Consider the following 63,361-nt stretch of genomic DNA (forward strand, 5'->3'; position numbering starts at 1 on the left):
ATTTCATCGTTCCACATGTCCACGAACTTGTAATGACGCGCTTTACCACTTTCGTGAAGGAAGTTTTCAGAGAAACTCACCGAATAAAAAGTCAACCTTCCGCTCCATCCACGAGCCACAAAACCGTCCAATAACCACTAATTAAATTCCGAAAAATCTTCAGAAAATAATAACGAATTTCCGGGGCATCACATCCAGTTCCAACAGGCTGCCAATCCGAAAACCAAAATGCAAATCTGGCTGACCACCATCAAATCACTGCACCAACACCGCAGCAGATAGTTTCATGGCAGCAGCCCTTTGATCCAGATCCGAAATTAAAACCACAGACCTAACATTAACACGTCTCCAAACCTAAGACGGCACCGGAGTCATCACCACCCAGCGACCGGATCGCTGGCAAAGACACAAAGAAGGCAAAAGCCAAGAAATAGGGAAACACATCGAAGAAAAACATTGCCATGTCTACCCACAAGCCAACCAGAAAAAAGAAGGGAACATAGCCCTGCACACCTAGTTGTAGGTACACCACCATCGATCATGGTGATGATGTTTTATCGAAGACGGCAGTCTTCGAGCAAACCCTAATAGGAGCTAGGTCAGAGAGAGAAAAAGAAGAAATGGACAGAAATGTTCCTAAAGTCATAAACCTTGCCAAACTCGCCCCAAAGTTACTACTCATAATTAAAAGTAAAAATAAATAGCTCGTGGATCGTTCGAAAGTACAACAAATATAAGATCATTTATCACTTAGTAGCTAAATAGTAGGTGCATAGTTAAATTTCGTACAAGTCTCAAGATACAGTTTATCAGATACACAACTACACACACACACACACACATATATATATATATATATATATATATATATATATATATATATATAAACAAGAAATGATGAGTTCGAGGTCAATAATTCACCAAGGTTAAAGCCGATTAAAAAGGGCATCGAAGGTATTTGAAATCCAATTAATTGACTTTAGGGTTTAGGGTTGATCGATGAAGGGAAAACAAAACAAGATGGAAGAGCTAGTTGACAAAGAAACTTGAATGGTGGGACAAGAAGTGTTTAATGGTCTTAACATTATTAAAGAAGTCCAAGTCCGTGCAAGGAGAAGGTGGCAAAGGAACAGATGGGCTGATGGGTGTTAAATTTTAGTGGACAACAAAAAAAAAAATTCCTAAAATAGAAATACTTGTATGCCAGATCTAGCTAAGCTAGAGAGAGAGAGAGAGAGAGAGAGAAGAGAGAGAGAGAGAGAGTTTGACGAGTGAGTCAGTGAGACAGAGAAAGATATAATAGACACATAAAAGCAAAAGCTGGGAATCGAATTGATCGGTGATGGAGGTGGAGGTGGAGGTGGTGGTTTTAAAAGAAGAGTGAAAGCTCGAGCACCGGAAAGGGAAACCGAAGAAGTAGTTTGTCTGAGTTGAATGATGAAAGCGATCTAACACAGAACCAAGAGTACTGCTGCTCTCAGTCATCACTGTTAATGTTATAAGAGGACCCAATGCCCACCTCCAGAGTCAAGTCCCAGTCTCTGAGTCCCACATCTCTCTCACCACACACACACAATTACAGTCACATTCATCATCAAACAGAGAAGAAAATTAAGAGGAGGGGGGTGTTAGGGTGTGCAGGACACAAACAATAGTGAAAAGACAGACAAAACACCACCACTCTTCTTCAATAATGAGTGAGGACAAACCCTCAAAACCATTGCCAACCATTCAAGTGATCACATTTATGGAAAACCCCCTTCTTAAAAAAGCATACACAAAGTTGAGACCCATTGTTTGTCTTTACCCTTTCTCTTTCCTGATCAAAATATCTAGCTAGCCAGAATAATGTTCCATTATTCATTTTATGTGGACAATCATTACATACTATATTTAACTTGCTAAATGTTTTAGATTTCGGGATGTTTTAAAACTTTCCTACTATTGGTAAAACTATAAATCACACGATTAAAAAATTCGAAGTGTTGCAAATTTCGGAATATAATAGTTCTCTACCATTGATCTAATAATATAGGTTGAACTAACATGCTTCTCACTTGAAGAAAAAGAGAGTCAAATATGTCCTATATTGCACCATCCCCTTGTTAACATAATAAGAGGAGGATAACATCATCTCTAAAACCTCATGCCAAAAGCCTCTTGAAATGACTGTATTTTAGCTTTCATTATATAGGTCTGAAATCACTACATACTATTTTAGCTAAACTTATAATCTTTGTTAGCCAATTTGTATAATTTTTCAATATAGACAATTTTTCTTTTAACCATAAAAATAAGGGAGAATTCCACAAATGGTCACTCAACTATGACTCATTCGACACTTTGGTCACCGAAGTTTCAAATATATCACTTTGATCACTAAACTATTACACTGTCAATCATTTAAGTCACCCAAAGAGTATTTTTTTTAATTTTTTTAATGAAAAAAATTAACAAAGTGACTTAAGTGATTGACAATGTAATAGTTGAGTGACCAAAGTAATATATTTGAAACTTCAGTGACCAAAGTGTCAAATGAGTCATAGTTGAGTGACCATTTGTGAAATTTTCCCTAAAAATAATATAAGCTAAAACCTAGTTTAAATCCGTATTTGTATTAAACTATATAGAAACTCGTTGGATTTGTTCCAAAAAGTTTCAAATAATCTAAGAGTTACTGTTACGAATGATTTGATAAAGCTACATGCAACAGTAAACTGACTCTATTAGAAGCAGATGAGACCATAAAGAGTGTTGTAAGGTTTCACGAACCTAGTAAGTTGTTGCATGAAGCTGGTCTACTACATACACGGAACTGATTGAACATTAATGTACCAGAAACGAACCCACCTAACACGACACATAACATTGAGAATACATTTCCATATATACCTCGTTTTTCTCATCATCTTCCTGTGCAAATTTAATTTGCCATTGGTCCCCCCAACCCCACTATGCTCCTAGTATGTACCTGCAAGTCTGTAACACTGTATGCAAGCAACCATGGCCATGTTACCAGTAACCTAGCAAGCTTTCTCTTTCTTTTCACAACTGGTAAAAGCAACCACATAAAGACGACGGAGATGACTCCGTTTCAGATTCTCGATCTGAGATTTGGAGCAGAGATTTGCTTAGTTCGTAGATCCGATAGATGGAAAAGTGGGAAAGGATCTTAAAGCCAACTAGAGGACAATGCCGCTCTGTTTCTTTTTGGAAAATTTCGATTTCTTTTCCTCCATTCAATTCTACAAACCCTAAAATTATAAAAAGCCTCGTGGCTCGTTAGTGCTTTGGACCACTTCATACATCACTTGTAAGGAAACCCATGCTCCAATAACAAGCTAGCTTTGTCTCTATGAAGCTTCAAACTTTTATTAGAAACTCTTTCTTTTTTCTTAATTAAATAAAAACAGGCGATATTAATTCCTCTAAACTTTAACAGAATGTGTGGCAACCCCTTATTTGGAAAGTAGTCCAACCCTTTCGAGAGCCTTCTATAACAAACTTAATATAAAAAAAAAAATTATGACTATTTAATTACCAATTTGGAAACAAATGACTTGTACAAGAAATTTTTATAATGAACTAAAATTTTCTAGTATTTTACATCATGAATTTTAAATTCTAAATATTTTACTCAATAATTGTTGTATTTCTTCACATATATGCAAGTGCAACAAGTTAACACCCATTACTATAATAAGTCTATAATTAACATATACCTATTTCGGAAATGGATGTATATATATGTTTTTGTTTTTAATGGACAACTGATTAGACCACAAATTAATATTAATCTAGATCATAAGTTGTGAACCGTTAGTAAATTATAATTCCAACATTGTAAAAATCATGAGTTCGATTCTCACTTACATATATAAGAGTGAAGTTTTTAAGAAGTTTTTTTTTTAATCTTATTAAGTTTATTTAAAAAGCGTAAATAAATTTAGATTAACAGCATAACATGTGGATCGTATACGTGACAAACGGTCTTATCTACCCGTCTTATCATCTGAAATTATATATATTAAAAAGCAAAAACAAAATTAACAAAAGAAGGATAGGTTTCTCGGGTCAACAGACTAATCAAGGAAAGTGGCAGTAAAAATCTGAGAAGTAGTACGATTCCTTGCTTCAGAACTAGCCATAATTTCCTGCCAATCTTCACATGCAGAGGACAGAGAACAGCCCCCTCTCCCTCTCTCTTGCTCTTGTGTTTACCACTACTTTAATCACCCTCATTGTTTTTATGTTGTTCTTTGTCCAAATTCATGCCATTGTTTTGTGCACAAGAATGTTCATCCACCCTATAGATAGCTTTCACCAGCATATATACATAATTACTTACTATATTAGCTTTCACCAGGATTTATTTTTTATGCCCTTTTATGTTCTTAGGCATTTGCTTTTATAATGATGCAGAGACTTCAAGAATGGTGGGCAGATCAGTCGAGAAGAGAATATATTTGTAGAGAGGGAGAGAGAGAAAAAATCTTGGGGTAGTGATGACGCGCCAGATGATGCAAGCAGCTCTTGTATTATAATCCCCAAAGGCCAAGCTATCTAACAACTTACGGTATCTACTAATTAATATGGTGGGATGATTAATTACAATATCTACTAATTATAATCCCCAAAGGCCAAGCTTTCCAAAAGGTTCTTCGTGTTGTCGCATGTTCTATAAATCCTAGGTCTAAAAACCCAGATGGGGATCATGGATATTTTCCGAACCCGTTTGACCTGACAACCCGTTTCTCTGGGCTCTAAACTGGTTGGTCTCTCTCTCTCTCTCTCGTAATCTGATTAAACCCGGAGTGAACCCTAAAACGCTTATACCCTTTTGGTCATTAATCTGGGCTCCGGGCATTCACTGTTGTCTGTTTTCTTTTCTGTCCTGGAAGCTAATTGGGGCTGCAATGAAGGGTCACTCTCGTCATTAAAGCGCCAGTGTCTGACTGCTTTTGGCCATGAGAGAACTGATTCAAGGGACGCAAATGACAGTGACTATTCATCACCATCCAGTAGATATTTCCAAGACGATGGTTTTTACTAAATCCCCAGCTTTGGTAGTAATTTATAGCAAAGATGAAACTAAAACGATGTAATGGGAATTACCCTATTCGGGAACAAAGGAATCAGAGCATTCAACCACTTTTGGTGTTTAGGAGAACAGAAGTTATTGAAAATAGAAAAAAGATGGCAACCCTTTTGGGAAAATATATGGGATAACTTAAACCAGTAGAGTAAGTCAGTAACACATGGGGGTATAGAACACTCAGAATATCTAGCTCAAGATTTTCTTCCATTTTGGTTAGTTTGACTTTGACCAATCACCAAATATTCCCCAGAAAATTGGAATTTCCCTTTCCTCGTTTTTTATTTTTCTCTACCTTCATGCTACCAAACGACATCGTTTTGGTGCAAGATTTAGCGCTTACATAATAATAAAGGACTTTAGCTAGCTTGATCAACTAGTTAGGACAATGTTGATGATTTGTGGTAAAAAGGCAGAGAAAAATGTTAGAAGGGTGGTTCAAATATCGATCTCAACTGCGCCTAGCGAGAGAGTGGAACCCGTTATTTTTCTGCAGCCAGCAATTTTGCGAAGGTGGTCTAATTTGCGGTGGGAATCCTGATGATGCTGCAGCATTTAAAAATAACTCGGACGGATGACCCGATTGCCATTGTTGTCGATCACTCATCGACAGTGTGAGATCACTCCCAATGCGCGCTCCGACCTCGCTGCTGCTCGGAAACTGAATCTACATGACAATTCACGTTTTAGACCCAGCGGCCACACTAATGTGAGAATACTAGTTACTAGCTGATTAAGAAATAACCTCACTTGATAATTTGGTGGGTTAAAAGTATGTGGAGGAAAATGGTGAGGCATTTGTGCCGGCGTCTCTCCAGCAGGGTTTCGGAACTGATTAAACTGCCCGTACTTGTGCATTTGAGTCGGGGATGGAGATTGGAGGTTTGTACGGAGCAGAAGCTGCATGGTTTCATTCTCCAGGTACCCATCTCTTCTACGCATGTCATTATCCTCTCTAGGCTAAATAATGAAGATAACAGAAAGTTTAGTACACCAAAATTTTAATTAGTGGTAGCATGGAATTTAGAAAGAAATTAAAGTCACAGTTAATATAAACCTTGGGCCGAAATCCTTGATTGTTCCTCCAATCGGCTTCGAATTGCATAGAGGCAGACGGCTGCTCTTGTTGTTCCATTGCAGCATTTTGATGGGTGTGATTTTGTGCAGTCCCAAAAGCCGGGTTATTCTTCTTCGATTTTGAATTTCCCAAACTCAAATCCAGATTGTGATCTCCTGCATTAATACTAGAAGGCTCTGCACAAATACATATCTAAATGAATATTTGCGAAAATTAAGATGAATTAGTAAAATTTAAAATAATTAATTACCAGTTGAGTTCAGCTCACTCTCATAAATGCTGGGATCAAAGTTAGTGACAGCTTCTTTGCCATTACACTTGATTGCAGCTTTGTCATAGGCCCTACAAAAAAAATGTACAACAATTCTGACTCCAATCTTCAACCACTGGTTTGTTATCTGCCCAGAAATTAAGAAATTCAACATTACAAGCACTTACCTTGCTGCATCAATCTCTGTATCAAACAATCCCAAATAGACGTACCTGTAAGATCGATCATTAAGCTCAATAAGAGATCAGAAATGGGGCATTGAAATTTTCTTATTGATATTTCACGTCACCCGACCGTCAGTCTAGCTAGACCAATAATCAAAATATACGGTCTAGATTGAGTCGGAAAAGAAAACATATGTGACAAAATGAGTGATAATTAAGCGTAGGGTTTACTTACTTTTTGCCTAAAAATTGGCCCATCCGAGCCTCCCATCTTCCACACTTGTGCAAAGTCACTCCTCTATATTTCGAGCTACCTCTAGGGAACCCGGTACTTTGTCGGCGAAGTACATGCACAAATTCCTCCTTTGTTAAATTGCTCATCTGTTCCGCAACATATCACACCAGAGAATAATCATTCTTCCCCATATCCACAAAATTTCGTAAAAACCAAAAAAAAAAAAAAAAAAAAAAAAAAGCTGATTTACTGTTGATGATAAAACTGTTCAAGATAAGTATCGAAAAAAACCATTATCGTAAAAACCCAGGTTTTGTTGGGGCAAGAACTCAAGTCACCACTCACCTGTTTCAAGTCTTCTTCATAGTCTTCAATGTTAAAATTTATGTCAGCCTCTACTCCCCTGAACTTGATCGCCGCTCTATCATAAGCTCTGTAGAAAATAAATCAAATAAATAATTATCTCAAATTTTTCATCTTCTTGAGTCACATTTTCTGGGACAAAATTTTTTGTTTGTTTCCCAAGAAAATGTAAAGATTTTTACGGCAAGCAAATAATACTCACCGAGCAGCTGCATGTGCTGTGTCGAATCCACCTATAAGGTGCCCAAAAATTTAAAAAAAAAAAAAAATCCATAAGAAAAACCATCATGGAAATTGTATTTGCAATGATAAAATAGGTGTCCTTTTGTCTTACCAAGATAAACTTGCTTCCCGCAATCCCTGAATCAAGGACAAAGAGAAAGAAGAAGAAGAAGAAGAAAATTGTGATTGGCCGGCCCTCAAAAATATAAAGATGATGTACTTGAAAAATGGGGAATAGGGTAAGAGTTACTATTTTTGTTTACTAATTCCGTTTAACTAATTAACTAACCATATATGGGATTCCCAACGGCCGGTCCTCCGGTAAAACGTCACCCCTCTGTACTGTGAGCTCCTCGACCGGGGCCCACGCCGGCTCTTCTTCATCGGCTGTTGTTGCTGCTGCTGCTGCTGCGGCGACGGCTCCGCTGCTTTTCCGGGCCCGCCCGAGTCCGCCTGGCAGAACTTGACTCCGACCCAGTGGGCCCGCGGGAAAGAAGAAGAAGAAGGCGAAGCAGCCGCTGCTTCCACAGCTCCGCCGGCCCGTGTGGGTTCCATTTCGGAGGATTCGTCCATCGGGAAGAACTGCCGGGTCACGGGCTGTGGATCAGTGCCGTCGTCGGTGACGGAGAACCCGAATATCTTGCTCCCGCGCTTCCTGTTGGCGTTGGGGTAGGCGTCTTCGTCGACGTCTGATCCGTCCTCGATGACCACGGCGGATGAGCTGGAATTGGACACGGATCCGACCCTCTTGCCCTTGTCGTCGTCTCCGTCGCCGGAGTTGGTCTTCTGCGAAGAGCAGCCTTCGGATTCATCGTCCACTGGTCTCTGATCAGGAGAGTCATTGAGATCCCACATTTTTTTCTTTTTCTCACTGGTCTCTCTAACTCAACACTACTTTGCTTAAAACTTCAACACAATTCTCGGCACGATGTGTTAAACCCAAAATCCGTAAACAAACTCGGGTTTTGAAACATCAAACCCAGAATTCTTCCCCGCAACAAAAAAACTGTCCGAATTAAACAAACAACAGAGAAGAAAACGAACAAAAGCGGAAAACCCTAAGACTCGAACAAACAAGAAAAGAGAGAGGAGCTGAGAAGCTCCAAGATCTGTTGATGTATGGGAACTGCCCAATACAGCATATAGACGAGGCCAGTTTCAGCAGAGCTTTAGCTGAAGAATCCCAACCCCACCCCCCTTAATACCTCTCTCTCTTCTCTTTCTAACCACTTGCCCCCCTCCTCCTCCTTTTCTTTTCAATGACTCATAATACCCCATTTTTCCATTACTTTATTTTTTCAAATTATGCAACTCAATCATTTTTATTATTATTTTTCTCTAGTATGTATTTTTGGCATACATACACACACACACTAAACCCATTTCTGTACAACTTTACTGTTGCCTCTTTCTCTCTGTTTCTTTAATCATTTTTCTCATTGGTGGGTTCTCATCAGGAGGGCCATAATCAGATGAGGATGAGAATATAAAAAAAAAAGAAATTAAAAATGAAAAGATAGAACCATCTCTTTCTTACACAACTTTCCCACGTTAACCAAATCGAAAAGCTCTCTCTCTCTCTCTCTCTATTTCCTTCCCTCTGTGCATTTTACCCACTAATGGAAATAGACAGCGGAAACACTAAAATAGATAGCTAATTACTCAATTACCTTTATTAGCAAGTTTGATTATTCAACGCGCGAGGTGTCTGTGTTTTTTCACCTGGTTTTTTTTTTTTTTTTTTTTTTACCACGAGGAAGGGTAAATAGTGGGGGGAGGACAGGGGTAGTTCGGGAAGAAGGGGCAATTATTGTGACTCGGAGAGGGGGGGGGGAATGGGAAAGGGAAAGGTGGGTTAACTTATTACTGGGTTTGGTTTGGTATCAGAAAAAGGAAATGGGAATAATTGTAGGAAGAGGAAGGGGTTACCAAAAATGTCCAATCCAAGAGTACGGGAAGAGGGCCACCTTTTGCCTCTTTCGTTCTTCCAGCGGACCATTGCCTCTTCCTATTCGCTGTACCTCGTATTTTTAATCTCTCTCATTTCTCCCCACCACTCTCACATTTCGACTCGTGTGCTGCACTTCCTTGTCACTTTAAAAAAAAAAAAAATTGACAAGAACCTTGTCACTTTAAATTGTGCAACTTTTTTCTGGCCTTTGAAATAATTACGTGAACCAATAAAATGGTTACATTTTTCTTGCAACGATTGGACGGCAAATCACACTAAATTGAAGTCTGTTTCCAATATAACAACTATAAGTGAAAAATTCTCAACTATAAATTTGATATTTTTAAAGATATCATAATTCCGGCACTTTTTGAATTGTGGTGATTTAGAGCAACTCCAACAGCTTTCTTATAATTTCTGTGTTATAGGAAAGCAAAAGTCAAAGCTTTAGTCTTTTTTTCTTCTCCAACTTCAACAGATTCTCTATTTTACAACAATCTCCAAAATCTCCATAATTCTTCCTTAAAATTTTAGAGATTACTGTAAATTTAGGGAATTTGGTTTTCTCTTTCCTCACTATCTCTAAAAAATAGGGATAGTTATAGGGAATCTGTTTGGAGCAAAAGAGCCTTATTTTTCCCTAAAATAGAGAAAAATCAAAATATGGGGAAGCTGTTGGAGTTGCACTACGCAAGTGTAACGAGATGCTATCATTTTCATTTCAAAAATTATTATCTTCACCCGAAAAACTATGAACACTTTAACGCAACGATATATGAGCACAAATAAAAATTAGTGTTCATGACTAAAAGCTATCGTCCCAAAAACAGAATCTATCGTCTCCAACCTAAATTCTATTTGGGCATGCACTGGAAAAAAAAATTGAACAGAAAACACTTATTTTTCCTTATGTTTTGTAGCTCTAAAATAAATTACAAACATTATCCACATTATATCATAATTAATCTTTCAAGAAAATAGTAATTGGAAAGTGAGATGTTTTAAACCCTGAAGAGATAAATGTGTGAGTTTATATTAATTACTAACTCAATGTTGAAACCAACTCAGATAGGCTGAGAGATAGATTTGTAGATTAAGAGATACCATAATGGAAGGTCATTTCTCTTGTCTAATGGTCAAAACATCACAAGTGTTCAGGTTTAGAGATAATGAAAGATATTACAAATAATGGTAGACTTATCAAAAGACACGACTATTTAGTCATTACTTAATCATTTTCACTTGATTTTATAACACAATAAACATAAACATAGACAACAAGTACATATTTTTAATTATATCATATAATAGATGCTCAACAGAGGAATGAATGACAAATTCAAGTAAAACAAAACTACTGGATGCCATTCTTGAACATGGCACATACTATGAGGCATTACGTGAAATTAATGTGGGAAGATTGCAAATGAAGGTACGTGTTTTAATATACTAAGAAAGTTTCTGCTAAAGAAGTGCTAAGTGTGATATGCCCTGGCAAACCTCCAAGCCCTAGTGTTAAGGGCAAGGAGAAAATTTAGTTTATTTTCATTTGAATTTTGCCTATTTACTTGTCTTTGGTAACATAGTTTATAGGCTAGGCTTTCTTACATAAGTGAGCATGGATACCGTCAAATGATCGGACCTAATCTATGTATTGTTGTTGTTTACTACAAACTCTTTATCTACCCATAGATGGTAGATGGAGGATATGTAATGGTCCTTTCTGACCTCAGTATTAATACATCGACATGATATTCTTAAAAAATATATATATATAATTGATGCTCTTTATTCAAGAATTATAGATCCAACAATAGTATAAACCGGGGCACCCGACTTATACTTCTTATTGCAACCCTCACTTGGTTTGTCCTGCACAATAGTATAAATGTAGTACCCCGAAAATTCATTATTATTTTCCGAGGATTTTCCGAAATTTAATTAGTGGTTGTTAGACGATTTTGTGGTTCGTGGGTGAGGCGGAAGTGTTTCGGATGAATAATTACTCGTAACGTTTTATTTCCGAGGGGTCAAAAGGTTGATTTTTTATTCGTTGAGTTTATTCAAAACTTTCTTCACGAAAGTCGTAGAGCTCGTCGATACGAGTTCGTGGACATGCGACACTCGAAAATCGGAGTTCGTATGTGAAAGTTATGGTCTGCAGAAGTTTCATTTTTGGAAACCACTATAAATAGAACTTTCCATTTTCGGAAGTTACTATTTTCATATTGGAAGATTTCCTTTTCCAAAAACCCTAAACTCTCCGTTCACTCTCTTCTTTTTCGACTGACCCGACCCAGACCCGGTTTTCCGACCCAGCCGGATCGTTTCGCCTCCTCCGTGCGCTCCTCCCTGTGGCATCCTCTAGCGTCGATTCTCACCCATGGCGGCGATGTTAGAGGCTGTCAAACCCGATCGGTTCTCCGATCTCCGACAACGGCAGGGCTTCAAACCAGGCTTGTGGAGCTCGCAGCAGCCTCCTTTGTTGATCCTTGGTGGTGGTTTTGATCGATTCACGTTGGAATTGGTTCAACTCGGAGTGAACAGTGTACTCTCGGCTTGTGGGCTTGATGTTGGCCGATCTAGGTTAAGTTGGCTTGAACTCCAGGTATTAAAGTTGCTCTACTTGGTGTTCTTGACATTTTGGACGGTTGGATTAATGTGGTTTTAAGTTTTGGCCAACGGTAACCGTGGTGGTTGTGCCACCACTTGTGGAGGCGTTCTGTCCATGTAAGGGACGGTTTCTGGTGTTATTTATCATCTACTCGTCGATACGAGCATCTTGATATATAATACATAATTTTTGGAGATCGAATGAGTATGATATGATTTTTGCGGTTTCAAACCGTTCGATTATTCGATCCGTGAGGATTCGAGTGTTCGATCGACTTGTGGTTTTGACATATCGATCGTAGAAGTATTCCGGAGACCTTGGGTGGTCTCGGATGTGGTTTCGCCTCGATTGGCGTCACTTTTGTGGTTTTAGTTCAAAACGGGGATTTTGGAGTTTAATCGTTTATGATTCGTGTACTAAGTTGGGATTGTATGTGGTTAGGTACTTGACAGAGTTGTGTTGAGTGGATTGGGACGATTGTGCTTATCTTGGTTAGCGTGTGAAGACGCAACGGGATTTAGAGGTGAGTAAATCTCACGATATTCGTTATGAGCATAATTACCATTTTGTCTTGGAGTTATTAGGTTAACTATGACTATAGTTGGTATTAGTGGCATTCCTGAGTGGATGACTACGTATATATATATTTACCTTAAATATATGGGAAAAACTCACAAACAGTACCTGAACTACGGGCCACTAATAACTTTCGTACCTCAACTTCAAAAAATATCATTTTGATACCTGAACTTTTCACCCCGACCCAAGATTCATACCTGGGATCCACTTCGCCGTTAACTGTGTTAACTTTGCAAGGGTAAATCTGTCCATTCACTGTTCATCTTTTTCAAAGCTCTCTCCATCACCTCTTCTCTCTCTGTCTCATGAAACAAATTACGTCTCTCTCTCTCTCTCTCAGTCTCTCTCAGCTCCCCTATTACACTCCTTGATTGGATTCACGGGAAGCCCCACCACAATCTCCGCCGCAGCCAAACATGATAGTGGGTCTCAATTCCTACCCCTCCCTCATGCCCAACCCCACCATAAACCCCAACAACAACACCAACAACAACTCGACTGCGATGTTGGGTAGCGGGCCGAATTCGTGTCGGTTCTAGTTCAACACGGTGGCTCAGTAGCAGCAGCTCGCATTGAAGCCACAGTCGCTGGATTCCATGAGCCCAAGCTCGTTTGACGGATCGTTGAGGCCTTGCGGCGGCAACGGAGGGTTCAACATCGACTGTTCAACGGCCTCTGCGAGGAAGAAGAAGCGAGGGAGGCCCAGAAAGTACTCCCCTGATGGAAATATTGCCTTGGGATCAATTGGAAAAGCTAGACCAAGTCACAAAACTCCCAAACTGAGAAAATAAGAAACACAAAACAAGACGAACAAGAGACTCTATGAACAAGATCCAACTTCTTCTTCTTCTTCTTCTTCTTCTTCTTCTTCCTGACGACCAAAAGGGCAATAAAGCCCACCACTATCTCCTCTGCAAGTTTAGAGAAAAGAGAAGAAGATATCGTTGTGATCCCATCCAGATCAGATAAACCCAACAACATGCATGTGGGTTAACTTTCTTCAACTCTCTTCCAAATGCAATATTATGAAGGAGTGCAAAAGCCCAGTTGATTTGGAGAAAGCGTGAATGATCGATGGAGAGCAAAGTTGGAACCAGCCAAAGAATTTTAGATTGCAAAGACATAGGACAAAATTTTCAATTTTGGAGAAGATGAACACCGAATGGACGATTCTACCCTTCAAAAGATGACGGCCCTCACATCGTTAGTGACTCCAGGTATGAATCTTGGGTCGGGGTGAAAAATTCAGGTACCAAAATGATATTTTTTGAAGTTGAGGTACGAAAGTTATTAGTGGCCTGTAGTTGAGGTACTGTTTGTGAGTTTTTCCCTAAATATATATGTGTTGGTGGCTTTGTTGTGATGTGAACAATATTTGAATGAGTTCATTATTGCTCGATAATGGTGAAATTGTATATTGAGTTGTGATTGTGGAATTTCATTTGTTGAGATACCATGGGTCTAGTATGACCATCTTAATTGGTGATTTAAGATATGATAGCTTGTGTAGGAATATCTGTGTAATGAATCGATGACATCAGTGTGATGAATTTTTGTGATGATTTCCATGTAAAGCTTGGGTAGGAATATATGTGTAATGAATCGATGACATCAGGGTGATTAATCTCTGTGATGATTATCATGCAAAGCTTGTGTAAGAATATCTATGTGATGACCGGCGAAATCTGTGTGATGAATCTCTGTGATGATTATCATGCAAAGCTTGTGTAAGAATATCTATGTGATGACCGGCGAAATCTGTGTGATGATTAGTTGGATGATTGCTATCTGTGTGATGACTGGCAAAATCTGTGTGATGATCAGTTGAATGATTGTTATCTGTGTGATGACCGGCGAAATCTGTGTGGTGATCAGTAGGATGATGGCTATCTGTGTGATCACCGGTGAAATCTGTGTGATGATCAATGTGATGACTACTCGATAGCGGAGTTGAATTGTTATTGAGTTAACAACGATTAAGAGGACTGCTGTGATGGTCGGAGCTACCTACAGATGTCAGAGTGTGGGGTTATGATGATTACTATGGCTTGAATTGTTGTCTTAATGTAACCTCCTGAACTAAACTATACGCAGGGGTTACTATGAATTGTTTTGCTTGTTTTGAATTGTGATTGCCTTGTTTTCTTCTTGATTTTATTGATTGATGGTTTGATTGATCTTAAAGGCCATAGTGGTGACGATTGTGCTCTGTGGTGAGGATATGAAGGTGATTCATTGTTTTCACCTTTGATGTCATGTTGATGACAAAGGCTTCCGGTGGGAAGAAAACGAGTGTGATCTTTGTGACTCGCCGATGTGTGTCAAAAGATTCCCAAACATTACTTGAGGAGGTTTTGTTTGACTGGAATTTGTGTAATTGGATGCTAGGTTGAGAATCTAAGCATGTGGTTTTAGTCACGAGTTGACCTACGTAAGCATGTTATGGAAGGTTAGGAAACAGATGGTTGTAGATGTGAGTTATGTGCTTATCGTTGTTTAGGTGGATGTGACTTAAGAATGTGTTTCTGTTTTGTGGTTTTGAGTTTACTCATACAAACTTTCATAAGCTTACCGGGTTTGTTGTGTGGCAACCCGGTGCACTATTCGATGGTGTAAGGGTTGATCCTGCAGGTCAGGGAAATCGTGGCTGAAGCTGAGGTAGCGTGCTGGCAACTTTACGGTAAGAAGCCAATTTTGTGACTTTACCGTTGTTAAGACTTCTGTTGTAGTAGCTCTGAGGAGCATTTACTTATTATTTTGTTGTGACAATTTAATTCGTAACTTGTGTAATAGTTGACTCTGCGGAGTGAGTCTGTATTGACATAGTGGGTTTAGGGCATCAGTATGTACTTGGTTTAAAAGGAAAAAGTTTTACAGGTATTTTGTATAGATGGCTGAACCATCACGCATGTATAATTATGAGATTATATATATATATATATATATATATATATATATATATATATATATATATATATATATCGATTTTTATTTGTGTTTAAAAATCGGGGCATGACAATAAACCAGCTCGAGAAACCGAGTCAAGAATTGGACAAGAAATCTCAAACTATTGGGCCAGGTCAGGAGGCTCCACTACATCAATTCTATAGAGGGAGTGAAGACCAGATTTCAATGAGTCGACTTCGAGCTCACAGCCAAATCCTATAAGATCACTCGAAACAACCAACAGAGAGGTGCTAACAAATCCTTATGGCGAGCATGGGAGATTGGAATAGTATCGATCAAGTTTAGACATCGTAAATCCAAAAAGGTCCAACAATTAATGATGGATGTGAGATTAGGGCCTAAAAGGCAAAAGAATTGTTGAAGTCAAACCGACCATGATACAAACCCTGTCATTATAGAATCGAGTACAAGTCGCTAAGACTCGATCATAATCATCCTTAGAGAAAAAATGAACATGGAAGCAACTATAATCCTTTCACTAAACATTATATTGCTTCGAGAAGCTGAGATTTGAGTCAAATCAAGCGATAATTTTGGCTGAATAACTTAGATATCTCATTCACCTTACAAGAATGAATTATATACAAATTACAATTGTGCCTAATAAGACAAGTACTACTCCTAAGGCAAGTAGTAAATCTAATAATATTATAGATATTACAGAATATTACAGATCACATAATATTACAGAATATCTACATAAATAAGGTAAGTACGACTCACGCCAACAATTTGGCTCATCGATCATTCATAAAAGTTGAAGCATTCCCTTACTACAGAATAATAGATTATACAAAGAAACAAAAGCATTAGAAAACACCTAATCGTCATTGAAGTTTTTCATATCAATTGTTGTCAAAGCTTGAACATAAGTAAAACAAACTGTCATTTGTTCAATTTATGTTGTGGATAAGAGAGGATAATGCTTTATACATTGAAGCCCTAGAAAATTCTTATGAAACCTTAGTAATTTTTAAGTTTAATTACCAAAGGAATGAAGAGTTGGCCAAAAAAATTACCCTAGGAAAATGAAAATTCAAATAGAGGAGATGGGAGAGTTTGTGCAATTGTGTGCTAAGAGGGAAACAAATATGGTATAGGAAGGGTTAGAAAAGGTAGTCACGTTATAAAGCACCAGACAAAATTCCCAAAAGCCCCAAAACGTCTAATCCTTAACATCTCATCATCCTTATTCATTTCATTTCATGATGCATAAGGTTTCCAATAATGGAAGTGGGACGAGGCTTTCGTTCAAGAGGTTATTTTCCCCAAGTGGAAACAGTTCCTTCAACGTGGGCCTACCACTCTCATTCAATTATGTTGGCCCAGGCCCACCTATCGCTCTCCCTATCCTTTCCTAGGCCCACAACCTCTATTATCCTTAACCTAATCGCAACGTGTACCGGCTGGATATTTCCGACATTATTCTTTTTTATGGTAATATCTAATCAAAACTTTAATTTTGCAAAATTGGGTGGTTGACGTGTGTTGAACTGTTGACATTAGACCATCCTATGGGATATTTTTTATATGGAAACATCAATTTACAAATAAATAATATGAGTGAAATTTAGTTATTTCATTCAAGATTACGACATAAGAAATCATATTTAACTAATCCTCATATGATATTGCGATCATGACACAAAAAACATTGACTTTAAGACTAGAAATCAGAATTGTTTGAGCTTCACAAAATAATTATAAAAAAAAAAAAGGAAAATGAAGTGACTATTACTATTGTTGTTAACAAGTCAATGACAAAAGCAAGAAGACACCCATTACCACCCACAAATTCTAGAATGTAGTCTCCTAAAAAAAAAAAAAAATCTAAAATGTAGTTGCATACCAATTTGGGATTTCACCTACTAGATCACAAAATTTACTTTATTTTACAAAAGCTTTAATACTATGACTAAATTTAATTAGGTACCCATTTTCTAATTTGGAATATGGGCTTCCTTAAAGTTACCGGTTACACCAAGCAAATGTACTAAACTTCAACTTTGTATTAAATGTGGATTATCTATGAAGGAACTCATATTCCTAATCCTAATCTTGACTTTCAAGTTAATTGTTTGCTTACTTTAATAAACAAAATTACAAAAACATAGGCATAGACATCTAGGTGAATAGAAAGCCTATAGAAAACATAGGCATAGACATCTAGGTGAATAGAAAGCCTATAGAAAGTGATGAAGAGTATCATAATATTTAGAGAAAAATGCACGAACAGTGTCTGGAGACTCTGAGGACTGTCAAAATGATACCTGAACTTTCAAACGTATCAATGTGATAGCTTAACTTATATTTTCTTGTCAACGTAGTACCTACATCAACTTTCCGTCACGACACCGTTAAATTTACCATGTGTGAGGCACGTGCATACAAAATGAAGTTAAAAAGACTGATTTGCCCTATAACTGACATTTAAAATGCACGAACAGTGTCTGAAGACTCTTAGGACTGTCAAAATGATACCTGAACTTTCAAACGTATCAATGTGATACCTGGACTTATATTTTCTTGTCAACGTAGTACCTACATCAACTTTCCGTCACGGCACTGTTAAATTTACCACGTGTGACTGTGTGAGGCACGTGAGGTACAAAATGAAGGTAAAAAGATTGATTTGCCCTATAACTGAAATTTTAAATATATTTTTTTTGGTAAAAAGATTGATTTACCTTTAATTTTTTTAATTAATTTTTTTCACCCCTCCACCTCTCGTCTTCTTCCTCTCCCCTCGATCAACCACTCTCTAAAAAGACTGGTTGTTCTCACCAATTCCTCCCGCAACAACACCTCAGTACTCCTCGATTTCAAGCACACAGCGCTGCGCTGTTGACCTCGACGAAAGGATCGGCGGCGCACTTCATCGCCGATTTCAGATCTTTGACAAGCGAGGCTTCAAGAAGACTATGTCCTTCATTTTGGAGGAAAAAATTGAAATTGAAATTGGGATTGGGATTGGGATTGGGATTGAGATTTGGATTTGGATTTGGATTGGGTTCTCTGGAAACTTCGACGGTACTCAAAGCGGGACTTGAGATCGAGGAAGGAAGAGGGCGGAGAGATCATCTATATCATTACTTGCTGGTGTTTTTGTTGTAGTTAATAACTTGATACCATCGACCTCGCGGCGGAAGCTGATAAGGCAACGGGTCTTCTCCTAGATCCAATGCTCGGCCCGCTTCTTTGGAGCGCGGACCTCGTGGTCCTCGCCGCAGCTGCTGGTGTTGCCACCAATTAAGGCAAACTTGGGGAGTTGAATAGGGTTGAATGATTTTGCAGAAACAAGTTGGACTTGGTTTTGTGTTTTAGAAGTGAATCGAACAAGGGAGAAGCTTTGCTAAAAAAAATTATTTCTCATTCTTTTTTGTTCTTGGAGTTCCCAGATCTTTCATTTCTCTTTCAAAATGGGTTTGTCAAGTTTAAGAAGATGAACAAGAATGGGTTCAAGAACATGAACAATTGAGATTTCTTTTGTTTTTTTTTTTAAACCTTTTTGCTGGGTTTGAGAAGATGAACATGAAGAAATGTTAGGTTCATACTTATCGGATTGGGATTTTTTTTTCTTTTTGAGAATATATTGGATTGATCTTGGTTAATAGAAAAAGCAAAAAAAATTAATCATCTTTTATTTTCAATATAATAAATTATTATGTTTTTATTTTAAATTTTAAATTTATTCATTTAGGATTTGATGGAGTGGAAAAGTCTTTTTTGCCCTCATTTTCGGCCTCACATGCGTCAGACGTGACTCGAACTGACGGAGCCGTGACGGAAAGTTGATGTAGGTACTACGTTGACAAGAAAATATAAGTCTAGTTATCACATTGATACGTTTGAAAGTTCAAGTATCATTTTGACAGTCCTCAGAGTCTCCAGACATTGTTCGTGCATTTTTCCCTTTAGGATTTGATGGAGTGGAAAAGTCTTTTTTGCCCTCATTTTCGGCCTCACATGCGTCACATGTGACTCGAACTGACGGAGCCATAACGGAAAGTTGATGTAGGTACTACGTTGACAAGAAAATATAAGTCCAAGTATCACATTGATACGTTTGAAAGTTCAGGTATCATTTTAACAGTTCTCAGAGTCTCCAGACACTGTTCGTGCATTTTTCCCTAATATTTATGAGATTTAACTCTTAAGTTTGTTCAAGTATAAAGACCAATGTGTATGCGTAATATAAGATATGTCATTGTTATGAACTACAAGAGGGAGTTTGGAAATACGTATCAAGTAACTCAAGTTAGAGTAGTAGTTATGTATAAGCATGAATTATTAGGAAATATTTTTGGTGATGATCAGTTATTTTAACAAAATTAATATTAGGTGCCTTGATTGCAACTCTCAATTTAACAAAAAAACGTATGTACCCAAGTCGATTGATTGGAAATGTCAAATGTGCCATATCGATTACGTTGAGTTTACTTATTTTAAGTTCACATGTTCAAACAGAATTAAAACATGACAACTATTTTCATAAGTGCTACCTAACATTTTAATTAGCAACTAACAAATCACTGTGGTATGTTTAGTCTATGATTTTTTTCCTCCTTACGTATTATTACCAACAAATGTGATAAATGAATTTTTTTTTTTTTTTGAGAAAAACCGAAAATCATTCATTCATTCAACTAGAAAGCAATACATTGGGGGGGGGGGGGGACATGACCACAACCCCAAACCACAGTTACAGAAACCATCAGGCCAAAGAGCCCGAATTCTAACCGCCAAACGCCCATTTCCAGGGCTACCTTGATACATATGACCCGAAAGTTCCAGTAAAACCTCGTAATCAACCGTAAAAACGACAGCGTCCTCTTCAACACTGTGTCCAAAAGTACCAGACCACGTGGAAATGATCGAATGTCAGCTAATCGACAACAAAGATAAGCCAGAATAGAACCAAATCGTCCACGGGAATGACACCATATACATGGCATACCACCTAGACCCAATCCTAACTCAAAAGCTAGAGTAGGAACCCAACCATAGCTCAGAGAAGTAGGGACTTATTAACACAAAACCAACCAACAACACAACTAAAAATAAACAACTAAAGCCTGAAAAACTGGAAACAAAACAACACCAGCACGGCCCAAAAGCAAAGGCTCGGCCCAACCACCTTTTCCCCCAACAGAGAGTATGTGCAGTCGACAACCATTCCTGCCACCGGCGAACTCCATCATCACGACTCCTCAACCTCGCCGCCTCGTTGCATCTCTACGCCGCCACTCTGCCTCGCCAAATTGCAGACAGACCCGACACCCTGTTAAAAACCTCAACCAGATCCAAACCCAAGACAGAGACAGATCCCAAAAGGGATCACCCCTACCGAGTTCCGATCTCCTCCGCCACAGCTCCGATCGTCAAGTCGGAATCGCCAGATCCCACCGCCGGAAAGAACTAGCACGTCGCAGCACCGCAACCTCCGTCGCCCCTGATCCAAGAGGGATAGAACGAACTGCCCAACCCGGAAACAACAACCCATCCTCCTTCCCTGGATCGCGCCTCTGCTCAGAAGGCCCGCCCTTATTCAGAAACAACATCCTCTTCCGGGCAGGGGCGGAACTGTGTAAAGGCCTACAGGGGTCTGGACCCCCCTACTATTATTGCATATTCAGTCTTACTAGCTAATATAACCATATAAGACGAGGAGAATTGTGTTAATTCAAATGATTGGACCCCCCCCCCCCTAAAAAAAATCTCAGCCCACAGCCTACATAAGTTAAAACTGAACAAAAAGAGGAAACTTATTTTGGTTGGTTAGTCAGACCAAAATACATTAAATGTTCCAAGTTACTTCCCCACCGTTGCTTAGGGTTTGAAAGGAAAGTTTAAGAGAAAAAAGCAAACAATAATCATATTTGATTTGCTATTAATTTCTAAGTTTTTTTTGGCGTTAAAATGAATTTCGTTTTTTTACGGTTGAATATTTAATTGTGGTTATAGGACATATTCAATAAATTTTTCTTAATGATGAAATACTTTACATGATAGGGTAGTTTTGATTAAAGAACTCTTTTAATTTTCCAAAATAAAAAGACTACCAAAATTACTGTTATACGTGCGAATTTAGTTTATAACTGGACCCCCCCAAGATACAAATCATGGTTCCGCCCCTGCTTCCGGGCGGGAAAAACGGCGGCGAAATCGCCGGCAGCGTTCGGCCGGGGGAGAAAACACTCCTTTGGGTTTTCTTTTTTTCTCTCGCGCGTTGTGCTAAATGAAATTTAGTTATAAGAAGAAAAGAAAAAACAATTAGAAAATGGAAATGACATGAATCAAACCTTTCTGGTCATGTGAGGAAAGTTCAATATGCATTTTAAGAATTTTAAGCTATTACATAAGCTCTAAAACTTTTGTATCTCTAAATAAAGTTTCATACTAGTCACTAAAAACTTAGTGAAGCCGTAAAGAGAGCAATACAAATAAGTTTATATTGTATTTTTGTGAGTACACGTACAACAACCGGTGGTCTTTGATTTGAATTGAAGACCTTTCCCTTATGCTGCTAGATCGATCAAATGATTATGTGCAAATAACCGTGTCATAGATTCCTTACTCTAATAATCAACAAAGCTTGTTATAACGAAACCTTCAAGTTCTTGTTTTTTTGAGAATGAAACCTTCAAGTTCTTGTTGTTTCTATTTTAACGTGGAATTCGTTATATAATTTCCTTTCCTTTCTTATTCTTAAATCATCTTCAACATCCTAACATGATCTTAATGGTCCTTTCACAATTAACATTAATATGGTTGATACGGAGGTCCCCAACATGAATTAATGGTTCCATTATTATATACCTCACCTAAGAAGATTAGAGAAGGGAGAACAAATGTCATATACCTAACTTATGCATCACATCCACCAAAGTAAACAACAAGCCTATGGCATCATACAAACCCTACCTTGATAAAATATGAATTTGCATAAAGTTACACATAAGAAACTACAAAAGACATTATCAAATTGCACCATTTGTTTATGGACACCAATGAAGTTGAATGTCAAGACAAATTTGATATAATTTATATATTATATATTGGCTATTTGGCTTTGGTCTACTTGCTATAAATAGGAGATTTTTTTTTGTCAACCTATAAAAAGGATATTTTAACGATAGTATCATCAAACAATATTTCATACATTTCTAAAAATAAGCCTAGTGGGATCTCAGCTCTTGCTTCTTCTGGGAGATGACGAGTTATCCAAGATTTCTGTCGATATCCTCATCAACATAACCGATTCTCGTGGGTTGACCAAAAAAATCTCATGACTTATACTCAAAATATGTTAAATGTATATAATATAAGAAAACACTAAAATAAAGTTATTTTGATAAAATTGATGGATTGCCGACATCGACATCTTTTGGTTTGTGATGATCGATCCCTTGTTAAAGTGATTCAGAGATTTATGTACCAATGGAAGGTTTTAAACATCTTTGGATCATATCGAAGTATTCTTCAAAAGTATTGTTATTTCATCTTATAAATATATGAACGATATTTAAAATATTAATAAAACTAGATTATAAAATATTGATATAATATTATTAATATTAGAAAGTTTCAATCAATATTTATTTATTTTATTTGTTATTTTTCTAAATCTGGAATATCTTCATCAATCTCAAAATTTAAAACCTTAGTGTCAAAATTTAAATCTCAAAATCTTCATCAATTTCTTGCTTTGTCAAATGGTCGCTACCTCCTAGTGGCAGGGTGAAACTTGGTGTCACTGGATGTATTTTCCAGTGGCAACATGGTGGGAAAGCTGTGAGAATGGATATTATGCTATGCTGTCTTCGAGTTGTAGACCGAGTTATCTTTCCGTTGTGTCACCGCTGGGAAGCAAATAGAACCGTCTGGAGCGCGTTCTTTGCTAGCTGGTGCGTATTTGAATACAATTGTTTAGTAGAGACTCAGGATATTATTTCAGGATGTACTCTAGGTGCCTATTGTAATCAGGGGTTTAGGCTCAATGTCCCCCCCCTTGTATTCGACGGTTTCATTAATCAAGGCTTGAGGGCAGCCGCACCAGCCCTTTATTCAAAAAAAAAAAAAAAAAAAAAAAACCTTAGTGTTAAGCAATATGAAGCGTATCATCATGTTCATTTCCTCAGTTAATTCTTATTTCTAAATAATGTAACTGAACATCCTTAATAAGTGAACCATTATTCCTTTCTCAAATTGTTTCGTAAGACTCTGAAGAGCGAAGCCGTAAAGCCAATCCTTTGTGTTTGTGCCACTACGTTCGTTCGGCGGCGCGCGATGTCTAGGCGAGCCTCTGGCTTTGCCGATGCCTGTGGACTACTGCCGGACAGGCACTTAGATGTTTGGGCTCATGAGCATGCTTCTTCGAGTGTTGCATATTTGGAAGCTTGGCAGGATGGGCTGCAGCGGTGGTTTTTTATGCGACCCTAAAGCACAAAGGTCGAACTGTTCTGATCTACAGGTTGCGGTACTTGGAGGACGAGATCTTGGTCCGAGTCTTTCATGCGACGGTGGTTGGCATGGGTCGACAGGGACGTGTGCGTGGAGGCTGTGGCGTGGTGTGTTGGCTGATCATATAGTTGCTTATGACCAAAGCTAATGATCTATGAGTTTTTTTTTTCTTTCTCTCCTAGATGAACATCAATTATTTTTATGCGATCATATAATTTATAGATATTCAATGTATAATTGTTGAAAGTCTATATTTCATATACAGCATTGAGAACTACATGTTCCAATAGTCAAGACTCGAGTCCGCTGACCGAGTAATCTTAGAACCTATGGTTCTACAACATTTGTGATGTTTTTCTCATGTTTTTCCTATGGGTGTTGAAGGAAATTGACTTTTGTGTGCCTTATCAAATTAGGATTAGTTCTATGATTGTAATAGGAGAGAAGGTTCTAGAATTTCTAGTCCTATTCGGAATAGTTTTCCTTGTATCATTAGAACATGTACTTTGTAATCCCTATATATAGGGTTCCTATTCTCAATAATGGAACACACAATTCTCTCATCAATCTCTCCCTCAAATCTCTCATTCTTAAACACGTTATCAGCACGAGCCCTAACCCTGAAATCAGAAGCCAAATATTTTCTACAAAGCATCCTGCTGTGCAACACAAAACCCTAGAACCCTAAAACCCTACGTACCCGTGCACCATCTCCATCTCCGCAAGTCCTCCTCCTACGCACCCTTGTGCCACCATCTTCGAGTTCAAGATCAAGATTAAGAAGAAGAACAAGAAAAGAAATCCAAGTAAGTATCTAAGATTAAAGTTCCTGCTTTCTGTCTTTAATTCTTCTTCTTTTCTTTGGGGACATGCAACATCCCTTCTTCTACATCCCATCTTTCTGTAACGTGGGTTCGATTCTGTTAGTATAGTATTGGCATTCCTTCTTCACAAAACTCTATTCATTAAGAAGCCCAAGGTTGCAGCCCAAGCCCATACTTGTTTAAATACAATTGTTGTGGTTGACTTGGTTGTCTTCCTGTCAAAGACCCTCGTGAAGACTGGAAAATCAGTTGCTAGCAGCTTTCCCATCTTAGCATAATTGATCAATTGCAAATTGCTTCTTTTTCTCTTTGGGGGCTGCCTTGCCGTCGAAGACCAAGACCAAGTTTGAAGACTAGTTCAATTAGAACTTGCTACCTCATCAGTTTGCTGCTTTGCTGCCTTGTTGACGTGCTTTCCCATCCCATCTCATCTTGCTGTCTTGTCCAAGATCAAGCTTCAAACTTGAAGTTCAAAAGAAGACCCCTCTTCCCATGGCTCAAGTAAGCTCATGCATGGCATCTCTTTCTCAAAGTCAATGGTTTTTCATGGGTTCCATTCCTATGTCAGTTTTGATTATGGAGCTTGAGTGTTTTGGCTTCTTGAATTGGTATTCCCAATTGAAATTAGGAGCATGGGTTTACATGGGCAATCTGAAATTATGGGTATGGGTTTACCTACTCCAATTGAGATTAAGGGTTCTTTGAGTGAACTGTCCTTCCTCTTCCTCCTCTATATATATGAGTTCTCTGTTCCTATTCGGTCATTGAAAACACTTGTGTGTTTCAGTCCCTTTGTTTATCAAGAGTCTATCTCTTTGGTTTTCTGCTTTTCAAAGTGTCTTGTTCCATGTTGAAAACAATTTGAAAAACACAAAACCATTCATGCATATTCATCTCTTGCATCCCATGAGTTCAGTTGGGAATTGTAAGCTTCAAAGGTGAAATCTCCAAGTCGAACTTGCTGTGTTCATAGCTTGTTTCATAGTTGAGATTTCTGAGTTGTATCACTTGTATAAACAATTAGCAAGTAGTGATTACACACAGCCTAGTGTGTCAGTCTAGGAAGGATTGCCGCGGTCAGTTCAATCCCTGTAGTGTAAACTTGTAATCTGTTTTTCATTAGTGATTTGGTTTTGGTCTTTCAAGTGTAAAGGCCACGCAGATGTTTTCCCTTGATAGGGTTTTACTGCGTCAACAAAAATCTGTGTTCTTTAATGCTTTAGTTGGTTTGCTTTATTGTTCAATATATTCTGTTCAATATCAGCACTCAGGATTGATCACCTAGTTGCAATCCCTGAGAAAGTTTTGAACGAAAAAAATTGGTTGTGAGCCTATTCACCCCTCTCTAGGCTCCTTCTAGGATCTTCAGATTCTATAAAAATGGAATCGTGGGGATTCATGCTATACGAACTAAGAGTGTTCGTAGACTTCGGACTAAGAGCGTCCGTAAGCATCAAAATATTATGAACTAAGAGCGTTCGTAAACCACGGACTAAGAGCGTTCGTGAGCAGCAAAACTTGACCATACAAACGTCAATCCAAATCCAAAATTTGATAACTATCAACAAAGACATTGGTTATAGCTCTTTCTCACTAGAAAAATAGTTGAGATAAGTGGTACTTAAGCGAGCTTTGCTCCACCGACATCTCCTCTTATTTTCCTAGTTATGCTCAATTGGAGTTACCAAAAAGGATCGAGTAACAACCATTAAGTCAAATATTGAATATCATTATTTTGGATTAGAAACTTTTGATGTAATCATTGGCTTTCATTGAAATAAAGTGTCGATTTTGATTCGAACTTTCTTCATTCAAGTATGTTTCCCGGAGAGTTAGAATGCCTCGTGGATAGTGCTACTACGCACACCATACTTCGAAATAGGCAGTTGTTTCCTGAGATGACGCCTACTCGATGTTCAGTGACTACGACGGCAGGGTCATCTAAATTGATTCATGGTCAAGGACCAGCTCAATTCTTGTTGCCACATGGCACAATCATTAATGTCACTGAAGCTCTCTACGCTCGTAGGGCTGAAAGAACCCTTTTGAGCTTTAAAGATATAAGAGCCAATGATTTTCATGTGGAAACACATTGTGAGAATGGACAAGAGTTGCTTTGCATCACCTCTAATGACTACAGATATAAACGAGTCTTAGAGAAATTTAAGTGTCGATCTAGTGGGTTGTATGCAACCACTATTCAAATTATTGAATCCAACCATGTCATGAGAGATGACTTATGGGATTCTGACACATGTAGGCTTTGACATGACCGTTTGGGACACCCAGGTCGTGATATGATGATCCGCATCTTAAAGACTTCACACGAACATCCATTCTTTAGAACGAAAAGAAGTAAAACTCGAGTTTTGGACCATGAAGAAGCACATGTGCCTCACGGCGCCGTCCCTATGCAAGTCCGGCTATCAAAGGCCGGTGCCGCCATCCCCCTGCGGCCCAAAAGTGGCATTGACTCCACATGTGCTTCTTTGCTTCCAAATTCTACTTCTAAAGTCAATTGTGACTTCATGGCTCAACCAAAATCTTCATTGGTTGCTTCAAAAGCCCACCTTTCGTTTTGCAAAGTCTGCTCTTTAGCAAAATTAGGATCGAGACCATCCTATGCAAATGATACTAAAGAAAACATACCATTCTTACAAAGAATTCAAGGTGACATTTGTGGACCTATTCAACCACCTTGCGGACCATTTAGATATTTTATGGTGTTGGTTGATGCATCGACACGCTAGTCATATGTCATGCTATTGTCAACATGGAACGCTGCATTTGCTAAACTCCTAGCACAAATTATTAAGTTAAGGGCTCACCACCCTGATCATCATATTAAGTCTATAAGACTTGACAATGCTGGGGAGTTTACATAAAAAACTTTTGATGATTATTGCATGTCCATTGGGATCGAAGTTGAACATCCAGTTCCTCATGTTCACACCCAAAATGGTCTCGCAGAAGCCACAATTAAACGACTACAAATGGTTGCTAGAGCATTGGTTATGCGCACCAATCTCTCTATTTTTGCTTGGGGCTATGAAATATTGCATGCAGCTGTGCTTATTCGTCTGAGGCCCAATGCCACTCAACCTTTTTCTGCGTCCCAGATGGTTACTGGATATGAGCCTAATGTCTCACACTTACGCATATTTGGGTGTGTAGTTTATGTGCCAATTGCGCCGCCACATTGCACTAAAATGGGTCCTCAAAAATGATTAGACATTTATGTTGGATATGAATCTCCAACCATTATCCGCTACTTAGAACCCTTGACAGGCGATCTCTTTATCGCTCGATTTGCGGATTGTCACTTTGATGAGACAGTCTTCCCGTCATTAGGGGGAGATAAGAACATAAATGTTCAACATGACCGACAAGAATTGTCGTGGTCTGTCCCCACTTTGTCTCATCTTGATCCCCAAACCGTACAGTCCGACATTGATGTGCAGAGATTTCTCGATCTTCAGAACGTAGTAGATTCGATGCCTGATGCGTTTTCTGATATCGCTAAAGTAACGAGATCACACATACCTACTGCAAACGTGTCTGCAAGGATTGAAGTCCCTAAAAATAGAGGATATGGCGCCATCCCTAGTGTCATTGGGCACGGCGCCGCTTCCCACAATGGTGATGGCGCAGTGGCTCAGACCGGGCTCCTTACAAGGAAGCAAGGGAGGCCGAAAGGTTCGATGGATTCTCACCCAATAAAGAAAGCGAGTTTGGCACAAAATAATCCATTAATCATCGACGTAAATAATCCATCTCATGAGAATATTCCGGATTATGGTTATGTTCAAGAGACATCATTGGAGGACAATCCAATGTCAGAACCAATTCCAGAGAATAGGGAGATCTCCATGAATTACACTAGTGTACATGAGATGATGGATAGAAATTCTATTGACATTGATGATGCCTTTGCATATCATGTTGCAAAAGGAATTATAAAATAGGGAAAAATTCACCAACGGTGTCTGGACACTTTGGTGACTTTCAGAATGATACCTGAACTCTGAATGTTATCAATGTGATACCTAGACTTTACTTTTCGGATTATCGTCGTACCTCTGGCGAACTTCCGTCACGTCTCCGTCAACTGTGAGCACGTGTGACTCACGTGAGCCCAAAAATGAGGGCAAAAAAGACATTCTGCCCTCAGTTTGTTTTAGGAAAAAGTTCACCAACGGTGTCTGGACACTTAGGGGACTTTCAAAATGATACCTGAACTTACAAAGTTATCAATGTGATACCTGGACTCATTTTTTCGTATCAACGTCATACATACGACCAATTTACGTCACGGAGCCGTTAAATTTTGCACGTGAGTAACTTAATGAAGACAAAAGACCGATTTACCCTCAAAAGTTTTTTTTTTTCTTTTTCTTTTCTTTCTTTCTTTCTTTCTTTATTCTTCTTTCTTTCTTTCTTTCTTTCTTCTTCTTCTTTTTTGGTTTCTTCTTCCCCTGATTTGAATCATTAAGATTCAAATCATCTTGCTCGTCCGATTCCCACCGCCGATCGCTGATCAAACATCACCGCTGCGTCTCAATCCACCTTCATGCACCGCAGATGTTTCTGGTTCCCCCCACTTCAAATCCTATAGCAAATTGAAATTGTGCACTGAGACTTCGCCGCTCACTCCGAGTTCATCCCCGCCACCGCCGCCGACGACTTAACCACCACCACTCTCGTTCTCTCCTCCGACCCCCTTTTATACACCATTGATCAGAAACTCAGACCCCGCCAGCCCTCCACTCTCAAATCACAGCTCCAATCCCACCCCGCCATCCTTTCCGTCGTTCCCGACATGCAACACCACCTCCACACCATTCTCACCTGCAACTTCATCGGTCTAGCCTACAACTTCGGCCTCTAGCCCAACTTCGATCAGAGGCAATTGTAGGCAGACAAAGATTAACAACTTCGACCTCCACACCATCCTCACATGTAGAAAATTCGAGTTGTTCTGATTCACCAGCTCCGCCACTCCGCTGCTACCCACCATTGCGCCTCGTCGATTAGCAGACAAAGAACTCGGAGCCTCCACCATCGAGAAATGGAGGCTCGCGTTCTGCGTGGCGGATATCGTCACTGTCGGAGAAGATGTTGTCTGAACAGAAATTGAGTTCGGGTTCCACAGCGGCAGCTCGTCGATTGCGGCCTTGGTTTTCTTGATGAGCCAATCAACGGCCTTGCTGGGCCGGTCATATCCGAGCCGGTCTTGCACGTCGTAGAATTGAATGGCGGTGTGGGCGGCGAGCCGGACGCAGTGGTCCCTGGGGCCTTTGGCGGTGCAGACCTTGCCGTGGCGGTCTTTTCTGCCGGTGGCCCTTAGAATATGGCCTCGAGCCTCCATGATTTCGCTGGCGGTGGAGGAAGAAGCAGTCCTTATCCCCAAACCCAATCGAGAAGCAGCGGAGGACGACGTCATTGCGCGGTGGTGGAGGTTGTTGTGGCTCTCCCCCATTTTTCTTCCTACATATTCGATGGTGGGTTCTCCGAAAGCGGTGGTGTTGGCAAGGAGAGAATGAGAGAATAAAGAAACGGAAAAAGAAGAAGAAGAAGAAGAAGAAGAATAAAGAAAGAAAGAAAGAAAAGAAAAGGAAAGAAAAAAAAAAACTTTTGAGGGTAAATCGGTCTTTTTGTCTTCATTAAGTCCGTGATGGAAATTGATCGTAGGTACGACGTTGAATGTCCCTAAGTGTCCAGACACTGTTGGTGAATTTTTTCCGAGGGTAAATCGGTCTTTTTATCTTCATTAAGTGACTCACGTGCATCGCACGTGTAAAATTTAACGGCTCCGTGACGGAAATTGGTCGTAGGTACGACATTGATATGAAAAAATGAGTCCAGGTATCACATTGATAACTTTGTAAGTTCAGGTATCATTGTGAAAGTCCCCTAAGTGTCCAGACACCGTTGGTGAATTTTTCCCTATAAAATATGATGATATCGAACCTCGCTCTGTCGAAAAATGTCAACAAATAGTGGATTTGCCTAACTGGAAAGATGCGATCCAGGCTGAATTAGATTCACTAGCAAAAAGACAGGTATTTGGGCCTATAACGCAGACACCCCCAAATGTAAAGCATGTTGGCCATAAATGGGTCTTTGTTAGAAAGCGTAATGAGAAAAATGAGGTGGTTAGATATTGTGGTGCAAGGAGACATATTCTCCGGTAATGGACGTTATAACGTTCCACTACCTTGTCAGTTTGGTAGTTTCCGAAAAACTTGACATGCAGCTTATGGATGTGGTTACAGCATATCTCTATGGGGATCTAGATTCAGAGATTTACATAAAGGTTCCAGATGGACTTCAATTACCCAAATCAAGTGACTCTAAACCACGGAGCGCGTTTTCAATAAGATTAAAACGCTCACTATATGGATTAAAACAATCAGGACAGATGTGGTATAACCGTCTAAGTGACTACTTGATTGGGAAGGGATATATTAACAATGAAATATGCCCATGTGTGTTCATTAAAAGAATAAGTTCCGGATTTGCAATTGTAGCAGTTTATGTCGATGACATGAACCTAATTGGAACTCTAGATGAGTTACAGGAAACTGCTAAATATTTGAAATCTGAATTTGAGATGAAAGATCTTGGGAAAACACGGTTTTGTCTCGGTTTAGAACTCGAGTACCGTAGTGATGAATTTTGATCTATCAGTCTGCATATACTCAGAAAATTCTAAGGCGCTTTAATGAAGATAACGCAAAGCATGTGAGTACTCCCATGATTAGCCATAGTCTTGAGCCCGGAAAAGATCCATTTTGTCCAAAGGATGAGGACGAAGAGTTATTAGAGGCCGAAGTGCCTTATCTAAGTGCAATAGGCACATTATTGTACTTGGCTCAATGCACAAGATCAGACATTTCATTCGCAGTGAACTTGTTAGCTCGACATAGTTCTGCGCCAACACGCCGTCATTGGATTGGTGTAAAGACAATCTTTCGATACTTAAAGTGTACGATTGATATGAGCTTATTTTATCCCTACAGAGAGAAGAGGAATGACGGAAGAATGGGATCGGACCCCATTAGGCATGGCGCCTCTGTCCACCATAACACCATGGCTGGCCATATTGCCGCCACCAAGGGTGGGCGGCCTCACCCACCTCTCTTACATCAAAATGATGGTGATGTTTTGATGGGTTTTGCTGATGCATGGTATCTCTCTGACTCTCACAAAGGTCGCTCCCAAACGGATTATGTCTTTACCATGGGAAGCACTGCGATATCTTAGAGGTCTACAAAACAGACTTTTGTCGCTATTTCCTCGAATCATGCAGAGATTATTGCTCTACATGAGGCCGTACGTGAATGCATATGGCTAAGGTCTGTAATTAGACACATCCAAGGAACTTGTGGTTTGAAGTCTACCACAGATGAACCTATATGCATTTATGAGGATAATGCAGCTTGTATTGAACAAATGAAGTTAGGTTTCATCAAGGGCGACAACACCAAACATAGATCGCCTAAATTCTTTTATAATCAGCAACAACAATCACTTCTAAAGATTGAAGTAAATCAAATCCGATCAGAGGATAATGTAACGGACTTATTCACTAAGTCATTACCTAAATCCACATTCGAGAAACATGTGAAGAGCATCGGATTGAGAAAGTTATCCAAACTCCCATGATTGTAGCAATCAGGAGGAGATATCGACATCAGGGGGAGGTATGACGTCTACATGTTCTATCTCGAAGAGTGAAGGACGTGTTGTACTATTTTTCTCCTCCTCGAGCTTGCTTTTGTCCCACAGGGTTTTCACTCGAGCAAGGTTTTTAACGAGGCAACGGATGAAACGTCACCACCAAGTTTGAGCGGCACAGGGAGAGTGTTGAAGGAAATTGGCTTTTGTGTGCCTTATCAAACTAGGATTAGTTCTATAGTTGTAATAGGAGAGAAGGTTCTAGAATTCCTAGTCCTATTCGGAATAGTTTTCCTTGTATCATTAGAATATGTACTTTGTAATCCCTATATATAGGACTCCTATTCTCAATAATGGAACACACAATTCTCTAATCAATCTCTCTCAAATCTCTCATTCTTAAACAATGGGATCCATTGTTCATATTTATGAACGCTTCAAAACTCTGTTTTATATATGAATTTTCTATCATTTTTCATAGAACATACTGTTCTAATACTTATGGATCCTGATATATCTCGTCTTTTTTCTTTGTAGAAATGTGACGCATCTGACAAACTTGGACTTTGATTCTCTTGAAATTTCTGACAAAAATTATTTGATACCGAAATTCACCTTATGACTAACAATCTTGAAAATGTCATCAAAGTTAACAATAAGTCATCTGTGCTCATATAACATTGTTCAAATTGTAACATTTTTTGTCGATATTTATTATCTTTTGCTCATATAATTTAGTGCTAGCTTAAAATTGAACACAAACTCGTATCATTTTTACATGTCGAAATGACAAAAACACTTTCCGTCGACACTGAATATTTAAAGACTAAAATCATAATCTCTCGCTTATCAGTTCTGAATTTGTCCCATCAAAGTTTTAATAATTTACGAAACATCTTCGCAGCTTTATTAAAAAGATCAGGGTCTAATCATGCATGTCCGGACAACTAGAAATAGCTAGGGATCTCAGTTTTTTTAAGCCAAAAACAAGACGATCCTTAAGCTTTTGGTCCACTCAAAGAAACGACCATTTTCTTCTCAGCAGTTAGTGATGGATCTGAGATATTTTACCAAACGTATTAATCATGTCAAACAAAGGCAAAACAAAAGGGCCAATAATCATAGCACTGTTCTGGCAATTCATACCATATTCATCTTACTGAACCTTCACAAACTAGACGAAGAGGTGGAAGACAATAATCGATCTCCAGCGCCAGCTAGCTTAATGGCTTTATCATGGAAATGGATGAACCCTTAAGTTGTCGACATTATATCTTACTATTTTTGTTGTTTAATCAAAATCTGGCTAGGCTGTTGAGTTCGAATGAGACCCACGTACAAAACAAAAGTGTACGTCTCGTGAGGGATATGAACTGTCTCTCTTGTGCAGTTCTACTGTGTGAGGGTGGTGAAACATGTCAAAGGTAAGGCACCAAACTTCCAATTACATGAGGTTTAATCTGTTGTTCTGATGGGTTTGTGTTAGAGAGTTTCTAGTGAGAACTCCAAATTTGCTCATTTAACCTCTCATACTCTTTACACCTCATTTGTGCTTTTAAATACAAATATTTGCTCACTAAACCTCATTTTGAATTCCTCAAATAACCTTAGTTATATTATTCACATACAAAAAAATAAAATTTACTCATTATACCTCTAATTCACTAACTACACCTCCATTCCTTTTTTTTTTTTTTGTTCTTTTTTGCATGCAAACCTAAAAAATGCCTAAAATAAATTTCTAGAACTTTAAATCATGAATCAAACGGTCATAACACAGAAATTGATCAAGCAGTCATAAATTTTACAAGAGGATATATATGTAATTTATTAATTCAAAAGATATAGAGGTCAAATGAGCAAATTTGGAGGTCCCAATAGAAATCCTCTTCGTGTTAATGTAACCCGATTTGGGACAATTTCGTGCGACGGTTTGGATGAAGCAAAACCAAAAGAGACTCATGATCGACAAGTAACAACTGATAATGTAAGTAAATTTTACTTACCTAGGATTCATCGTCCGTTTGAAATTATGTATAGAAATGAACCGATAGAATTCAAAAATGAATAACGTTAGATGAACCACTTTTTTCAGTACCACCTTTATTCCACTTTATATGGCAGTTGATGTGGCAGAGCCACGTTTTTTAATAAAATTTTGTGATAGATTGGACGTTCTGCCACATCAACTACCACATAAGGTGGGATACATGTGGTACCTAAAAAGATAGTTCACCTAGCATTACTCTTCAAAAATGCAATTGTTTTGTAGTGGGGCAGAGTAACCGTCTATTATTGGGTACTTTAAATGTATGTTTTCACTAAATTGCACAGAGATATTATGTATTTTACCCCATATATATATATATATATATATATGATTTTTCTCAGGTGCGGACGTCCGTACTGAAATTTCGGTACGGATTTCCTATTTTCACCCATTTTCCGATCACATATTTTGATCTTAACCGTTCAGTTTTTAGGTCCTAATGTATAGATCATATATGCAAAATTTCAGCCAATTTGGTGATCGTTAAGGCATCCAAAACTACAATTTACACGAACGAACCGAATCTGTCGAACTTGAACCGTTCGTGTACATTGTTGTAATTTGCAGTTTTGGATACCTTAACGATTACCAAATTAGCTGAAATTTTGCAGAGGTGATCTATACATTATGACATAAAAACTGAACAGTTAAGATGTGAAAATGTGATTGGAAAGTGGGGGAAAACGGGAAATCTGTACCGTCCCCACAGTACGGACGTCCACACCGTAGCCGGACTGTATATATATATATATTAAACCGATAAGGGATTAGGCGATATTAGTTCATCGGAGGTAGTCGATGTAGGGAACAAGTCTCACCCTCAATCCCAAATGAGAAGGGTCTACCACACGTACTCTGGGAACCCCACATATGTAGCTAAGTGAGAGATAATATTGATGCAACATGAAGATTTCAAAATTGTAGACTTGATATTAAAGACGATGATTTGGCATAGAACACATTGCGCATGCTTGTTTATCAGAGCCGGAGCAATGAGTGGAGAAGGGTTCTTAGGAAAAAGAGACAACATTTGGGAGTACATGACGCATGAAATTTGCAAAGAAATGAATGATGATGGTTAGAGATGATGAATAAATCAAACTATCTAAGGTGAGGTACGGTATAGAAGCTTAGAATAGCATCCAGCGTAAAGATTGTTTAGATGCATCTGAATCAAACGTAGCTGTCTCCCAAATCGAAAAGATGATTGTTGATGGTCGTGTGATAAATGATACTTCAATATTTTTGTTCTAGGTGTTGAAAACTCGTTGATCATTTTGTTCGTGAAACTCGTTGTAGACAAATGTGCCATTCTGTTCTGTGGTTATCTAGTTTGCAACAGAGAGAGACGTTTTTTTTTGGGTGAAAAGACAAGCTATGGGCTTAGGTTCACACTTTCATGTACTGTTCTTGTGGTTGTGGTACCAAGTTACAGCCCAAGTGGAAACACCAATGTATCTCCAACTCTATTATGGTCCCATTTCAGTATTTCACACCTATGGTCCCAAAGCCTTAGAGTATCAAAACCCACCTACTCAAATTTCCCAAAAACCATAAGCCAGCTTTGCTCTGAAAATGATATATGATTAGACATTAGTTCCCAGATTTTAAAGTTCATGCTCACCAAAACATCTCAATTGGGGAAAAGCCAGTTATAAGTTAGAGGTTGCTTGTTTTGCATGCATCTAGTATTGTTTTTGTCAACATTTGAAAATGAGAGGAGAATGAATGAGGAGGGGGACCGATACCATACATTAGATATGAGAAAGGTTAAAGAAGCTCTAGAGAAAGGTACTTCTTTTCACATGGCTAAGTGATCAAGAGGCTCTTTTAGTTTAGGATGGAGTTTTCAAAATGGGTTCAACTTTTTGTTCCTTTATAGATATTTTTTTCCAAGTGTATGATTCACGTTTGCACCTAGCTCCTACTTGATGTTCATGCCGAGAAAATTGCGTTTGTAATGGATTGCCTTAAAAAAAACAAAGAGTCACATGATGAAAGAGTCTATTCTTTGTCCTTCTTCACTAATAAGAGTCTATGATGCTTAACACCTTTTTGTGGATTGTTAGAGTGTATACACACCATCATCAAGTACCAACCAATTCTCGAAACAACCAATTTCTAGAGAAGCTTTTGGTTGAAAAGAGCAGGCCTAATGGGCCCAGCACAAGCAAGGAAAGAAGATTACTTATATCAAATGGAACAGGCCCCAAGAGGATACAAAAGCCCAAAAACTTTAAAAGATAGTTAATTGCCTCAATTCAACATGTTTGTGTATTTCAATGTCACCTACTTAGGCCCATTTCTCTTTTCCTTGCTTGTGCTGGCAAATCATTTTGGAAGCCGAAGCCCATTGCCGCCCAGATTAAACATCGCGGAGAGCGGAGATTTGAACATTGGAAATCTACCAACAATTTATCCATTAAGTTTTACAGTTAGACTAAATGGTAGCTGGCAATAAGAACTGAGTGACCAAATGTGTTAATTATAATTTAATTTATAAATCAAAACGTTGAAATGGATCAAAAAAACAAAGGACCAACATGAGTTAACCCTCCTTATATACGGGGTTGAAGTTGACACCATATTTTTACAAACCACACCCTCCTCATAAATAATTTTTCAATAAATATGTACATGAAAAGAAGTGTGGTTTGTCAATACAACTTCCCTCTATATATGTTTGTGTATTTCAATGTCACCAACTTCAGAATTTGCCCTTTGAAGTTTGAATAAGAGGACAATCCCAAGATACCCCAACGGCATCGCACCGGCCGTCGTACAATAGACCGCCACGGGTGCACTGCCAGCTCAGCAAATTTAATTATTTTAACAGCTAGCCACCCCCTCCCAGGGCGGTTACACTTCGGCAAAAACAAAACCCCCCCCCTTTCATTTCTAATTTTATACTCACTCCGCACTCCCTCACCGGAAAGCCATACCCATGGCCTCGATTTTCGTTCCAGACCCTTCGCTTCTCCGTAACTTCACGGCGGCGGCTCCGTCGAATCGGCTGCCGTGCCTGCTGCTTCTATCTCTCCCCGGCCGGAGGCCGTTCTCGGTGTCCGTCGCCACGTGTCCAAATTTGGGGCTAGGGAGGTCCATCGCCGCCGTCTCCGGCGCCGCTAGCGACACCTTCATGGCTAATTCGGTAACATCGTCATCATCCTTGGAATTTGTTTGATTAGAATCTAATCATGTATAACTAGTTAAGGTGAGATTAGAATGAGAATTCAGTAATCGAGCAATGCTTAGTTATTTGAATCGGAGGTTCATAAAATTTGCAGTCCAAAAATGGAGTTCTTACAGTTGGTGATTTCATGACTAGAAGAGAGGATTTGCATGTGGTGAATCCTACCACAACTGTAGATGAAGGTGATTTTAGACTAAAGTGAAGCTTGACTAGTATTTTTTTTTTTTTTTTTTTTTTAATATTTTTTCTGATGGATCGATATTTATGACTGCAGCTATAGAGCTTCTTGTGGAAAACAGAATCACTGGTTTTCCGGTGATCGACAGTGACTGGAAATTGGTAAAGCCTTTACTTTTCTGCACCTGTCACTCTAATTTATCAGACATTTTCTGTTTTCCAAGATAGGCTGAACTTAGAGTTAGTCTTCATGTATAATTGATTATCTGGTTGTTCTTGTTGGTATTTCATTGACTGCATTGCATTCGATCAGTTCAGATTTCAATGCCAGACTTTACAAATGATTTGCAATTTACGCCTTTTGAACTCAAATGTTAGAGTCTTCTCGCACTTAAGGTACACTCTCATTGTGATTATATGTGAGAATCAGGTATTCACATTGAGCATGGCAACTCCGCCTGATTCTTAATCTGGGGGTCTAAACTAGCAACTGAAAAGGAAACTATATGCTTGCATTTAAGTATGCAGATGCCTGATTCACAACATCCAAATTTTTTTGTTGACATCCGAAGAATTATGATGCTATTGCCATATAAAAATCTCTATATTTGTTTTCTGAGAATTTCTAGCCATCCTATTTGTATACCCGACATCCGCCTGTTGAAATTTATCCGTTTGGTTGAGCAGCGAAACAAACATTATTTACCTGAGGAAATGTAACAGTAAACTGCAAATAATAATGTATATTGGTTCTTTGTTGATGCAGGTGGGTCTTGTTTCAGATTATGACTTGTTAGCATTGGACACAATATCAGGTAATTATAAAGTGTGTATCTTAATTTGTTATCTGTGTTGTTTATGGAACTATACCTTTTCATTCAAGTTATTTATGTTGTTACTTGTGATATAAGCAAATGGTGTTCTGAATCTTGCGAACTGAATTTTGTCTGTAAGGATCTTTTTTTTTTTTTTCCTTTTCTTTTTCAAGTTAGTTTTTTTTTTTTTGGCAGAAAAAGTATGAAATCTATTGATTTTAAATCTTTGACAGAAAAATATAATTTTTTTTATCTATGATTATTGGCATAAAACAAGCATAAAGACCTTGTCGGAACAGAAAGAAATTAAAATCAATATGATTGTTGGCATACCAAATTCCTATGGGATGCAAAGGATTACTTGAATTTCATTGACCTCCTTTTTGGAACCTCTTCCCAATAAAGAATACAATAAACCTCTACAATTTCTTTGAAGCCTAAAGATTTTTTTTTTTTTTTTTTTTTCAGCAGGGGAATAGTTTTTTCCTGCATTTTTAAATGATCAAATCAACCAAAACTGATTTAACTTGTTTAGAACTCAGTGGATTTTCTCTCACACTTCTCATTTCAAATGTATCCCTGCATTGCCATCTTGTTTCTGCACTTTTGGCTTCCCACATTTCTTTTATCTTCACGGATCTCTCTCTCTCTGACCTCCAACACTCCATTTACCAGGCGTTCTTTTCAAAGTTTAAATGTTTCCACTCATATCATTGTGACTGAATTATGTTAAAGATGTAAAGAAAACACTAGATTGGTCTTTAGTGAATTGAGCACTGTCCTCCAATTGCTTTTTGTGCGACATAGCTGAACACAGTTCACTTCTATATTCTCCTTTTTGGGTAGTGTCGTAGTGATGTTGGGGTGTTGTTTGGTGGACTCTGGGGATTTGTTTGTTAGTTCTGTTTAAACCCTCAATCAACTAATTTTAGTCTGTGCAACTGTTGCATACTACTACAATGCTAATGGTATCTGTACTTATAAGACTGGTAAAATAGCAATGAGGTATTGATAAAAAAAAAAAAAAAAAATAGTGATGAGGTATATCCAATTGTTTCCTTGATTGTTTTGAACAGATGAATTCAAGTTAATTTGTACTATATGTAGTTTCAAACAAATTAAATGAACTGAAAAGTTTATTTGATCAGTTTTTGGGCAGAACTGGTTTCACTGTTAGGTTATGGATAGATTCTTTCTATATAGGTTCTATGAACTTTCAGATATTTTAAGCACAATGATCAAGATGGCCATATCTTACATTTACCAATCATTCCAATATTTGATGTGATAGGTGGTGGTGGAAAAACTGACAACAGCATGTTTCCTGAAGTTGACAGCTCTTGGAAAGTATGTGAGAATTGTTTTTGATTAAATTCATTGTTTTTCCTCATTAAGTTTGGTTCTATTATTAGTATTAGCATAGTATGTCTTAGTAATTGGGGTGGGTTTTATGGACCTATCAGTTTTAAGAGCTTTTCTAGATGAGCAGTTTTGTATATCCAATATATGAAGAGATATAGTGCCTGTTGACTCCACAGCTTTTCCAATTGCTTTTTTGCAAAGAGAAAATCTTTGAAGTCTGACCAGCACTTTGTTTTGTTGTCTCCAATATTTTTTTTCTTTGCAGACTTTTAATGAGGTACAGAAGTTGCTCAGTAAAACCAATGGCCAGGTGGTGGGCGATGTGATGACACCAGCTCCAGTTGTTGTTCGTGAAACCACTAATCTTGAGGATGTTGCTAGGTTAGCTTCTCTGCTGCTTTTTTTTTGCTCTATTCTTTTCCCCCTTACCACAGGCTTAAATTGATCTAGCTCCTGTTATCTGATGTCAGGTTATTGCTTGAAACAAAATATCGCCGACTTCCGGTTGTAGACGACAGCGGTAAACTGGTAAGAGTTTATGCATTCCTTCTCTCTTGATCTCTCTCTCTCTCTATGGTCTCTGATATGCCATCCGTTTTCACTTTAAAGGTTGGAATTATTACAAGGGGGAACATCATAAGAGCTGCCCTTCAAATGAAACATGCAAGTGAATTGAAAATATGACACTCGAGTCCAAGACACTATGACTCAACCTCCAAATGTTCATGGAGCCAATCATAAAAGATGCTCGAGCAACTGGTCTGCTGTTATTTATAGGTACAATATTTGGTAAGTTTTTGTATATAAACCAGCAATAATTGTATCGAATATGAACGACACAAGTACCCCCCACGATCAAATAGTTATGCCCCTCCCCCCAGGTACGAAAGAAGAAAATAATGATGGCATAAATTTGAGTTGGTCTTATGTGCATTGGATTCTGTTTTGGGACACGATCGCGGCCTCCCTGATTTACCATGGGAGGTGTTGGTTGAGCTATAAAGTGACTACCAGGTTAGACCATGATTGCCAAATCAGCCGTACTAGTTGTTCAACCATAAGGTTGATTTTGCGGACAGGGGAGGTTGTAGACTTTCTCATGATTATGATTATTGCTTTAATTGTGATTCCATTATTGTGCATTGAATATGTGCCGTAGCTAGCGAAAATGATTGTGTAATTGAAACTATAGATTTGGCTTTGATGACACAAAACTGCAATCTGTTGCATATTTACCCATCTCGTGAGGAAATAGAGAAAAGAAAGTAATTTCGGTGGGAGGAGTAACCTAGAACATCAACATCGTTGAGACATGGAGAGCCCCATTTTTATATATCAAAAATCCATTGTTAGCATAAGAAGAAACTCCCATTACCGCTAATTGTGGATTAATTGTTGTCCTGTACTGGATTACAGCTCATACAAGGAAGGCTCTTCTGGTCCATATGCAGCTATTGCTTACTGTTCACAGGTCATTTTCCTAAAGATACCAGAGAAACTGTGCAATTGCACTTGGGACTAAAAATAGAATCCGGCGAGTCCTGGCCAAGAGCCAAAACCAAGGGGGGGGACAAAATCGATAAAGTGTACTGTGAACCTATCATATCTTCGATCACTTCAATCAGTTCGATCAAGCACCGCCTCCACCAGCAACAAACGAATCGCATAATTCATCTCATTTATCCAATTAAAAAAAAAAAACCCAAAACTCTAAATCAGCAACAGTGTGGAGAACCAGAAAATACCTAACTCTCAAATATCTCAATGTCGCATTGCTTTTTACAACTTACTATAACTTTAGTGGTTAGCTTGGACCCTGGTGACCAACTGCTGGCCCTCCGTAGTCCCTTTCTGCTCCCCTCCCCACAACTGCACCAACTGAAAATTCGTCGATAATTCGACCGTACTGATCACTGTTGTGGCTTACGCCCCATCTATCCAGTCGATATGTCATGCAGTAGAAGCTCTACAGTACTCCGGAATATCCAATATTAACCGAATCCAACAGTAAAAGTAACCCGACATATTGCCCCATATAGTGAGGTATATATGGTAAAAAAAAAACTGCAAACAATACCCTTATTCCCTATTTTCAATCACATTTTTCCAGTTACAAAAAAAAAAAAAAAAAAAACATTAAACACACACCAGCAACAAGGACAGGAATATTACAGAGGATGCAGAAAATAAGCTTGTTACTCCCATAATTTACATTTTATACTACCAAAATTTCTCATTAAAACGCAAAAAAGAAAAAGAAAAAGAAAAAAGAGAAAAAAAAAAGAAAAAAAAAAAGAGAGAGAGATACAGTAGTAGTAGTAGACTGTAGACTGACTAAAATTGTAATCCCCAGGACCAGGACGAAAGCTTCATCATTGCTTCAGCCGTCACATACCTCCCCTGCGCACGTTAGCAGCCACACCCCCTCAAACTAATTTTAATTCCTCCCCCAATCGCAGACTCCGCCGTCCGTTTCCTCCGGGTCGGGCATCTTGTTCAAGTCGACCCGATCCACGAACCCGCTCTCCTCCGCCGCAGCCGCCCTACACGGCTGCATCTCCTCCATCGGACCCCCCGCCGCCGCCGCCCTGTGTTGCCGCATGGCCGTCTCGACCGCGTCGACTCTGGCGCCGACCTCGGTGGCCTTCTTCCTTATCGAAGCCGCCGACATGTCGCCGTCGCAGCCGCACCCGCCGCCGACGACCGGCAGCGCCTCGGGAAAATTGAGCCTCGCGGACGGGCCCCTCAAGTAGAAGACGGCGGTGTCGTAGGCCCGGGCGGCGGCGACGGGAGTCGAGTACGACCCGAGCCAAATCCGGGAGCGCTTGTTGGGCTCGCGAATCTCGGCCACCCACTTGCCCCACTTCCTCATCCTTATCCCCTTGTACGGCTTGTCGTTCTCGCCTCTCTTCCTATTGGCCGCGGCCGCAGCCGCAGCCGCTTCTTCTTGACCCTCCATGAGTGTAGAAAAAAACTTGCTGTTCCGTTGTGGGTCTGGGAATTGGGGAAGAATTAGAGAGGTTGAAGAAGAAGGTGAATGGGTTTTTGGGAAGAGAGGGAAGGAAGGGGTTGCATGCTACTTGGCCACTAAGCTTGTCATCTGGGGAAGCCTCCACGTCTCTGAAACCCAACAAAAGGAGAGAAATTTTTTTTAAAACCCCCCCCCAAGAGAAAATCCAAATTCACCGACACAATCGCACCGATTTCTTTTTTTTTCTTTTTTGTGGTTTTCTTTTTGGCCTTTTTTTGGGGGTGGGGGGTTTTGGGTATTAGTGATGGTTAGTCAGACTCAGGAGTCGGGAGCCTGTCTCATTGGAACAAAATAGGGTAGAAGGAGAGAAGCTCTATACCCTTCTTTGCAACTGCGCTCTGGTCTTTTCTCCAAATTGAGAATTGGGGTTTATACAGATCAGGATATAAAATAATAATAATAATCTGTTAAAATAAATGAAATATCTACTCAATGGTGGAGGTAGTGATGGGAGCTGTCTGTTTGTGGCCAAGTGACTTCTTTCAAAGAAGTCTCCCTGTTTCTCATTTATAATGGAGAGGATGCATTGTGAATCGATGTTTTTTTATCTGTTTGAGTTAAGAATATAAAATCTTCTTTACTATATAGTTAATATTAATTAATCTAAGTACGTTAAAAATATCTGTGTCAAATTAAGTTGGTTCAATCACTTCAATAGTATTTCTCGTTATAGGTCTGAATAAATAAATAAATAAAAAACTAGCTCGTTACTGTTCAGTAATATATAAGCTATTAACTACCGCTTTTATAGTTGTTTAGCTAGATCTTCGAATAAGTTATGCGGTTAGAAATTATCAATGATCATCCCACATTTCTTTGTTAATTTCTTTCTGAGTAGTATTATGATTTTTTTAAATGAATATTCTCATAGAACTGACATCACACCTACAACATTTAAAGCATGGTTCACTATTAGTAGTTATTTCATAATATGAATTTATATTCTAAATAATAGTGAATCACGTTGAACATGATATTAACTGCTGTTTCATGTACATGTCTTATGATAATTGCTCCTCTTTTAAAACATTAATCTTTCCTTCTTTGTTTATAACATTAATCTTTCCTTATTTGTTTATAACTTACACTTACTAAAGTCTCTAATTATTTCAAAAGTACTCCAAACACAACATAAACTATTTGCTTTAGAAATTATTTCATTATTTTTTGTTTGCTTAATGTAAACCGTTAGGAATTGACTTTTCCCCTCTACGCAATAACAATTTTCATCGGATGCCCAATTCTATCCTTCCCTGAACTTGTTTTCGTACTAGCGGCAAGGGATAAAATGGACATTTCTTCTTCATACCTGACCCACTTGAGCAAATGGGAAATACCTGTACATCATATAATTGGGCCGTCCTTATTATTTTATAGTTTATACCAGAAAAGTTTAGTATCTCATTTTTTTTGTTTTATAATTTTTATTTTCCTTTTTCGGTTCGGTTCCCAGAATTTACCGCCAAAAAAAAGTGATTGAGTGAGACAGATTTTGGCGGTCGAATTAATGACATCCTCTGTAACAAGTCATAGGTTTTCAAGAACAGAAACATCACTGCTCACTAGTGAGACAAACATGGATTCCATGGATAATTAGTCACTGTAGAGTTGAAGGATCTTGTCCATTCTAGCAGTAGAACAATTACAAGGAGGTAAATAAATAAAAAGAGGGTAAAATTTCGATTTTACTATTTTATTATTATATATATATATATCATTTAATTCAGGATAGAAAGATATCGCAGTCGTTAACTTGTCAACATTTTATATTTCAATAATGATTAGATTCTCTGTTCGGTTTTCATTAAATGCTGACGTTTCCTCCTTATCTTTGCACGAACGCATATTATCCGTTTCAGTCTCATATGATTGGTTTCCAAACTGCTAGTAAATTATAACCGACTAGCCAGCTTCTCTTACCTACCTTTATTCTCTCAATTCTCTTGTTTTCTTCATGTTATTCATCAATTCAGTGAGCCGCCATTTCTTGAATGCACTAATTCAGGAGTCGTCACCGCTCAATTATGGTGTTACACGAGCCAGCCGCTTTGGCTTTCGGTTCCAAGTTCCAACCCAAAAATGACGTGTAACCAAATCTACCCCTAAATTAAAAAGAGTTATTTTTTTCCCTGCTATGTATAAATAGAAGGGTTATTATCACAAATGGTACCTGAACTATACCTCAATCTTATCGATGGTACCTGAACTTCAATTTTGATCACAACCAGTACCCGAACTTTTCGATTTCATTTTAAATGGTACCTAGAGCCACCTCCGGTAACTATTCCGACTAAAAACGGCATGGGAGGCAATCATAGTGATGATTTTTCATGATTTCAAGGGTTGCAATCATATATAGTGATGATTTTTTGGTAATATACTTGCCTTGAACTTGTTTTTTTGTTTTTTTTTTTTTTTAGATTTGGCTTTTTTGGCCGGAATAGTTACCGAAGGTGGCCTTAGGTACCATTTAAAATGAAATCAAAAAGTTCGGGTACTGGTTGTGATCAAAATTGAAGTTCAGGTACCATCGATAAAATAGAAGATAAGTTCAGGTATCATTTGTAATAATAACCCTAAAAAGAATATCTTTATCAGATAATTTAGCAAGTTTTTTTTTTTTTTTTGATCGGGATAATTTAGCAAGTTAATTGCTTGACTTTATCATTTGGACTATTAGTCCCATGTAATTTTAGAAAGTCCAATCGATTGAAACTTTGAAAGTCTAACCACAATAAGGGGGGTGTATTGTATATGGAATTAGTGGAACTTTTAAAGAAATCTATGGAATTTAAAAGTCTGGGTGTATTCAATATAGACTTTTAACAGTCCATGAAAGTCTTGAGGTATTCAATTAGGATTTTTAAAGACTTTATGAATTCCACCAAAATCTAGGGGTATTCAATTAGGACTTTTAAAAATGAATCAAAGTACAGAGGTATTCAAAATATCATTCATACTTATGGAATTAGAAAATCATGGATAATCATGGACTTTATAGTGTTAACTATACATACCAAACTCCAATAATTTTCCAACCTCCAGACCAAAGATTTCAAAAAGTCTATCAAAGTTTCCTCTTCAAAAAAAAAAAAAAAAAATCTATCAAAGTTCTTCTCTCTACGCACGAAGAAGTTTGTCCTTCATCATATCTCTCTTTCTTAATTTTTTGTCTTTTCTCTAATCTTTTATGATATCAACCTTTTTTGATACCCAACATGTTCATTGTACTTGTTGAATGTGATTTTTGCTTTTGTTTGTTTTTTTTTTTTTTTTTTCAATTGTGATATTTCGAACCCTAATAGCAATAAAAATGACCCAAATATTGTGGTCTACCCCTAAGACCTTGAACCATACTAAATTTTATCTTATTAATTAATTATTCTCATTAATTTGAATTTATATTATGGTTCAAAAAAAGGTTGAACAATTGAATTTCAATTGATTGATTATAGATCAAGACATTGACCAATATTGCTACAATATATGTTAATCGGCGAAAACAAAATTGATGAGAATTAATCATAAACATCAAGTGATCTATATTGTATATTTATGTTGTTGGAGATTAGGAATGAGAACAAACTCGCTAGACAGACTAACAATCATTTATTTGAGTCAATTTCTATTAGAAGATACTGAAACATTGAAGAGACAACAAGTTATTATTTTGTTTTGTGTTTGGGCTGCATTTGTTTTATTTATTTATTATTTTTTTTGTTTTTGTTTTTGTTTTTGTTTTTTTTTTATTTTTATATTTTGTACATCCTAGGAAATCTGTAGAAGTCATTCATAATAAAGTATATAGATTTTCATGAATCAATAAAAGTCTGTTGCTAAAATCAATGGTTTTAAGAAATCCATAACAGTCTATCAACTTTTTAAAGAATCTGTGGACTTTTCAAAAAGTCTGTCATTTAAAAAAAGTCTGCACAAATCCAAATACAATACACCCCCCTAAGTATCTAGCTACATTATTATGTGGCACTAATTTGTACCTTGAAGAAAATGGTTTCTACACATCTCCACCAATTTGAGAATCTTTGTTAGAAAATTAGAGAAGAATAATTTTGTACATGTAATTTCAATTATAGTGAGTAACATACTTTGCAGTACTTGTCACAATGCATATAATGCCACATACACACCTTTGGTTTCATCGTTTTCACGCATCATATTTAACAACATGTGGTGGTTCATTTTAAAAACGATTTGGAATAATCCTTGTGTGGTTGTCTCCAACCTTCTTGTTTGCCTTATTAAATGTTACCTACAATAAGATTTATATGAGCATTGACGAATCCAAATGATTTATGTATTTGCATAGATCTTGTATATTTTATGTGATCAATTCTTATGTAGTTGTTCTACAAATCTTTTGCATTGAATGGTTGGATACTTTGATTGTCTCCACAATCTGCGTTACCCCCTAATTTTCAAAGAACATGTTATATTCATATAATGTAGAAATAAGAGATTATAACAATTTAAAAACGATAATAACCGTTTTATAAGACATCAGTATCTAGCAGTTAACGATAGCTTAATTAACATTTTCAATCACATTTTGTGAAGAATTTTGTTTTTATCTACTTTTAGTCTTTTACAGACAACACAAATCACACTATTCTCAACAAGTCCTAAAAAAGAGATCGGTATAACCACTCAAAAACAACACCAACTCACCGTGTATCCAAGACGGCTCTATCAATATTGGCTTAAAGAAAAGCAACCACCAATTTTCTTCAAATATACAATATATATTTCAGTGTTGTATGATTTGACTGACTTCCAAACTTTGTACTCCTAAAACAACGATTTCTCATGTATATCAGTAAACATAACCAGATACATCAAAATGAGCCGATAGTACTATGTGAAATGACTCATCAACCGACTTGAAATCAATTGATCGAATAGATGCCCATTACTCATAAAAACACACGATCCCCAGCCTCGACCGGTGATTGTACCTCTGGTCCTTCTCAGCCTTTACAGTTCCAACTTAGAAAAAAACCCACTACAACAATCTGACAAGTTTCAATCGGTGAATGCTAGCTAGCTTGCTCCATCTATCTATATCATTGAGCGCACTGTTGAACATTTTAAAGCCATTCACCGACCCCTCGTACATACTTTTCTGCTTTCTTGCTAAGCTACTTGAAATTTATGCTTGTTATATGTAGGTGTTACACTGCTCGAGCTCCAAATCAGAACTATTCTAACCTAGGTGCCACTTTCCTATATCAAATGATTTTACGAGTTTGTTTCATTCGTTTAGATGGCGTTTAGTTTTGTGACTATTGTCAATGGAGATTAGTACTAACTAGCTAGCTAGGTTAAATCATCACAATAAAGTAAGAACTTGCATGCATAGATTTAAAATAGGTAGCCAAACTTTTTAACTAGCCCAAAAATGATGGAGCTTAAATGGGGGTGGATTTGGGAGATTGGATCAATCAACCTCCACTTTCATTGATGCATGTTCTTAAAACTGACGGCTTGCCTGCTCCTCCTTTGTTAGTTTAGTTTCTAGCTTCAGTTAGTTGTTTGTTTGTTTCTTTTGCTTTTGTATCTTCTTTTGTTTCGTTTGCTGCGTTTGCAGCTTTAATGAAGTATTCATTGCCCAAAAAAAAAAAAATTAATCTTAAACGTTTTGTTGTTTTCTGATGGAAATATATATATCGAGGAAAGTGCTTTGGTAGCATGTGGACATTAAGAAAACTGAGATAGAGTGGGGGTAGAAGTAAAGGCCAGATAGCGAAGGTTTATAATTATGCATGTGTTTGGTCATTTGCTCTTTTCAGAAACTTTCAGTTGGTAATTGGAGCATGCATAAATGCTTACCTTTGTTCAAACTTTGAATTTTTGAAACGGAAAACATAAATTTATGGGAGAATATGAACAGCAGGAATATTTTACAAACTCGATCGTTATCATCCATCCAACCTTGTTTGACTTCTAGGATTCTAGCATTATTTTAGTAACTTAACTAGCAAATTAGCCCGCGCGAGGTTGCGGGTTTGTTTTTTTTTTTTTTTCAAATTTCATATGTAATAGACAAATACTCGTAATCTAAGAAACATTGGCGCTACTTAGAATGTGATTTGTTTTGTTGTTAATAATATATTAGCAACAAATGGGATACAACACAAAATAAACTTTTTACATGATTTGTAGAAATTTAGAAATACAAAACAAAATTGTTCTCCTTTAAAAAATAAAAAAATAAAAAAAAATGAAAGGATATAGCAGAATTGTAATTTCAGTCAAAAGTCACGGGTAAAACCGTCATTTCCTATCCCCAGTGAACATTTGTGAATAGTAAACTCAGCTTTAGTTATATGTACTAGCAAATTGACTCGCGCGATGATGGGTTTTTTTTTTTTTTTTTTTTTCAAGTTTCATATGTAATAAATAAATAAATAAATATTTGCAATCTAAAAAACATCGGCGTTATTTATAATATGATTTGTTTTGTTATTAATAATAGATTAGCAACAAATGGGATACAATAAAAAATAAATTTTTTCCATGATTTGTAGAAATTTACAAATACAAAACAAAATTGTTATTCCTTGAAAAAAAAATAAAAAAAACTGAAAGGATGTGGCAGGATGGTAATTTCAGTCAAAAGCCAGGGCAAAATCGTCTTTTCTGGGTGAACAGTTGGAAATGACAAACCGTAAATCACGAAAAAAAAAGGGGCAAAACTGTATTTTCCCTCCCTTATGAACAGTGCTATGAGCTTTAGTATATGTATAATAATTTGTAACAAACCTAAACTAATTAAACATAGAGTAAATGTCACAAACAATCTCTAAAGTTTGGGTCATTTGACACTATGATTTCCAACATTTTAAAACTAACTATCACATTGGTACCTCAAAATTAATATTCGATATACTTTTAGTACACCATCCGTTAATAACATCTTGAACTCCTCCATTTTTTCTTGGGTATTTTTTCCTTACCCTCTCTCTTTTTTCCAACACAAAATTCATCATCGTCTTGATCAAGATAATTAGTTACCAATCACTAACTAAAAATAAGAAAAATGTAAAACATAAATAGTACCAGTATATGCAAAATGAGAAGTAATTAGGATAATTACTAATTAACTAGTATGAGAGAGAGAGAGAGAGAGAGAGAAATGCTCTTGATATAAATGAGGAGTTAACGGTGTTATTAACGGAGGGTATGAAAAGTATGTCGGAGATAAATTTTGAGTTATCAATTTGATAATTTTAAAATGTTAGGAATCAAAATATCAAATAGCTCAAATTTCTGGAACTAAGCATATTGACACTCAAACTTTAGGGACTAAGCATATATGAGACTACTAATTTGGCGCATTCCATGCCTAATAAATCCTGCAGATTAGTTGTGTTGCAAAATTCTTCTTCCTCATCCCCTGGATTGTTTGGGATGTGATCGATGCACGCTGTAACTAATATTCACGAAACCCTAAAACATTAATAGGTCCGCTTTATGACAGGACTAACTAATTAATTAATTGCTGTTTGACCTGTGAGCTAGCTAGCTAAGTAGCAAGTAGTAAAGGAGTGTACAACTGTATGTATATGCATGCACATACATGACATTTATGAGTTTGGGAAGCTGAAAATCAACTTTGTGGACACCAGCATTGGAATTAATAGAACATAACACTATTTTGCTGACAATCAATTTGAAAGATGATTGGGTTTGTCAGACCAAGTATTATATGAAGGCAAATACTTAGGTGGGGGTTTCCCCACCACGTGTCCCTACGGCAGGCCAATCAGGAGGAAGAATTTTGTTTGTATTTTCCGAAAATACCCCTGATTCTTAAATGTACAATACCCAAAACACCCCCCTGCTGGGAGGTGATTGGTCTGCCGTAGGGACACGTGGTGCGGGTGCCTCACGCAAGTTTCTCTCTTATATGAAAAACTTGACCAGGGGTGAGCCGTGTTTAGTTTAAATGATTTTAGATGTGAAATGAGATGAAAATATGGGTATTTATTCTTTTTCTTTTGCACAAAAGCCTTTGAACAGCAACTTTGCCATTGAGCTAAGACTATCTTTATAATTAATTACTCAACAACATTGACAAGAGAAAATTTACATTACATTAATGTATCAATTCATTAAAGATATATATACTATTTTATTATATCGCAAACCTCTACCAAAAATCAACCAATAATGTGCTCTGCCTCGTTACAATCTACTGTTGCAATATTGTAATTATGTCGATGACAGGGTGAGACAAATCCACACCTTAGTTGCAGGAGTAGAGGAAGCGTCTATATACCTACATATAAATATACATATGTTTTTCTTCGACACTATATATATATATATACAGGGGCGGAGCCACGTTGGGGCCCGGTGGGTCCCGTGCCCCATTGGGATTTTACCAGATAAGTAGAATAGGCTTTCTCATATTGACAGGATGCCAAGTTGGTGTAGTGGCAGCTCTTTTTTATCAGCTACTTATGTAGGTGCAGGACTCAAGTTCGAGGCCTCTTGCAGCATATTACACAAAGATTTGTTTTTAATTTCTTGCTTTTTTAACACTAACATTATTATTTCTTATAATTTTAAAAATCAAAGATAAAATATGTTACCATCATAAAGAAAACTATAAATTTGATTAAAAAATATATAATTTTTTTGAAGGATAATTGATATTTCCGCATTTTTATTCTAATTTATTAATTTTTTTTAAGTTTAATATATTTAAGTTTTAAATTTTTTTCTAAAATTTTCGGGTGCCCCACTTAAGATTATTTTCTGGCTCCGCCACTGTATATATATATATATATATATATATATACACACACATGTTGACTTCTTCTATATATAAAACTCAAAACAAATCAGAAGAAATATGATGCACATGGCTAACTGTACCTGGTGTTACCTAGCTATAATGTTGATTATCTGAGGTCGTGTTTATCTGGAAAATGTGAAGATCATATCGATCGAGTCATTGTCTTTGACGTGTTTTTATTTTAAGAATTGGAAGAAAGAGGGTCATATATATATAATTCATTCATAGTAATTAACGATATTCCTTCTTATATTACGTGAGCTTCTGCCGCCCTGCATGAATAAACCAATGATTCAGAGAGAGATTTTAATATAGTTTCTATCCGTCCTCTTACATTGATTGAACTAGTATAATTGGATTTCATGTCAAATATATAAAATTAATGGCAATCATGGTTTTCCCTAGTGTGATAAGCATCTTCCTTTTTCTTAGAGTCAAAATTTTCGGAGTGTAATAAGTCACAGTAATTGTTCAAAAAAAAAGAAGTCACAGTAACTGTTTTACCACTAAACTTATGAACTTTAAGGAGAAGGATGAATCGAATTTTCATATAATGCAAGTGTTCATAACTAACAATACTGTTTGCAAAAAATCATGGTAAAACTTGAAAGTAAAAATTTGAGGACGAAAATTTTGTGTTATAGCAAGAATTTGCCAAAAGCAGGTCAAAACCTATCTTTGCTTTGTTTTGACTTATAGAGAGTAAATTTCATAAACAGTCTCTAAAGTTTGGGTCATTCGACATTTGATTTCTAACATTTTTAAACCATCACATTGGTACTTCTAAATTAATCACCGACATACTTTTAGTATCCTCTGTTAATAACATTGTTAACTTTTATTTTTTTTACTATGGGCATCTCCGTCTTGGCCTCTTTCTCTCTTCTCGCCATAGATCCATCATCATCTTGATCGAGATAATTAGTTATTTATTACTAACTAAATTTTTTTTAAAAAAAGGCAAGCATAAATAGTAATAGTATATGCAAAATGAGAAGTAATAGAGATAATCTAAGAGAGGAAAAAATGAAAATACCCTTGACAAAAAAGATGAGTTAACAATGTTATTAACGGAGGGTACGTTTATTTGTTGGAGATTAATTATAAGGTACTAATGTGATAGTTTTAAAATGTTAGGAACCAAAGTGTTTTTTTTTTTTTGAGAATGTAGGAACCAAAGTGTTGAATGACCCAAATTTTAAGAATTGTCAAACTTTGAGAATTATTTGTGATAAAAACTTTATTAGAATATTTCAAAGCTTTCAATGAACTAAAAAAGTCGGTTGCATTATCCATATTCATACAAGTGTAAAGAGGTGTTGGAAGATCGGTTTGGGCAATAATAATTGATCTTCAAGTTATCAAACATTCCCCGATTTATCAAATTCATGAAACTTGATAGCAAGTTAACATTGCATTTTTAATGTTTTTGGTATTTTCATTTTTAGTTGTACTAACTGCACCAGCTTGATAATTTGGGGCTCAAGGAGAAGTAAATTCACGTCACTCTAGATTTTGTTTTCATATATTTGTTGCAACAAAAATTCTGTCAGGAAAAGACCGCCACAACATTTTCCTATGTGCGACTTGTGACAACGAATCTTCATCGCCACATTTTCGTATACAACTTTTGCCCATGAAAGTTCATCGGTAAAGGACTAAAGGTCATCCCTTGTTTATTTGATGTCGCTTGTTTTGTTATGAACTTATGATGATTTTAACAAAACAACTATACGGCGATGAACGTACATCAGTTATTACATATGAATTCTTTGTGGGCTTATTAGGTTGGAAGCTGCCGGCCTTGACTGTAGGGGAGCTTCAAAACAGTTTGTGCAGCATAGTGAAGATTACGAGAATATGTGATGAACTTTCATGGGCAAAAGTCCCATACGACCTTCAAAATGTCGGTCATATGTGATAATTACGAGAATATGGACGTTGAATTGTCAATCACTATGGTACGGTTTTGCACGAGCTTCATATTGCACATCTTTCAATTAGCCCCCCTCTCAAACTCTGGTTCTTTCTGAGGCCTCCTCGGCCTTTAATTTTGTTTTGCTCAACTATGGCTGCCCTAGAGGCTTTGCTTTGAAATTTACTTCTCTTTTCAAAAAAATAAAAAAAAAATATCTGCTTCATTCTTTCCCAGGAACATTCAGGCATTCAGCACTACTTTCGGGTAAGTATGTATTCAATTCATTTCAGAACAGAATGTAGTGAGGCGTAAATTGTTTTTCTTTTCATTTACACCATACCAACCCAAAAAGAATTCTATTCATGAATTCGAATAGATAAACCGTAGCATTACAAACTCAACGGTGGGAATGGACCCACTGGCATAAACAATTTGTTATTGAAAGTTGACAAGGGCAGCATCGCAAAATCGCAAAAAGAAACTTGAACATATATTATAACAGTTCCCTCTGATATCAGTCTAATACCTATTGTTGGTACAAAAGAATGTGACATGTGCATCTGGAAACCATCAAAAAGCTAGATCTCTCTCTAATTTACTTCGGCTTCTTCCGCATTCCCATTCGTGATTTGGCAAACCTGGGATTCTTGTTAAGAAAAAACTTATAATGGAAATATCGACAAAAGCCAAGGGAAAAAGAAAAAGACAAAAGATAAAAGAGATGAACTACTAAAGGATACTCTAATCTCATGCCCTCTCCAGATGTTGACGAGTAGAGAATTGTGCCCTGCAGATGACCCAGTGCGCCAGTTGAGCCAGCAGTATCCTGCAGACATGGCAAAGATGATTAGAAAACAGTTCTAGGAGGTGATGAAATGAGAAACTATGGAAATTATATAGATGACTTGGGTCTTCTCTTATATATGCAACACACAATACCAGTAAAAATTTGACAAACTTCAAACATAGACACTACTATGCAACAATAGATCGCAATGAGAGAATTAAATTTTCAGCCATTCGTCAACAAATAAAAACATTTTATATCCATTGTGTAACATTCAACCTATAGGTCTCACTAAAAGGTTCAATCCGGTCAAAAACAAACAAAAACTATATCAATATTATTTACAGATTACTAAGCACCATCTCAGAAAGATCATATTATGGACGTAACTTAGAAGGGTATCAGTAAGATAGATGGTATAACTCCAAAACAGGAAGAGAGTACCTGAAAATCAACAAATGCAACTGGAGCCCCATATGTGCTCTGCATCTTCAATTTTATAAACCCAGGGCACCTAATAAAAACCATCGAGAAAATGACATCACATATAATGGACTATAAAGATGAATCTACATGACAAGGAATAGCTACTCACCTCGAAAATACTTGAATTAGCTCTTGCTCCGTACAAGTTGGCCCCAAATTAGCCACAAAAAGTGTTGGGCATGGAGTATTGTTTTGTGGAAAATGTTGTGCTGAAGAACTATTCTGCCATTTGATAAAGTCAATGAGATGCATAATTAGATGCCATTAAGCATGCATCTAGTGGTGGAATTCAAGATAAGGAAATCCAAATTAGAAAAATGAAATACAAATTGACCTACAGTGGACATCACATTGCATGTTTCTTTTACTATCATGGGAACACTCATAAGTAGCTTAAAGTGACAAAGGCTTTTGATATTACATTGAATAATATTTCTAAAGCCTGCCCAGTGTAGCCCTAAAATTAAATATCCACATTGGTCAACAAGGAGCTATTCAGCTGATCATGTAATTCATCTTATCACAGCCAACAAAACAGAAACAATCACGTGTATATTTTATAGGAGTTTTACAAATGGAAGCAACCATACCATGTTTGAGGCTATTGGCTCGTTTACACCACTGCCACTGAAGCTGCCATGACTGAATGGTATAGAGAAAAACAAATGAGTATAAGAAGCTTCATAAAAAAAAAAAGAAAAAAAAAAAAGATCATTTCAAAAGAAAATTTACTCCCAGTTCATGGAACAGGGCGTCCAGCAACTGCTGTTACTGAAGCCCTTGACCTTTCCACTAGAAGTGATATATTTTAAATAATATATGTGCTGATTCTTGAGTTATAAGTAGTCACTTCCATGATGGAAAACAGAAAAATGAAAAAAAGTGTGCTTAAGCAGTGCAGACGACCTTGGTGCAGATGGATAACCAATCATGTTGTAAGCAGAATTACCCATTCCAGGCATGTGAATGCTGCCAACACCTGCTAGTGTCCAAGCGTGCAAAACATGTGCAATGTGAGCTTTAAGAAGAATGTGTCCTTCAAGTGACTAACTGATAATTTCTGATCTAAGAGGCCAGTCAATCATCAAATGTTGTCATATAGAGAAGTGAGATAGTGCTAAAGCTTAACTATGCATAAAATACCTCAGGATAACAGAACAAATTTGGACACAAGAAACTTGCATGAGTGAAATCACTATCGACAAGCAATTCCAGGTAATCATCTTACCAGGATCAGAAGTGGCCCTTGAATATGATGAACCTCTAGCTTTCTTATCCGAGCCAGATCTTTCATCGTCTGCATATAATGATAAATTGTAGTACAAATTGCAGTTCCAAGCCAGTCAAAATGCAGAAATAACAGAAAAGGAGGAAAGGATACGTGTGACTAAGCGTACAAAGTAAATCCGACCAGCTATATACCTGTTCTTGAGCGCTTGGACCTAGAATTAGATTTTGCTAGATCTATATATAATGTCGACCCCTTCTCAAGATCAAATACCATCCCCTGAAACATGATTTACAATAAGAGAGCTCAGTTGGTTTTTTTTCCTCTCCACCGGGAATAAGAATAAAAGGAATACAATCGATTCACACATTCCAACTACAAATAAACGGGCGATAGGCCATTAGGCTCTCAAGGCAAGTACTGGTAAATCAAACAACTATTGAAAGAGATTTAACTTATTTCAACTGAATTTACAGACAACACTGTACTTATGCAGATATTGAGTTTGTTAACGAAAGCTTACATTCAGTGCTTGCATTGCTCCGATCGCAGATTGCTGGTCCAAGAACACCGCGAACGCAAAAGGCTAACACAAACAACAACAAATTCAGAATCCAAAAATCACACTAACGAATTACACATTCCTTAATTTCAATTTTTGAGGGGGCGAAATACCTGAGTTTTCTCGGTGGGGGTTCGGAGGTGAGAGGACTCGTAACCCGGAAACTCGCGGAAGAGGTTGTAGATTTCACGGGGCTTCACATCTTCGGGTAGGCCGGCCACGAAGAGGGTCCGGACCTCGTCGTAGGCGGCCTGGGCGACGAGTGGCGGCGCGTAGGGAGCGTAAGGCTGAGGCTGGGGAGGGTAGTAGGGCTGATGAACCAAGTGGTGGTGGTGCTGCTGCTGCTGCTGCTGCGGCGGCGGAGGGGCCACGGGGCCAGGCGGTTGAGGTGGCTGGTGGTGGTGGTAGTATGGATAGTGGACGGAGCCTGGTGGCGGAGGCGGTGGAGGGTAATAGGCGGCCATCTCGTCCATTTCAAAATCCCTACAAATCGATCAACCTCCCATGGCACCGGAAATAGAGGGTAGAGTAGACTTATTAGCGGTCGGGCTTAACCGAACCGAATCCGAATCCGAATCTGAATTTATTGACGTCATTAATTTCTGTGATGTATAATAATATGGCAAAAAAAAAAAAAAAAAAAAAAAAACGGAATATCAGCATCACGTGGACCAGTCGGGTCGAACCCGATTCAAATTTATCGGCGCAATGATATTTATCATATACCGGAATACTTTTTAGGGATAATGATAAAAAAGGTCATTTTGAAGTGCCTTATTATAATTTAAACAGCACAAATGTCCCGATGATAATTAAGGTCACCTGTTCACGTTCTACCACTGTACTTCAATTTAATTACAAAACTGCCACCGTCAGTTTTCTCTGGCGGTTTGTAAGAGGTAGACTAAAACGGCACTATTGTTTCGTCTTCTCCACATTACTTCGGAAATTCAAACCTCAAAAAACCGCTCAAACCTACTCCGAAATAGAGAAATATTAATCTCCGGCGGCCACATTCTTAGACACATACCTTCTCCGACGACTGTTTTGCTCAACGGTGAAGTAGCGCCGACTCTGAAAAGTACTTCACAGAAAAAGCCCCAAATTTTAGGGATTTGAAGAATTGCAGAACTCGAATCGTCTACCTCGACCGGGTAATCTTTCAGCCTTGATTCTCAGAAACTTCTCTTACTTAATTTCGAGTCATTGATATAGTATTTAGTTTTGGAATTATAAGTCGAATATAATATAATTATTTCTGCATTTGATTCTGAAACAAAACAATTCGATTCAAAGTTTTGGTTTGAGTGAAGATTTAAAGCTTTTTTGAGTGGAGATGATCAATGACTGTCTTCAAATTTTAGTTTGATGCTGTAACATAGCCAGTGACATAGGCTACTGACTGGGTATCATTTGATTTTGGAGGGACTCTGTTTCCATTTTGGTGTGATTTAATACAGAGACATGGACAGTAACATAACAATTTATATGGAGATAATGACTGTGTGTCATGCTGTTTAGGCTTTACTTGAATGGAAATTCTGCTAGTGCAAATACATATTTTATAGGCTCAGATAATGAAACTGGCCAGTGAGGTCACTGGCCAGGTCGCTAGACAAGTCAAAGGCCAGATAAGTCACTGGAAAAGGCCAACTCATTGGCAACGTGTGTTAAACTCCTGTCAATGATCATGTAACTGATCATGTAACTGGCCATGTAACTGGCCATGTAACTTACAATGCATGCAACTTATCATGTAACTGGCCATGTAACTGACGTTGTAACTTACAACATATGTAACTGGCCAAGTAACTGATCATGTAACTGACGTTGTCATTGAAATGAGCTGTAACTGACCATGTAACTGATCATGTAACTTACAATATATGTATCTGGCCAAGTAACTGACTACGTAACTGATTATGTAACTGCAAACTCAATGCTAACCTTCTTATTTTTTCAACAGAATTTAAACATCAGAAATGGCAAGAACAAAAAGAAAAGAAAGGGAACCAAGCGATGATGACGAAGACTACCAAGAGGTGGAATCAGAAGATGAAGAACACGATCGAACGATACACAGAAAGAAGAATTCGAAGAAGGGCTTGAAGAAATAAAAAAAAAGGAGACAGGAAGAAACAGAAGAAGAAGAACCATCACTGAAGCAGATTCTCAAGAAGAGCTTGAAATCAAAAAAAAAAAGACAGGAAGAAATAGAAGAAGAAGAAAAAGTAGAACAATCACCAAACAAGGGTTCCTCTTTGGTGCTATTTCAAAAAACTGAAGCAGCACCAAAGAGGAAGAGAAATGTGAAACCAGGACATGTGCAGTACAGGTGCACATTAATAAGTTTCTTGAACACAATTAAAGATAACAAGAAGAATCTCAGTGCAAGAACATTAGATTTGCTCAGGCAGTCACCATTTGGAAATATTGTCGATGCATTCCATGGTGGCTACATAGAGGAGAAGTCAGCCAAGAAATCTGATGATTTCATTACACTCCTCCTGCAGGCCTACGACCATGAAACTGACCTCTTCTTCTTTGGAAAGAAGAAATTCAGGATCTCGACAAGAGATATTTCAAAGATCCTAGGAATGCCAGAAAAAGGTGACTTGGTCCCAAAGACTTCTGAGGGTGCATATCAGTCCGACTTTGTCCAGCAGTTTTTTTCAAACACAGCGAGAATTAACAAGAAAGCCGTGGAGAAAGCTCTGCAAGATGCGCTGAAAGACAATCCAACAACAGAGGATGGGATTGAGAAGAAGGACAAAAATGTGGCAAGATTAATCTTGCTGGACTTGTCCATCAAGTTTCTGTTCCCAAACGCAGGAGGAACAATTTCATGGGACTACGTCAAAGCCTGCGAAAATTTGGATAAGATCGGATCTTATGACTGGGCAAGGGAAGTTGAAAGCTTCTTAAAAAAGTCTATAAAGACTTTGAAAAAGAAAAAGGAGTCAAGCAGCCCATATGGTAATACGGGGGGCTGCGTTCTGATAATACTGGTAAGTTACTGTCAGACTGAGATGTAACTGGTCAAGTCACTAATCAAGACAAACTGCATGTCATTCGTCAAGTCACTATGACTAATTTTTTTTTGTTTTTTGTGCAAGCAGTACTGGTTCTGTCAAAAGACTGGAAAAATCAAGCCAATATCTGGAAGGGAGAACGAAGATCATGGGATGAGAAAATGGGACATCCAGAAGCTGATACAGAATTGGACAAGTTTTAACAGCTTGAAAAAACTAGAGGTATTTTCTTCTCTGTCAAAGTAGTTGTCACTGGCCAAGTAACTATCTTGGTTAAAAGTCACCGATTAAGTCACTATCACACTGCATGTCAATGGCCAATTCACACTTCATGTCACTGGCCTTCATAACTGTTGTAAACATGTCATTGCTCATGTCACATAGCATGTCACTGACATATTGAATATGTTTCTTTCAGAAAATCTTTGAAAACCTGAAGGAGGATAGAGAGGAATCAGAATCCGAGGAAGAGGAGAATAGATCAGATGAAGCAAAGACAGTTCCGGAAGGAGAGGAAAAAGGAACTGATGATCAGAATTGTGAAAACAAAGAAGATAACCTACAAGTTGAGGTGGCTGAACAGGAAACAACTTCAGAAAAAAACAAGTGGGAGAAAGAGCTTCAGAAAAGGAGGAGGAGATAAGATATATCACTGTGGAGAAAGATAATTTAAAGATAAAACTGAACGAAAAGGAACAGGAACTAAGGAAAATCACGGAGGACATGATGAATCTGGAGGAACGAAATGCTACACTTGTGACCGACAATTTCTGCCTTGCATCATCGGTGAAGGAGTTAGAGATAAAATTGAAGGAATTGGAGCAAATGTTGAGCCAAAAGACTCACACCTCAACAGCACCTCAGCAGCACAGCTCCCCACCACCTACCTCTGCAGAAGAAAAAAATGAATCAAATGGAGCTGCATCTAAGGCTGCTGAAAACGCAGAAAATAAAGATCAATCGACTGTTGAGGAAGCTCAGTCCCATGGCATCTGCACAGTCGAAGAATGTGCAGCAGCAGCAGCAGCTCAATCTCCACCTCACTGCACAGTGCAAGAAGAAACTCAATCGACAACTCCATCGCAAAAGGACTCACTGTTCCAGAGCCCCACAGTCTGCATGCTCACAGTCGAAGAAATGGAAAAACAACCTGACATGTTTCAGATAGTAAAAAGTCCTGTAGCTGCGCGTGGCCTTCCTCTTTGTACGTTGAGCCCAGAGAAAGAGCAGAAGACACCAGAGGAGAACAAAAAAGGAGAGTTAACAATGCGCCTTACAGAGCAACATTCTGGTGAAACTGTATCATCAATGGGTCTCTACTCTTACGTTGTGAGATTAAAGAATAGGAGAAGAATACAGAAAAAGGACAACATTTACTGGTGGGGGGATGTGAAAGCAAAACGAAAGAAGAAAGCAAAGGAGATTGAAGAGAGATTGAAAGAGGCTGAAAAGAAAGAAAAAGAAGAAAAAGAAAAGGAGATGAAGGCCTCACTGCCAGATGCTGAACGTAAAAGGCTAGAACAGATGGTAGCACAACAGAAGTTGGACGATGTACCAGAGGATGTTCGGGAAGCAATAAGACAGATGGACGCTACAGAAAATGCACAAATCAATAAAGAGCAAGAAGAGAAGCAGCTACCTCCTGAGGTCGTAGACTGGGAGGAGAGCAAAGTATACAATTTTATGGACCAGGACACCAAGAGGAGAGTCCAGAAATACTGGCAAAATGCACCATCAGGGTAATACTTTAATTAAGTCAAAATTCTATTTTAAACTTATTGTCACTGGCCAAGTAACTGTTTATGTAACTATCAAAGTAACTGGCCAAGACGAAAGTTCTATTTTAAACTTATTGTCACTGGCCAAGTCACTGTCCATGTAACTGACAAAGTAACTGGCCAAGTAAAGTCGCTGGCCAAGTCACTGTCCATGTAACTGTGGAAGTAACTGGCCAGGCCAAGTCATTGGCCATGTGATTGTTAAATAAACGACATCACTATCTATGTTACTTACACTATTCATTCTTTGCAGAGTATACTTCTGGGATGGAAGACAGTATGGAGCACAATTTTCAAGACAGGATTTAAAAGACATGATCATGGACGAACCGATAGCAAGCAATTGCATCGAATGTTATGGAATTCTCTTGACTGATCAGCTGTTGGAGAAAGAATCACAAGGCTTGGATGTCCCAACTTTTATGAATCCCTTGTGCTGGGTAAGTAGTGGAACGATTATCAATCTACAATCAAAGCAAATGATTCTTAATTGATAATAACTTGTCTTCTTTTTTTCTTACAAACAGAATTCTGCAGAAAATTTGACGGTGTATTATGTACATCTGTACCTATGCGAACCACTGTTCCAGAATCTGGCAAGATCCAACTATATATTGTTCCCAATCTCACATGAATCAGGATTTCATCATACACTGCTCATTTTTGACAAGGAATTAAAGAACTGGTACCACTGTGATTCAAAAAGACCGAAAACATCATCAACTAGAAAATCCTTTAAAAATGTACAAAAAATGGTATGGAACACTTTCGTCATACTAATTTCATATATTTAATTTAAGCAGAAAGCATATTATTGATTATGTTGCGATGTTGGAAATGCAGGTTGACATGGTAGAACTTTGGATGACAGCAGTAAAAGAACAAGCCGATGACATGCTGGAACAGGGATGCAGAATGAAATTTGATGAAAAGAACAGTTCAGAAGAAGAACTGAAAATGATGGAAGTTCCATTGACTGAAACCGAGAGAGAAAGCATAAAGTGGATCAAGAATAACTATAAAACAAAAATGGCAGTGACAGAACTCAAAGACAACCCTCAGCAATGAGAAGATTCGTAAGTACACAGCTCTTTAAAAATGTCAATATAATCATTATAAAGTTCAAATTCATTTACTTCAATTTTTATATGATGAACAGATTGGATTGCGGACTTTTTGTAATGTACACAATGGAGAAAATTTCGAAAAAAGGGAGAGTTCCAAAGAAGCTCACAAAGGATGATATTTTGAAGTTTAGAGCTCATGTTGTAAAGTCATTTGCAGAAAGTAGGCACAGCTGGAACTCAACACATGAAGAATCGTAGAAATTTGTTTAGGGAATAGGATAGGTTATATAGTTTTTTTGAATTGATTCATCATATATATCCATTCATTTGTTCAATCGGAATTTCAATTTTTTAATATTTTCTTGCAGATATTGCTTCAGTATATAAAAGTTTGTTTGATATGATCTTCTGATACGAATTCATGTACTTAGGTACCTTTTAAAGTAAGTAACTGGCTAAGTTACAGAGACACTGAATGTCACTGGAAATGGCAACCTGTATGTCATAGACCAAGTCACTGGTCAAGTCACTGTACGTCTCAAGTAACT

General features: G+C 37.7%; 4 protein-coding genes across 8 annotated transcripts; 1 reads left to right on the plus strand and 3 right to left on the minus strand.

Moving 5' to 3' along the window:
* Positions 1 to 5,283: 5,283 nt before the first annotated feature.
* LOC133720901 (floral homeotic protein APETALA 2) lies at positions 5,284 to 8,653 on the minus strand. 4 transcript variants are annotated; one of them, XM_062147402.1, is made up of 10 exons: positions 7,718 to 8,653; positions 7,541 to 7,566; positions 7,409 to 7,439; positions 7,189 to 7,276; positions 6,844 to 6,989; positions 6,612 to 6,656; positions 6,442 to 6,515; positions 6,153 to 6,349; positions 5,846 to 6,055; positions 5,284 to 5,762 (listed from the first exon to the last, which is right to left on the minus strand). In XM_062147402.1, the coding sequence occupies exons 1-10, from the start codon at positions 8,281 to 8,283 to the stop codon at positions 5,547 to 5,549; spliced, it is 1,599 nt and encodes a 532-aa protein (XP_062003386.1). In that variant the 5' UTR covers positions 8,284 to 8,653; the 3' UTR covers positions 5,284 to 5,546. The 4 variants fall into 4 exon arrangements, with proteins under 4 accessions (XP_062003386.1, XP_062003378.1, XP_062003371.1 ...); XM_062147394.1 differs by having other exon boundaries at positions 5,284 to 5,756; positions 6,424 to 6,515; XM_062147387.1 differs by having other exon boundaries at positions 6,424 to 6,515; positions 7,718 to 8,651.
* A 28,641-nt stretch (positions 8,654 to 37,294) lies between these two features.
* Positions 37,295 to 41,235, plus strand: LOC133720933 (CBS domain-containing protein CBSX1, chloroplastic-like). The gene is made up of 8 exons (XM_062147426.1): positions 37,295 to 37,707; positions 37,844 to 37,931; positions 38,024 to 38,088; positions 38,693 to 38,741; positions 40,033 to 40,088; positions 40,369 to 40,484; positions 40,574 to 40,631; positions 40,713 to 41,235. Exons 1-8 carry the CDS (start codon positions 37,501 to 37,503, stop codon positions 40,785 to 40,787), a joined length of 714 nt encoding a protein of 237 aa, XP_062003410.1. The 5' UTR covers positions 37,295 to 37,500; the 3' UTR covers positions 40,788 to 41,235.
* A 1,046-nt stretch (positions 41,236 to 42,281) lies between these two features.
* LOC133720938 (ethylene-responsive transcription factor ERF008-like) lies at positions 42,282 to 43,564 on the minus strand. Its single transcript, XM_062147433.1, has one exon. The coding sequence runs from the start codon at positions 43,060 to 43,062 to the stop codon at positions 42,541 to 42,543; it is 522 nt and encodes a 173-aa protein (XP_062003417.1). The 5' UTR covers positions 43,063 to 43,564; the 3' UTR covers positions 42,282 to 42,540.
* A 10,649-nt stretch (positions 43,565 to 54,213) lies between these two features.
* LOC133727393 (RNA-binding protein L) lies at positions 54,214 to 57,467 on the minus strand. Of its 2 annotated transcripts, none has more exons than XM_062154981.1 (10): positions 57,050 to 57,467; positions 56,898 to 56,960; positions 56,569 to 56,653; positions 56,375 to 56,443; positions 56,053 to 56,128; positions 55,737 to 55,788; positions 55,256 to 55,368; positions 55,105 to 55,174; positions 54,614 to 54,699; positions 54,214 to 54,511 (listed from the first exon to the last, which is right to left on the minus strand). In XM_062154981.1, the coding sequence occupies exons 1-10, from the start codon at positions 57,407 to 57,409 to the stop codon at positions 54,469 to 54,471; spliced, it is 1,017 nt and encodes a 338-aa protein (XP_062010965.1). In that variant the 5' UTR covers positions 57,410 to 57,467; the 3' UTR covers positions 54,214 to 54,468. The 2 variants fall into 2 exon arrangements, with proteins under 2 accessions (XP_062010965.1, XP_062010966.1); XM_062154982.1 differs by having other exon boundaries at positions 56,053 to 56,125; positions 57,050 to 57,465.
* Positions 57,468 to 63,361: the final 5,894 nt, after the last annotated feature.

This window comes from Rosa rugosa, chromosome 1, assembly GCF_958449725.1.
Source record: "Rosa rugosa chromosome 1, drRosRugo1.1, whole genome shotgun sequence".
Taxonomy (NCBI): Eukaryota; Viridiplantae; Streptophyta; class Magnoliopsida; order Rosales; family Rosaceae; genus Rosa; species Rosa rugosa.

Excerpts from the sequence above, each read along its gene's own strand:
- LOC133720901 (XM_062147387.1), bottom strand. The coding sequence starts at position 8,283 with ATGTGGGATCTCAATGACTCTCCTGATCAGAGACCAGTGGACGATGAA. Across the intron at positions 7,567-7,717 it reads CGTTGGGAATCCCATATATG|GGATTGCGGGAAGCAAGTTT; the intron begins GTTAGTTAATTA and ends TCCTTGATTCAG. Across the intron at positions 5,763-5,845 it reads TTAACCCACCAAATTATCAA|ATTCAGTTTCCGAGCAGCAG; the intron begins GTGAGGTTATTT and ends ATTGTCATGTAG.
- LOC133720933 (XM_062147426.1), top strand. The coding sequence starts at position 37,501 with ATGGCCTCGATTTTCGTTCCAGACCCTTCGCTTCTCCGTAACTTCACG. Across the intron at positions 38,089-38,692 it reads TCGACAGTGACTGGAAATTG|GTGGGTCTTGTTTCAGATTA; the intron begins GTAAAGCCTTTA and ends TTGTTGATGCAG. Across the intron at positions 38,742-40,032 it reads AGCATTGGACACAATATCAG|GTGGTGGTGGAAAAACTGAC; the intron begins GTAATTATAAAG and ends TTGATGTGATAG.
- LOC133720938 (XM_062147433.1), bottom strand. The coding sequence starts at position 43,062 with ATGGAGGGTCAAGAAGAAGCGGCTGCGGCTGCGGCCGCGGCCAATAGG.
- LOC133727393 (XM_062154981.1), bottom strand. The coding sequence starts at position 57,409 with ATGGACGAGATGGCCGCCTATTACCCTCCACCGCCTCCGCCACCAGGC. Across the intron at positions 56,654-56,897 it reads GAGCAATGCAAGCACTGAAT|GGGATGGTATTTGATCTTGA; the intron begins GTAAGCTTTCGT and ends ATCATGTTTCAG. Across the intron at positions 54,512-54,613 it reads GGAGAGGGCATGAGATTAGA|GTTTGCCAAATCACGAATGG; the intron begins GTATCCTTTAGT and ends CAAGAATCCCAG.